This window comes from Vigna unguiculata, chromosome 4 (assembly GCF_004118075.2).
Source record: "Vigna unguiculata cultivar IT97K-499-35 chromosome 4, ASM411807v1, whole genome shotgun sequence".
Classification (NCBI taxonomy): Eukaryota; Viridiplantae; Streptophyta; class Magnoliopsida; order Fabales; family Fabaceae; genus Vigna; species Vigna unguiculata.
In genome coordinates, this window is record NC_040282.1 from 977984 (window position 1) to 1048691 (window position 70708).

The 70708-nt window shown below is 31.2% G+C and overlaps 8 protein-coding genes across 9 annotated transcripts; 5 read left to right on the forward strand and 3 right to left on the reverse strand.

The window, feature by feature from the left end:
* Nucleotides 1-417: 417 nt before the first annotated feature.
* LOC114181076 (rho guanine nucleotide exchange factor 8-like) lies at nt 418-4013 on the forward strand. Its single transcript, XM_028067408.1, has 7 exons — nt 418-1335; nt 1523-1639; nt 2080-2234; nt 2352-2426; nt 2512-2784; nt 2886-3206; nt 3299-4013. The coding sequence occupies exons 1-7, from the start codon at nt 1056-1058 to the stop codon at nt 3734-3736; spliced, it is 1659 nt and encodes a 552-aa protein (XP_027923209.1). The 5' UTR covers nt 418-1055; the 3' UTR covers nt 3737-4013.
* A 137-nt stretch (nt 4014-4150) lies between these two features.
* Nucleotides 4151-6720, reverse strand: LOC114181077 (probable protein ABIL5). The gene is made up of 8 exons (XM_028067409.1): nt 6317-6720; nt 6104-6186; nt 5586-5733; nt 5135-5234; nt 4962-4998; nt 4661-4821; nt 4486-4550; nt 4151-4381 (listed from the first exon to the last, which is right to left on the reverse strand). Exons 1-8 carry the CDS (start codon nt 6398-6400, stop codon nt 4295-4297), a joined length of 765 nt encoding a protein of 254 aa, XP_027923210.1. The 5' UTR covers nt 6401-6720; the 3' UTR covers nt 4151-4294.
* A 3333-nt stretch (nt 6721-10053) lies between these two features.
* Nucleotides 10054-16233, forward strand: LOC114182034 (peroxisomal fatty acid beta-oxidation multifunctional protein AIM1). Its single transcript, XM_028068777.1, has 18 exons — nt 10054-10336; nt 10446-10517; nt 10668-10730; nt 10880-10936; nt 11052-11119; nt 11217-11298; nt 11413-11468; nt 11782-12084; nt 12239-12325; nt 12465-12639; nt 13175-13296; nt 13559-13722; nt 14165-14419; nt 14720-14841; nt 14951-15072; nt 15264-15412; nt 15508-15646; nt 15895-16233. The coding sequence occupies exons 1-18, from the start codon at nt 10243-10245 to the stop codon at nt 15937-15939; spliced, it is 2175 nt and encodes a 724-aa protein (XP_027924578.1). The 5' UTR covers nt 10054-10242; the 3' UTR covers nt 15940-16233.
* Nucleotides 16234-17743: 1510 nt separating this feature from the next.
* On the reverse strand, nt 17744-25108 carry LOC114182474 (protein tesmin/TSO1-like CXC 5). The gene is made up of 8 exons (XM_028069350.1): nt 24521-25108; nt 23145-23252; nt 21949-22126; nt 20723-21073; nt 20253-20353; nt 20086-20180; nt 18672-19094; nt 17744-18375 (listed from the first exon to the last, which is right to left on the reverse strand). The coding sequence occupies exons 1-8, from the start codon at nt 24727-24729 to the stop codon at nt 18149-18151; spliced, it is 1692 nt and encodes a 563-aa protein (XP_027925151.1). The 5' UTR covers nt 24730-25108; the 3' UTR covers nt 17744-18148.
* A 3237-nt stretch (nt 25109-28345) lies between these two features.
* LOC114181053 lies at nt 28346-33188 on the reverse strand. The gene is made up of 11 exons (XM_028067374.1): nt 32877-33188; nt 32417-32614; nt 32047-32131; nt 31863-31938; nt 31197-31373; nt 31013-31115; nt 30296-30405; nt 29999-30088; nt 29827-29907; nt 28832-29683; nt 28346-28667 (listed from the first exon to the last, which is right to left on the reverse strand). Exons 1-11 carry the CDS (start codon nt 33139-33141, stop codon nt 28575-28577), a joined length of 2130 nt encoding a protein of 709 aa, XP_027923175.1. The 5' UTR covers nt 33142-33188; the 3' UTR covers nt 28346-28574.
* Nucleotides 33189-34220: 1032 nt separating this feature from the next.
* On the forward strand, nt 34221-40543 carry LOC114180240 (subtilisin-like protease SBT6.1). 2 transcript variants are annotated; one of them, XM_028066526.1, is made up of 10 exons: nt 34221-34866; nt 35414-35542; nt 35612-35764; nt 36081-36197; nt 36406-36590; nt 36997-37260; nt 38301-39372; nt 39512-40009; nt 40108-40168; nt 40256-40543. In XM_028066526.1, exons 1-10 carry the CDS (start codon nt 34360-34362, stop codon nt 40345-40347), a joined length of 3078 nt encoding a protein of 1025 aa, XP_027922327.1. In that variant the 5' UTR covers nt 34221-34359; the 3' UTR covers nt 40348-40543. The 2 variants fall into 2 exon arrangements, with proteins under 2 accessions (XP_027922327.1, XP_027922328.1); XM_028066527.1 differs by having other exon boundaries at nt 34737-34866; nt 35382-35542; nt 40256-40529.
* Nucleotides 40544-44068: 3525 nt separating this feature from the next.
* LOC114181999 (zinc finger CCCH domain-containing protein 48-like) lies at nt 44069-46081 on the forward strand. The gene is made up of 7 exons (XM_028068735.1): nt 44069-44464; nt 44569-44754; nt 44856-44957; nt 45171-45332; nt 45460-45639; nt 45742-45839; nt 45934-46081. The coding sequence occupies exons 1-7, from the start codon at nt 44069-44071 to the stop codon at nt 46079-46081; spliced, it is 1272 nt and encodes a 423-aa protein (XP_027924536.1).
* A 12572-nt stretch (nt 46082-58653) lies between these two features.
* LOC114180241 (zinc finger CCCH domain-containing protein 48-like) lies at nt 58654-60738 on the forward strand. The gene is made up of 7 exons (XM_028066528.1): nt 58654-59049; nt 59158-59343; nt 59444-59545; nt 59828-59989; nt 60117-60296; nt 60399-60496; nt 60591-60738. Exons 1-7 carry the CDS (start codon nt 58654-58656, stop codon nt 60736-60738), a joined length of 1272 nt encoding a protein of 423 aa, XP_027922329.1.
* The last annotated feature ends 9970 nt before the right edge of the window (nt 60739-70708 follow it).

The window sequence follows — 70708 nt, forward strand, 5'->3', positions numbered from 1 at the left end:
GATGAACATAATAGATAAGAGAAAAATCAAAACTTTTTGGGAAAACGACAATAGGAAAACTTATAAGATTTGGTTTAGTTAAATCTTTTACTAATAATCATTAATGGTTATATCACAAATTCACAGAGTTTCCAAAAATCAACAAAAAATATTCCCTACATCAACAAGATGAATAACAATAAAAAAAAAAACATCAATAATTACTTAACTGAGCCCAATATAAGATGTGAAATAATTTTTTTCACAAACATAGATACACATGTTATTCTCTTCTTTTTTACTCTAACAATTTCTATTCTTTCCTTTATATATATATATATATATGATTCCATGATGAATATGTTTCCCTAACAAAAAAACCCATCAAAATTGTTGTAAAAATTATCTTTGATGAACAAAGAGAACAACAATGAAGCCATATGGTTTGCACACTAAGTTTGTTGTGTTCTAATTATAGTCACCTCTTTTTGTTGCTCTCCGTAAATTAATCCAAAATTCTTTTGAAATTAACAGAAAACATGACAACCATTGAATGTGTTTGTCTAAATGCCATTTTCTTCATCCTTTCTCTCGTTCAACTTCTTTTCCTTCAATTTGTTTTTGCATTTTTGGCATCAATAAACAACTATAGTTAGATTAATGGTTTTTCCTTTCATTTATGGAAATCAATGGCAAGTACGAACCTCTCATCAATTCATTCAGAAAAAAACTCAACAGATTACTGCCCTGCCATTTTTTTCCTTTTACCTTGTCCTCAAACTAGCCACGCTATTTTCTGCTTCAAACACAAACACCACAATTCTATGAAACAACGTCAAGTTATTCATTTTCTCTTAAGTTGCTTTTCTGACATCCTTTGACATACTTTTTTATAGAAGGGGTTCTTGTTTCTCTCGTTGATCAAACAGTACTCTAAAGGAAGTAAAACATCAAGAAGAGGGAACTCATCAAAGGTGGCTTCAGAGCCAACATTTCACCATCCAATTACTTGTTCCTTTGTTTTTTTTACAAAAACAAAGGTAACAGCGTGACACTCAAAGAAGGTCTGATCAACGATGGTTCGAGCTTTTCATCACCATAGTGGCATGCAGAAGTCCAAATCTTTTCATTTCAGAAGGATGTTTGATTCGGGGAAGCATAGTCATCATCATGGTCATTGTTCAGTTGATAGGGACCATGATGATGGAGGCGAGAGTGATAGGATATACTCAAAAAGCCTTGATTCTAGGAGCTCATTTAGTCACTCCACGGATTTTCATGTCCCATTTAGCGATCACAGTCCAGCACCAAGCTTGGGAGTTGAACCACCTAGAATGCCTCCAAAGAAACCAACTGGTATATTTGATCTTCCAACTTTAATTCAAGTTAAGATTGTGGCTGGATTTCAAATAGCAGTTAAATTAATCTGATCACCCTCAAAGTGAAGAAATGAGATCATAAAGTGTTTGTTAGTAGTTATAAGAAGATCAAGAAGAACACTAGGCATGAATTGCTAAACAACCTTTTTGTGCTTTTGTTTCAGACAGTGACTTGATGAAGGAAAGGTTTGCTAAGTTGCTTTTAGGAGAAGACATGTCAGGTGCAGGGAATGGTGTTTCTTCAGCATTGGCTCTATCAAATGCCATAACAAACCTGGCTGGTATATACCTTTTTTTACCTCAAATTAAGAGTCCAAATTCTCAACTAGGGTTTTTTTTTGTCCTCTGCTGAGTATTAACGATACACTCATGTTGGTAGTTAAAAAATCATTTTAATATATTTTAAAACATCAAAATCAATGTCTATCAATGTATTTTCAAGGCACAACAGAGAATAAGCACAGAAAAAATCATCAGATAATTCAAATATCTCAATGTGTGCCAATTGACTATTTTGATGTTCCTACTAGCTTGTAAGGGGATTGAAATGGTTTCCAGAAGAGGAAGTGTGATTTAAATCATGCATAACTAATAGATTCTGTAGTCATCTCAATTCTAATTCAAACACATGTATATTTAGAGTGTGACTGACTGAAATCTGTTCTCTTAAGTCTCCATGAAATTTGCAGTCAATAATTTGCTTCTTTCTGATGCAATGCAGCATCTGTTTTTGGACAAATATCAAAGCTGGAGCCAATGCCCTCAGACAGAAAGGCCAGGTGGAGAAAAGAAATTGAGTGGCTTCTTTCTGTCACCGATCATATTGTTGAATTTGCTCCATCACAACAAATAGCTAAGGATGGAACATGCATGGAGGTACGCAACCTTATTACCAAATTTAAGACTAACGTATCTAATTAACTATAAATGACAGGTCCAAGAATCTTGGTTTCAATTTTATCATTCAAAGCAATATGTTCTGATATTGTGCAGATCATGACTACTAGGCAACGAATTGATCTGCTCATGAACATCCCCGCCTTGCGCAAGCTTGATGCAATGCTCATTGTAAGTTGTTAAATCTTATCTGAATCACTTTGTTCAAATGGCTTCACTTCACCTGCTTTGGACTAACTAGATAGAGATGAAACAGGACACCTTACACAACTTTAGAGATCAAAATGAGTTTTGGTATGTCTCTAAAAATGACGAGGATCCTGATAGTGTCTCTAACAACAGGAAGAGCGACAAATGGTGGCTACCAACAGTTAAAGTTCACCCAACAGGGCTGTCTGAAGGGGCCGTAAAATGGCTACAGTTCCAGAAGGACAATGTTAACCAAGTGCTTAAAGCAGCCATGGCAATAAATGCTCAAATACTATCAGAAATGGTGATCCCTGAAAACTATATTGAGTCTCTCCCCAAGGTAATAAAATTAAACCAAACGAATCTCCAATTGGCTTAATGATTTCATAAGCACTCAAAGCTTGGAACTTGAGTCAATCTTCTCCTTCTTGTCTTTGTCAGAATGGTAGAGAAAGCCTTGGTGAATCAATCTACAAGAGCATTACAGTGGAATACTTTGATCCTGGGCAATTTCTCTCAACAATGGACATGTCCACAGAACATAAGGTGCTTGACCTCAAGAATAGGATGGAAGCTTCCATTGTGATATGGAAAAGGAAGATGATCAATAAGGATAACAAGTCTTCCTGGGGTTCAGCAGTGAGCATAGAGAAGAGGGAACTCTTTGAGGAGAGAGCTGAGACAATATTGCTGATGCTCAAACATCAGTTCCCAGGGCTTCCACAATCTTCACTTGACATTAGCAAAATACAATACAACAAGGTGAAAAAAACACTGCAACTAGTTTGTTCATGTTATAATATTATGTCTAGATGATCACTGACAACTTTTCAATGCTTTCAAAATGAGCACAGGATGTGGGACAAGCCATCCTAGAAAGCTACTCAAGAGTAATAGAAAGCCTGGCTTACACAGTTTTGTCAAGGATTGAGGATGTCTTGTACGCTGATTCAGTGGTAAAGAACCCTTCATTGGCAGTGAGCAGCAGAAGGGTTTCAGCGGATTCTTTACCAATGTCTGGGAGAACTTCCCCAAACTCTGAGGATGAAAATGCCAACTTTCACTCTTCAGATACACCACCTTCAATGACTCTCTCAGATTTCATGGGTTGGACTTCAATCAAAGAGGAGTTGGACGGAAAGAACAGTAACACCAGTGGAGATTTAGAGGACTGTGTGGACGAAAAAGATGAAAAGGATGCAACTAAATCTCCTGATTGTGCTCAGAAATCTTCCCATTTGGACAAGCTTGAGTACTCGAATGGTTCAAAAGCTCCCGTAGCTCGACATTAATATCAATAACAAATTGGAATGGGGAAGGGAGAAGAAATATTAGAAATATTGGAACACATTAAAAGAGAAGCTACTGTGTAAACACTCATCTAGGCTTTGGTTATGCAGGAGTATGATCCAACTTATGCTTCTTCTTATAACCCTTTTGTACATTATCTCATTCAGACTTAGGTTGTGTAATTACTGGCCTGGTTGTAACTTATTTATATCTTTACTTCAAAATAGTGGAAGATTGATAGTCCTGGTAAAATCACTGTTGAAATATTCACCCTTAATAGGAACCAAATTTGCAGTTTTTTTGGCCCCTGAAGCCTTGTCTTGTTCAGAAGTACAAGTTCAAAATGTATGATCATTCATTTGTGCTAAAATCCTAAAACTCAACCATTATAACCATGACGATATTTGCTACCAAAATTCTAAAAGTAACCACTTTCTAAGTGCCTCAATATATAAATATTTGCAAATAATGTCTGGTTCCAGAATCATACAACTAGTATTGAACTGCAACCCATGAGTACTTAAGGCTAGTAGCACTTGAATTACAATCTATATAGTTTTTCATTGGATTCGTTTAGTACGCCGAATGAGCCATAAGATGTCACTGCCATGCAAGGATCTTCTATGGCGTGTAACCTTCGGGGAACCCTGCAAAAGAAAATAAAAGCCTTTCACAATTACAAACCTATGACTCATAAAAAACAATTTATTATGTAACATGTAACAGGTTAGAATGTAGAATACAAACTCACTTGAAAATGAAATGTAGGATTTGAAACTTTTGTTAAGACTGACAAACCATCCCGAACAGGTACCACTGTAGTTTTAGTATGGAAATTAAATTATGTCAGAGATGCAAGTAAAAAGAAAGCTTTGTAGAAGAACAAAATATTATACTTTTGGTATTAGAAGAACATAATGTAGTACCCATGGTCACATTGTTATGTTTGTTCAATGTAGTAACACTGGTTGGCTTCACATTGTTATCTGCATATGGCTTTTGGGTGTACAAGAAAAGTGGCAACTCCTCCTGCTTTTCTAGTATGTGTTTGTCTTCTACTTTTGTGGGATATTCAGTTCTAGAATCTCTGCATTGGATAAAATAAGAATATATTAAAGACCAAAGTGAAATGTAAAATATAGTTCATTTTCATCCTTGGTTCTGACAATGAGAGAACATGTGGTCAGAAATTAATTGTTGTCAGATTCATGAGGAATGAATGAGTACCTTAAATTCTCACTGCTTGATCTCTCTAGAATGGGTGCTGATGATGGAAAGAAGGTAAAAGAAGAAACAACAAATAAATGAGATAAATGGAAAAGCAATAATGGACTGACAGCATAATGTAATTGATTAGAAACACTTTTGTCACTTTCAAAAGAACAAAATCAAATATTTACGTGAAGATAAATAACGAGAATGGAATCTTGGCACTTTCTCCCTCCATCTCATCTTTGTAAGGGCAAGCTTATCAGCATATTGTTCACATGAGAAAAGTCTCTGAAAAGAATCATTCAAGAAACTGTTAAGGATCTGCTACATATGTTAAAGTTTTATGTCTTTTTCTTCTGCAGTGTAGCATCTATTTTATGGCAATGATAGTCTTACATCAGTTTTGTACTTTTCTATAGTAACTATTGATCTATTATTATATTTGTGATATTACATTTTTCAGACAAACATAAACTAATCAGCAAAACAAACAAACAAACTATTAGGTAGCATATATAAGTTGTTTAATGTTACAAATTGATTTGCGAATATCATTGCTCTCTGTTTTATGCAAATTCTAATTTTTAGACAACACACTGTAATGTATATTTTGAACAAGTGCAAAGTAGCAACACTAACTTGTTTGAGGCACTGGATTCGTGACTCAGCCTCAGAAAACGCACTTGTTTGAGAAATAAGGCCTTCAAGATTAGCTGAGACGTTTCCAAGATGATCAACTACAGTGACCATAGCCCTGCATATGTATTCTTTTGTATTTTCCATCACACTGCAATGCACACAAATTCCACAAACTCTTACAAATTAGAAAGCTAAATGTAAAAATGTATATCAGAATATGTTGGAAACCCCCTCCACTATATGATAAAAATAGAATACATAGGTAGTTGCAAACATCACCTAATAAACCAGATTGATAAGATTGAGTTAATTTTCTAACATAATATTGAAGATTTTCCTTATAAAATTTGTTAGGTATATTGTATCATTCACCCACTTTAAAAGGGTATGTACACATGGACCACCATAGCATAGGAGATATGAATCTTGAACCTCATAGCAAACTGTGAAAGATAAAAGCACAAGGCTAAAGCCAAAAGCAGAAAATAACATTCAGATAAGAGTAAGAAGAAACTAACTCTCTCTTAGCTTCACTTTTCAAGAAAGTTGTTTCACAATAATCTGCAGCATGGTGCAGCTGAGACTGCAGTTCTCTTAGCTCCTGCAGCCACCATAACCAAAACTTGGAACTTCATTGAAAGACTGCAGAATACAAGAACAACAGAAAGAAAAAGAATACATACAACACAGTACTTTTGCATGTATACAAATAGATATAGAAAAACATGAACCTGAAAAGACTTCTGAAAGCGCATGTCTTCTTCTACTTCAGCATCAGCTTCTGGTTTTTCAAGGCAAGGAAACTTGAAATTCATCTCGATGCTCTTGCAGAGAACAAACAAGAGTTGAAGCTGCGAAAGTAATGCCAAGACAAATTTAAGAGTTCCTTATCTTCTCCTTATGCTGAATGAGACTTGTGGATGTATATGTGACTACACTATATGCTTCATTTTTGTGAATCTTACAAGGAAGAAGTAACAAAGAGGAGTCATGTCACAAATCGAGGTTTGTGTGCTGTGACATGTTGAAACAAACAAAACTCAATAAAGAGCAGATTAGGAAGCACAGAACATATGGTGGAACATGACAAACAACAGTTTCAGTCCCGTGACATTCTGTTTTTCTCTTTTGTGAGCTTTTATGTTAAAAGGCATTGTAATGACTGACACTACACTGGTACTTGCATCACAGGTTTTATTTTATACCCATTTAAAAATTGACTGAACTAAAAATTGAAGCTTAGAACTACTGATTTGGATTATCTTCTAAAATTCTTTTGGTAAGGACAAGGTAATGTTGCTTTTCTATACATAAACAAAATCAAATATTTGCCTCAGATTTTGAATGGCCCATAAATGGTTGAGATTTTTCAGATTTGGTTTGAGATAAACGGCACAAGCAACTATGCAAAGGGCTCATGTGATGGACAGACACATTTGTAAAGGATGCCACTCACTGAAGAAATGACAGTGTGCCAAGTGTCTCAACTCAGCAAATAATTCCAAGACATTTGTTTCAAAGTTGGATTTTTGAATTCATAAACGTATTTGAAATGTGTTCAAATTAATTTGAGTCAATAATTTTTTTACAGTGAAATTGTCTTTTACTTGATTTTAATTTTTAGGTTTTTTCTGAAAGACAGAATTTGAAAGAGGATATGGTGATGAACATGGTTTTTACTTGCTTCTCACTGCATTGACCCATTTACACAGAAAGCTAGCAGTCATGTGCAGAGCTTGAAATGCTATTCTTAAGATCAACTCAAAAGGGATCTTTTTTTCCACTTTCCACAATGAAAGTTTTTAGTTTTATTTATACTTTCACTAACATGTGCATCATGTAGAAGCTTTTTAATTAATGAAGCTTTTGATTTAACTATTCGAACGCATATTAGAAGAGAAAAGTTGAATGGGTTGGTGTGGAATAGTAAATCGTCATGTTCATTTCATATTATGACTTTTAGAGAAAACATACACATTAATGCTGTTTTCGAGCCTTATTTCAAATTTCAAAATAATAAATAATTTTCATTGCCCTAAATTTATAGAGAAAAGACATATATTGTTTGGGGTAGATTCCACGAGACCAATTATAAAAAGAATCCAAAAGAAATAAAACGGAAAATTTTAATTTAAAATATAGTTTTTTTTTATTGATGTTTAGAGTTTAGATTTAGAAAAAACATATATTAATGCTGTTTTCGAGCCTTATTTCAATAATCTCATTAACAATAATTTTCGGTGTAATAAAAACTTTTTGATTAAATGTATATTTAATTCTAAAATTTTGGTAATTAAAATTCATCTTTATTTCAAATTTTTATACATTTTAATCTTCTAAATTTAAAAGATAATACATAAAATATTTCTAACTTATACAATTTGTCGATTTAAATCTAAACTAAATACATCATTTAACACATAAAAAACATTAAAATTACTAAATTAAAATGAATAGATTAATTTATTTTATAATTTAAAAATCAAAATATATTAAAGTTAAAAAAAAAAATTCTAATTTTGGGAATTATAAACTTATTTAACCCAACAACTTTTTCTTAAAATTTAGTTGAATGTCTTGATTGTCAGATGAGTTGGGCCCGTTGGGTAATTAATTGGGCTCCTCATGGGGAGAGTTATTACTTCTTCGCCCACGTAACTGCACCTCCATAAATTGTTTTCTTACACTTCTATACAATTTTAATTTTTCATTTCTAATTCTAGAATACATAATCAAAAAATGTTTTGAAATATATAATTTGTAATATAAAATATATATTTTAAATTATAAAATTCAAAATTCAAAATTCCCTCTATATTCTTGTTCTAACAACCATGCTTTTAACTTTTCCAAGCATTAACAACAACAACCCTCTCCCTCTCTTTTTCCAACTGGGCCACTGCATATTCACATTTATGATCATACACATCCACAATTAATTATAATTAATCTAATTAATCTTCATTTAACAATAAAACTACATCAATTTGCTCAAACACATTTCTCAATTAATACTTACAAATTTTACAATCTCCATTCCGAACACAACATAAGATTATGTAAAAAGAAAAAAAAATAACAAAGTACATAATGATAAGATATCATAACAAAAGGATTTTTTATAGTAATATTTTTGTTGAAGTACATATTTTAAAATATTTTAATTTAGCTTATGAAACAATTAAACCCGACACAAACAACGTGATTTGGCGATGAAATTTTGGAAATGTTAATCAGATCGTGACAGTGTTAGTTAATGAATAATTTTTAATTAGGGGATGTGGAATCTTGTAAGAGAATCATAGCCATTTTTTTCTTTTCAAAATTAATACTTATTAAAATATGTTCACTTTTGGCTTCCACTAACTATGAAAATAATTTATTACTTATAATTAATTGTTATTAAGTATGTTAGGAGGGTTGGGAGTGCTAGAGAAACATCATTATAATAGAAATTCAAAATTATTTATCACATAACCTTTTTTATCTGAAATAAAAGTATAAAAAAAAGGAAATTTGAATTTTCTGTTAAAATTTTTTTACTATTTTTCTATTATATTTTTATAATATATCAATATTACTAATTTTTACATTTTAAAATATCTTAAAAAAATATTTAAAATATTAATATAATGTATTTTTAATCTTTAACATATTATAAAAAAAATAATTAAAAATCTGAACTCAAAAAAAGTTTTATTCCCTTTATTTAACAACTTTTTCCTACAGTTGGCATTGTGCGGTTAAGAAATGTGTCTGTTCAAATCAACGGTCGTATATTATATGATCATCAATTGTGTGAGCTTCAACAAATAATATTTCGCGGTTTCACGAACTTACCATGGGGGTGCTTGTGTGTGATCGTTAAACAATTTTTTTCCGTCTTTTTTGTTTTTTTACATAACACATTCTTCTGACTTGGTCGGTGAGAAGTCAACACTGTTTTATTTATGAAAGTGTGCTGAAACAATATGTGTAACACGTTTTTTTTAATGTATGTTTTTTTTTTGTATTCATTAAAATTTATAAATATAAAAAGAAGATAATGATGATTAGTGTTATTGTGATTAGATATCTTAGTTACCATGTGAAAATAATATATTCAATTTCTACCATTTAGTACAAAATTCTTCTTACCTTGTTCATGTTTCATTTTACGAAAAATGATTACATCATTACAATTAGTGGTTTCAACTAATTATTCTATCGCTTATATACTGTCTTTACTTTATGAAAAAAATAGCAACGTGAAGCATGAACTACAATTAAAAATGTTTTAATGTATAATGAATATAATACTATTCAAGTCTCTATAATTGTATTATACTCTTACATTGATTTCCAGAAACAAATTAAAAATATTAAAAATGTCTCTGAAAAATGACATGGCTGTTAATTTAGTTAAAAGTTTCAAAATTTATGCAACTTCTGTGGTAATGTAATCTATGTTTAATGATTAAATAAATAATTCGTCTAAGAAGATACCAAAAGTGTGTGAAAGAATATTATTTTTTGTTAACACGTTATATCGATTGGCATTTCCATTACAGTCTTTGGCCTTATCCTTCTTAAACCCATCTTGTATTCTGTCAGTTTCATGTGAAAAAATACAACTTGATTCGAAAAGGAAGGAACTTGGGACTTGTTTCTCTCAGAGATGGCGTTGCCTAAGGTTGATTTTGAGGTTGGAGCTGATGGGGTTGCTGTCATCACTATGGGCAACCCACCCGTCAATGCCTTGGCCATACCAAGTAAGCTTGATTCACCAATTCTTCATTCTTTGGCAATTCTTGTTTTTCTTTCTTGTTTTTATTTATTTCATGAATTTGTTATGTGTGATGTTTTGATTGTTTTGATCAGTTATCATGGGGTTGAAAGATAGATTTGATGAGGCAGCTAGAAGGAATGATGTGAAAGCTATAGTTTTGACTGGTAACTGTATAGGGTTATTTGTATCGTACATGTGTGATGATTTTTGGGTTTAATTTTACGATGATGCTGCCGTTGCTTTATACAATTCTTTGTTCAAGTAAGGAATTTTGCATGTGTGATTATTTCATCTTGTTTCCCTCTTAATTTCAGGTAAAGGTGGGAGATTTTCTGGTGGCTTTGATATCAGTGTTATGAAGAAAGTTCACGATACCGGTAAGATATGATGTATGATCACACATCCGTTTTGTAAAATTGGGATGGATACAGTACAAATTACAAAATTTAGATCATTTACGGTTTATTATGAGTCTTGAAAGTTTTTGAACTTTGAATTAACTGTATTTGATGTTTTTTCTTGGCAGGGGATTCCTCGCATCTCCCTGATGTCTCCGTGGAACTAGTGGTCAATGCGATTGAAGGTTCTAACTTGTAACAATTCTTTTAGTTTGGGCTTACCTTGATGGAGACATTTTCTTGGTGCTTCTGTAAATGTTACTTTTTCAGTATTATTAATTATATAATTCACAAATTCAGATTCCAAGAAGCCTGTTGTTGCAGCAGTAGAGGGGCTTGCTCTTGGAGGCGGATTAGAACTGGCTATGGTTAGTTTTTCCTAGTTGAGGAGCTGTTCCTTTAAATAGGAATTGTTGTCAAAGTGTCTTCATAGTGCATGAACTGTAACAACTTTTCGTTGTGTAGGGATGCCATGCACGTATTGCGGCTCCGAGAGCTCAATTGGGTCTACCAGAGCTGACTCTTGGTATTATTCCTGGATTTGGAGGTAATCAAGATTTGCTTGCATGTATATTCAGTAATCTGGATCAGGAGTGATGAACTTTTCATCATTTAGTAGCACTTGCTGAAAACAATATTAACAAAATTTGTAATTTTTAAGGAACACAACGTCTTCCAAGGCTTATTGGGCTGTCTAAAGCTGTTGAAATGATGCTGGTAAGACACCGACCATTGTCTTCGTTTGTTTGTGTTCCCACTGCACTTTTGACCATGGTAGATGAACCCCAAAACTTGTTTAGTGATTTGTGAAATGTAAAAAGAAAAGGAAAAGAAAAAAGTGGGAAAACTGGAAATTTTTGTTAGCAAAGTGCCAAAAATAATTGCACACACTAAATTTGATGAGTTTAGAATTTGGAAGAATAGTTAGAGAGGAACAACTCTATGTTTGTAATACTCTGGGATCTTCATTGCTGTGCTTATTTGTGATGCAGAAACAAATATGTTAATTTTGATGTTGCTTTTCTTGCAGACATCTAAACCTATTACGTCGGAAGAAGGGAGGAAATTAGGACTTATTGATTCTATTGTGTCATCTGAGGAGTTACTAAAGGTATCTAGGTTGTGGGCTCTTGAAATAGGAGAGAGGCGCAAACCTTGGGTTCGTTCACTTCATAGGACAGACAAAATTGGTTCCCTGTCTGAAGCACGCAAGGTGTTGGGAACTGCCAGGCAACATGTCAAGAAGACTGCTCCACATTTGCCTCAGCAACAGGCTTGCGTAGATGTGATTGAACATGGAATAGTTCATGGTGGCTATAGTGGTGTGCTAAAGGTAATATTAGTTCTAAGATATAGGCTTTGTTCAGAAGGAAACATGTGTTTTCTTCCTTCCATTTTTATTGACTCAGTTTCTTCTCATTAATTTCTAGTCAGAGATAGATGTAGTTTTAGGATCATTCAGAGCTAATAATTAATTCTAATTACAGGAGGCAGAAGTTTTCAAGAAATTAGTTGTGTCGGACACATCAAAAGGTTTAATTAACATCTTCTTTGCTCAGCGGGCTATAACAAAGGTACATGCTTAGATATGAACTTTGTGGGTTTGGTTTTTAATATGGATTTCTCATTGTATATTGGCTAAACTTGAGGAAACAACTGATATGTTACTCAGGTTTATAATGTATTCACCATTCATTAACTATGTTTTGGCAGGTGCCTGGTGTAACTGATATCGGCCTTAAGCCAAGAAATGTTAAAAAAGCTGCTGTTATTGGAGGAGGTCTAATGGGATCTGGTATTGCTACTGCTCTTCTACTTGGCAACATTCGTGTCTTTCTCAAGGAAATCAATTCTGAATTTCTTACGAAGGGAATAAAAACAATAGAAGGTAACTATTCTAGTTATGTGGGTGAGTTAAGAATGATATGATTCAGGTGATCATTTGGTTAAGTAGGGATAGTTGGATGCTGAAGACCAATTGTTAATTGGTTGATGTTAATAACAAGTTGTTCAGTTGCTATGAGTAGTGTCTTCCATAGTCAGGGACTTTTATATACAAATATCATGCTCAGCAGAATTAGTTTTGGACATTTTTAACATGCACCTGCTATCAAATGGTTGGTTTAATATGTATCTCATCAATAGTACATTTTCAGGACATTGATTAGTTTATCTAATTGCTATTAAAATAGATGTTAATGGATTAATGTTCTTTGCTGTATATCTATTATTTGTCATATTTGAAGGAGTTGTTACTACTTTGGTGGTATGGTTTTCTGAAGGAAGATTTTCTCTTTTGTAATCATTTTAACGATATGCTAGGCCTTTATGAAAAGTGTAAACCACTCTCGGTCTCATCCTTGAAACATGTGATAATCTTGTAACATTTTTTGAATTTGCGTTTGTTTCATTTTGCTTGACAGGAAATGTTAATGGCTTAGCAAGAAGAGGAAAGTTGACGAAACAGAAGGCAGATGCTGCACTGTCACTGCTTCAAGGCGTTCTGGATTACACAGAATTTAAAGATGTGGACTTGGTTATTGAGGTTGGTTGCCTGAAGTATTTTTGTTGTACTTAGAAAATAGGTGACATGGTTTTGAATTTTGGATCCTTTCAAGAACTTGGCAAAGTGTTTTTTGTATTACATTTACTCTTGAGTTCAATTCCTCAGTTTCATGGCACTGAATACTTTTCAAACAGTGAAAATATGTAACAACATTCAGCAGAGGATATATGTAATGGAACATTTCTTTGCTGATACTGTTGTCTGTTCAAATTTAAATAGCAATAGTTTTCTCTCTCTGTAGGCTGTAATTGAAAATGTCAGTCTCAAACAAACCATATTTAGTGATCTTGAGAAGATCTGTCCTCCACACTGCATTTTAGCATCAAACACATCAACTATTGACCTTAATCTTGTTGGTAAAAAGACCAGCTCTCAAGATCGCATTGCGGGTGCTCATTTTTTCAGGTTATGTATCTCCTATTTCTTGTTATCTTCATTTAACACGAGATCATATTATTGCTGGTTGATTTTAAAAGAGTTCTATTTAACTATAAGCTCTATATAGTGAAGCCACATAAGTTCCATTCTAAACTTTTGGGTTATAGTTATACGTTTTTTTAGCTCCGGTAATCTATTTCTTGCATTAATGTGAATGAAAAAGAAACTATGTTTTTCAGAACTAGGCTCTATGATTTATTTAGTCAGAAGAAAACAGACAGAAGAAGTAATTCATTCCTATATTTCAAAGAAATTAGACCTGTCAATAGGCTAGTTTCTTGATGAATTTGGTTTTGTTATGTATTTCTTATCTTTAAATTTGTTTTCTGAGGCCTATCCCAATTAAAACTGGCTATTTTCTATTATCTTCTTTATGGATGCTTTCTAATTTCATTTCTTTGATATACAGTCCTGCTCACATCATGCCTCTTTTGGAGATTATACGAACCGATAAAACTTCCCCACAAGTGATTCTTGATCTGATAACTGTTGGTAAAATCATAAAGAAGGCTCCCGTTGTGGTGGGTAACTGTACCGGCTTTGCAGTGAATAAAACATTCTTCCCATATTCACAGGCTGCCAGTTTGTTGGTCAACTTGGGTGTGGATGTTTACAGAATTGACAGATTGATACGCGACTTTGGCTTTCCCATCGGTCCTTTCCAGTAATCCTCTTCTCTTACTACTTCTGTATTTTCCAAGAGATATGTTGATAAAAATTTTACACTTTCATTGATTTGTTAATTGATATTAATGGTTTGCCCCGAATCCTATGTTATAGAAACTGTTTCAAGTCAATGTTGCATTTTGAAACATGCATTTAAATCTCAAGTCACCAACACTGCTAAAATTAAGGACTTGTATGAAAGAAAAAGTGAATGGTTTATTTGGGTATGTGAGAACCAAAGCATTCAATATTTCACTGTGGTTCCATAGTATGAAGTCAATCTTTCTGTGATTTGCAGGCTTGCGGACTTGGCTGGCTATGGAGTTTCTTTTGCTACATCCAAAGTATTTGCAGATGCTTTTTCTGATCGCGTATTTAATTCTCCATTGCTTGATCTTATGATGAAATCTGGGCGAAATGGTAATAACGGATCAATTTCCTTTTAATAATTCATACTTTCTTTGTACAGGGAACATTTTGTGTGAACATAATCAATGATTTCTTACCTTTGCTATGTCTGTCCTACCAGGCAAAAACAATGGCAGAGGTTACTACATTTATGAAAAGGGTAGCAAGCCAAAACCTGATCCTTCAATACAACCAATCATAGAGGAATCTAGAAGAATCTGCAATATTATGCCCAATGGAAAGGTTGTTTTATGTGACAGAGTCATATTAGCAAATAGTACATCTCCCATTTATGTTAACATTGCATTGAAGTTGACATAATTGCTTTCCATGCGTTGGTTTAGTCTTAAGTTCCCTCTCTCTCAGTTCATGGAAAATAGATATTTGTCTGTAACTGTGTGAAGAAGAGCTAATAGTATTTGTTTTATTTGCAGCCTATATCTGTTACTGACCAAGAGATCGTGGAGATGATTCTCTTTCCAGTAGTGAATGAGGCATGCCGTGTTTTAGAAGATGGAGTTGCTATTCGAGCATCAGATCTTGACATTGCATCTGTTCTTGGAATGAGCTTCCCCAATTACCGGTTGGATTTCCTTTTTTTTCCAATTACACCTGTGTTTTTATCATTCTGCTTTGCTGTTTAACTTTCTCTCTTTGCAATCACTCGTTTTTCTGCAGGGGTGGCATTGTTTTCTGGGCAGATTTGGTTGGGGGTAATCATATCTATACCAGTCTAAAAAAGTGGACACAGTTATATGGTAACTTCTTTAAACCCTCAAAGTATTTGGAAGAAAGAGCAGTCAAAGGCATTCCTTTGGTAAGATGCTGTTTCTTCATTCTCTGTTCAAATTTCTTGAAATTCAGCTTTAGTAATGTGTATGATTCAGTCCTTGATTATTCAAACATGTTCAGGGAACATGGGAAAGTTTCAATGATTTCAATAAACTAGTATTTTTAGTAGTTATAATGATATAGGAATAAGATTGTGTTTCTTATCATAGAAATCTCTGCATTGCATTGATTACAAGATGAAGTGCTTGACTTGGTATTTTGTATTGGTTGCAGAGTGCACCTGCTTCATCTACTCCAAAGCTACTGGGGCGTCTATGATAAAGCCTAAGTGTTCCAGCATGTTGAATGTTCCTTCTACCATAGAAAATGTAAAAGATAATAAAATTTGCTTTCTTCTTCCCAGTTTAAATAATATGGTAAAATTGGTTTTGCAAAAAGAAAATTTTACAGATTTTCTTGAAGTTAATGCGTCTTGACTGAACATATTAAGCTACAAGCTTGTTTGGATTTGCTACGAGTTTTAGCATACTATCTGTTATTTTTGCGCCCTTTACACGGTTTCAGATGTAAACGTGGATTTTAGATGAGTATTAAAGAAAGCTTGTAATAGAATTTGGTATAACATTATTTTTGTGAAAATTGAATGTTACTGTTTTTTGCATGTTGAGATGCTTTAGTTTTAAAATTCAAAAAATTAGATTAATTTATTAAAATTTATCATTCAAACACAATATTAAATTTGAATTATTATTTTTTCAATGTTATTTAATATTTATGTTTATTATTAGTGGTGTAGACCAAAAAAATATCAATATATTAAATAAAGGGATTTTCTAGTTTCAATATAATATTTATTTTCATTACGTATGGTTTAATTTATGTGCACTGAATTTAAAGATAACAAAGTCAATAAGTTTCTATGTTTCTGCCCGAACCTTAAGAAAAAAATATTTTCGCAGTCAGAATCAAATGAATTAAAAGATTGCATTTAATTAATTAAGCTCACGTTTGAAATCTTTTTCTCTTACCGAAAATTTTAAACATATAACTGCATGTTTTAAAATTGATTTTCTTATTTAAACTATTTTTTCTTCCTGAACTTGTCTAGAAAAAATATTTTTAAAAATTAAAAAATTTCCAAATTAATTTTTCAATATCAGTTTTCACAAAAAAGAAATATATCAAAAATGTAAACTTTATATATATTGAACTCAGTGAAAAAAGAAGAAGAAAGAGAATCTAAAATATGATTGTTTGAATTGAGCGAGAGTAAATGAAAAGTTTGCAGTAGATTTTGTTAATGCGATAAAATAAATATAGTTATGCATAAATATATTCTAAAGATATTAAAACAATTCATCAAAATTTAAATTTATTTATTTATTCTAATTAATTATTTTTGAATATAAAACATATTAACAAAATATTAAAATGATTTGATTAATTATTTTAATTTTATCATGTTATTATAATATAATAAAATATATTTATAAGTATATCATTTACATTTATATACTTTAATTATTTAATATGTTAAAATAAAAGAATAAATATTTGATTATATTTTACTTACCCTTAACTGATTAATTCTCTTCTTTAATTGATTATGAAACTTGTTTATATGTAAAAGTTAATAAACAATTTACTTTTCTTCACAAATTGCAGCAGAAAGTTTTAGGTGAGGATTTGTCTCTTTTTTTCTTGTGATTTTACATTTCTTTCTTTTTGGTTTTCTGTGTTTCTTTTCATCGTTGAAGATAAATACACCTTTAAACTCTTTTTGCATCCATTTTTGTTTGGATTGAGGTGGAAAAATTAAAAAGAAGGAAAAACGTGGAAAAAGCTTCGAGCTGGCTTCAATAACACCGAAAGCAAGAATTTAAGAAAGAGGGATTCGAAACACATGATGGAATACTAAATTTGAAAATAATGAACATGATGGATAATACATAACCAAGCAATTAAGCTCTTCGAAATCGTATACAACACAAATATAAAATTCTAACATATTTAAACACTCAATGGCTTAGCCAAAGTCAGCATCAACTTATTGAATTATTACACAAGCTTAATTCAGCCTGAAATATTGCTGTCAATCCAGAGGACATAGTAATGGACAAAGTAGAGGAAAAGGGAGACATTGAAAAATCCCTGAATAAAAATGTATATTTAAATTACAAGCTATGGAAGTCATTCAACGAAAAATCTAAGCGATGATATACTTTATGAACTTATACCTCAGCAATTTACAAGCATCGCGATAAAGCAATGTTGAAGCTGAAAAATTAATTTAGATATCTATGAATGACCAAAGGAGGACAAGAAAATAGATAAGAAAAAAAAAATTGATCCTACATGAGCTAATGGTGGGGCCTGTATGCTTAGCGGACCTTTCGGATGAGGCAGAAAATGAAGAATGAGAATGCGTTTATAATTTATATTACAGAGAAGTTCTAGCATACCTTAAAGACATTTTCATTTCTTCTTTCAATCATGTGTGTGCGCATCCTTCTAAGTTAGGTTATTTTCATATATCTTTTTCGATCTTGACCTTAGATTCCCCATTTTCAGAAATATTGCCAGGGATCATACGTGTCGAAGTTGTTGCCAAAGGTGAAACAGCAGGTTTAGTAACACCGTTGCTACTGGCTCCATGCTGACGCACTATCACTGAATTGGCATTTCCTACGCCATTGATGATTGGGTCCTTTTGATTCTCTAATTCATTTCTGGCCAACGAAGAACACTTTGTTTCTGAAAATGAGAATTTATAAATTAGTCATTTTTACCAATAAAGCAGGTAATGAAATTATAAGACAGTCATACCATACGGTAATGTATTTAATACCAAAGTCAAGCCCCCAATATGTAATGTTAGATTGGTGGCATCAGAAATTTCTGAACCATTTGAAATGACAGCCATGTAAAGCATAATAATTTAATTGTCACAATGGAAAGGTGACGATCTTCTTGCCAAAGCCAACACCAAGGGATTTTAAGAATGTTAACAAAAGTAAAATTATAACGAAAGAAGGAAAGTATTAACTTGCCATTTATTTCTCCCATAGTTATAACCCTATTGAGGAAATCCCTAAACTTTGTTAATACAATCCTTTCTTGCTCAGCATAGACCTCTGTCATTCCTTGTCCATAAGGAAATTGTGAAGATGTATTGCAAGCATGAGCCATTGGCCCAATAGGGGAGGCGGCTGTCATGAACATTGTATCTTGCTCATCACACATCAAGGCTAAAGTCCCAGGAGACATTGGCCTCCCTTTTGGGACATCAGCACCATCTGAACTGGAATCATCTGGGCTGATTTTATCTGTTTGGTTTGCACTCGAACAATCATCAGCCACAGTCTTCTCAACATGACCTTCCTTTTGACTTGGTGGTAATTGGTCTTGACTTGACGAAGCAAGGGAAGTTTCTGTCTGATCTTCTGCATGCTTTTCCATTAAATTTTTCTGGTCTGATCATAATAATAACAATAATTGATGAGAAAAAAGTAACTATTGATGTGTAAACATTAACAAGGGGGAAGTCACTTGATATGTAATAAAAATCATCAGATGAAAATAAACCTAGGAGGTAGTACCCCAAAAATTTAATACAAAATGTCCCACGGACCCTATAGCAGCAGTGTTTCATGAATTGCTTCCTCATTATTGTTGTACAGAATGACAAACGTGAGATGGACAAATGTCATTAACTTTCCAAAATGAACTTCAATTTCGACTGTTATCCTAATGAACAAAGTAGAGTTTGAGTTATTTAGTTAAAGTGAATCCTTGATGAGCCAAGTTAGAAAGAATGTAAATAAAGAAATTACATGTTGTGTATTATCACGTAATTAAAACAATTAGGATAAATGTTATTAGAATATGTAATAGTATCTTGATTATATCTTTAGAATAATTTAGAGCATCATAGGTATTATCTGGTAGGACTAGTCAAGATTACACTCCCTATTTCTTTGGTTTCATAGCTCCTTATTATCTCATGGTATTTTTCCTTATTTAGTTAGAATTATGATCTAGTATTGGTATGAATAAAGGTTAGTAGTTAGTGCTGTGTATCACACTGTAATACATGTTAATATCAAATTCAAAGTATATAGAGTCTATTTGGACGAACTTTTAGAAAAACTTTTTTACAAATTAACTTGTGCAGAAGCTAATTTCAATTTTTCTTCTAATTTTGTTTCTGTTAAAAGTGTTAATGGAGAAAAGCCTGTCCAAGGAGACTCCGAATCTCCTTGTCCTCCCTCTATGCCCAAACCCTATACTTTCAACAAACATTAATCCTTGTATGATGTTGATAATGTCAATTTATATTCTCCACGGTACAATTGAGACAAATTTTATCACACCCTCTCGTACAATGAAGAATGAGGAAAACATCATGGACGTTCACAGATCAATAGCAACAATGGTGACTGGTGATGTAGATTGTCAATTTACCTGTAAGTGTCTTTGCAGCTTGTCCTGATACTAGCACCAGAACTGAGCATAGCTCCTTGAGGTGCTGTGGTTGAATAATGTCTGCTAAAAGAGACCTTTAACAATAATCAAGTCAGTAATTAAGTGTAGTAAACTCATCATCATTTCAAATAGGTATCCAACATTACCTGTACATAAATTTTGAAGGACCTAATGTTGCAGTTCCAACACGAGCGCCTGAGACAGGTGACAAAGATGAGGAAGGTGCTGGACCTCTAACATGGTTTACCTGGCGGGCATTGTAAAAGTGTTGAAAGTGTACTCAAGTTCAGAAATAAAAAGTGCCCATTAATCATACTGAATTAATGATAACATTCACTAAAGATTGCAGTACACGTCATCAAGGCCTTCAACTTAATTGTCTCTATTCTATCCAATTTAAATAAAGGGAGCTGAGTTCAATTTAGAAGTTCAAGCTTAAATGCATCCTTTAAATCAAATGATAATGATACCAACTCCTAACAAGAACATAGTTATCTATGTGACTAAAAATAGTTGTTTACTGAACTAACTGATCTCTATTTCACTGAATTAATCAATCACTTGATTTAAAATAAACCCCTATGCTAGTATGAATTATGCTATGAGCAAGTTTTACCTGTTGTCCCAACTTGCTAATTGATGGATCCTTGGCTGTAGGCCAAAAGAAGAGTTCCTGACCTTTTCTTTTCTTGGATACCGGAGGTGATGAATAGCCAGAGGAACCAATAGCTCCAGTTATGGCAGCATTTGCCGCTTGCTGAATATATGCCATGTTATTTTGATCTCCATGAAACAAAGCCTGCCTTTCTTCACTTCCCTCAAAATTCTTGCAGTCCATGCATTTGCAATTTTCAGAACAAAGAATGTTGGCTTGAAAGCATTCACAGTACTTCTTGAGGCACCCAGACTTTTTACAATGACACCCCTTGTTATGTTTTCCTAATATTAAAACTTCCCCGGCTTCCTCCTACATATATTTTCAGTCAGATAGTCAAGACAACAAAAACCATTTTTTTAAAGTATAAAATACAATAAAGATGTTCAAGTTTCAAAACGTTCTTCTTCCACAAGGAATATTAAAGTCCAAAAACCTTTATTTACCATTTATGTAGAGCATAAATCAAGGCACTTGCCAAGTAATTTAATGGTAAGCTCCTGCCTTTCCATAAAAATATACCATGAAAATTCCAACTACTTGTTAAGACATACTGCATATAAACATGATTGAAAAAACAAATATATATTTAACTGAGTTACTTTTGAAATTCTAAGCAGATTGTAGCATTTTATATTTACTTTATATCCTTGAGTTGCTACAGAAAGCAGATGTAAATAAGGAAAGTAAAAAACAAAATGAATTTTTTTCATCAAGAAAATTATTTTTGATACATTGACAAAAGGATAATTGATCAAAATTATAACTTCAAAAAATAAAATTCAACAGAGCAATGGCCATGAGCCAACAGAAAATTGATTTTTCACTCGTAGGCAAAAGGCTTAAATCAATGATTATCAATTATGGAATGCTGCACCTAACCGAAATAGCAATAGCATGCTTTTACTTCACTATGGGAAAAAATCACACGGAGAAAGTGATCTCCCATTACACGCAGAAAATATCCCTTTTTCATAAAATTCCACAATGAACAGAAAGAAACAGATAGTTCAAGAACAATCAATGTCTGACATTATCAGAACACAATTCATCATAGTATCCCCCCAAAAAAAAAATAGTTGAAACTTTTATGATCAGTATAAGCACTATATCTAACTGATGTCATCATCCAAACAATAAAACAGTAAATCCAACACTACTAGTCACAAAAAGTTAGAACTAAGCACCCTGCTATCACGTGTTCCATGAGGGCTACTAGCAATTTTGGGCCTAAATGCATTTGGATTGCGCTCCAAGGTAGCTTCAACAGCTTCTCTTCTAGCAGCTTCGTTTTCAACATTGTTGAAACAATTTACACAGTTGCAACCATCACAATATATTCCTGATGCAAAACATTCACAATACCTGCTCAAAATACTTCAAAAATTAGCTTCATAGTGCAAACAGTAAGTTGCAACAACAAAATGTCTTCTGTTGAAGGAAAAAAATTACTGACGACAGTATTTTTTTTTTTACATAATACCCTTTCAGATTCTTTCCAAATAAAAATATATTGCTGCACCACAATGGCTCAACTTAACTTTGGTGATGGAACCAATGACATCATCATAGAACTACCCATGCATATGTAATAAGGAATTTGATGAGACAGAATAAAAACATTTTTCCAATTTGTTTCCTGGCCAGGAGTGATATTTTCATTTTCCTTGAAATTTTGTATGTATTCAATATTATTGAAAGAGAAAGTTAATTCCAATAACTGAATGCATACTCCCACAGCTGATTGTCTCAAGTTCACCCAGTTAGTTTATAGTACCCAATTCACTGAGTTGCTTAGGTTAACACTTTAAATTTGCCTTCAAACACACCAAACTGATTTCACCTTCCTATATGCACTTAATAGTTCAAACATCAGAGAAAATTTCCAAAAAACAAAATCAATGGGAGAAAAAACTGGGAAAGGAGAACAAAATGGAGCAAAATAGCTGAGTCTTAATGAGACAACTTAACCAGCAACCAAAAAAATCAAATTTATTAAGTAAAATAAGTAAAACACAGGTATTGATTTTGGGCCGAAACCATAACAAAAAAAAATAATAATAAACAAATGATAAGTCATTTATGAAAATTCCTTTTTCGTTGATATAAAAAAAGGAAAATAACTTTGAGAATACAAGTTACTAATATATTATGAACAGCATCAAGACTACATACTGTGTTTAGAGTTGAAATGTTGAATTATTATTGTGTTACAAATATTATGTGCATGTATATGTAATTTATAAGGTTTTTAGTATTATTTTTATAATTAGGTCAACTATCATGAGTTCACATATCGAGTCTGCAGAGACTCCATGAGTTTGTGCAAACTTTAGAGTATGACAACGCACATATCCAGACACTGAGAGAGAGTTTTGCTTACAGCTTTAAGCATTTAGAGTGTTTACAATTGCACTGCTTTTGCTTCTTGGGTGTAGCGTCTTTCATTTCAAAGTTAGGTCTTGATCTAGATTTTGGAGATTCTGGTTTCCTGAAAAAGTATAGGTTAGTTAACTGAAGATCAAAACATATAGACAATATCACATTCAGAGTTATCATGTACCATTCAACCAAAACTTCAAAATACTATAACTAGGAAATGCCTGTTTTACATGTAGCAGTAACTTCAGAAAATGTAAGCCTTACAATTGTGAGAAGAACAGAGTGAAGAACATTCACATAGCATGAGAAAATTCTTTTTAGAAAAATCCAGATCATTCACATTGTTCAAGATAATACTTTGGAAAAAAATAGCCAGACATAGATTGATGTATGTTAGGATACCTCAGTCCTAAAAGTCTCCTAGTTACGTGAAGGTATGGGAGAGGGACATGATATGTAACATTACCCTTGCTTATGCCAAGAGGTTTTCCTGGATTTGAATCCATGACCAATTGGTCACCATGACACAACTTTAGCATTGCACCAATTGGTCACTCTTCTAACTAAGGCTTCCATCGTTCCTCTCTCGTGTCCCAACCATCTTATGCGTGCTTCTACCATATTTTCCTCAAAGGTACCACTCCAACTTCTAACTGTGGTACTTTCATTTGTTTTTTTGATATTTTATAAGATGATACATATCAGTTTTGATAAGTATGCATTACGTTGTATCCTATTATATCCATATCCAACTTTGTAACAAAATTCATATCTCCTCCTCCACATCACAACTGTGTCTTATTGAGTATACACGTGTCATTATGATAACAATAAATTTATAATACTTGCATCTTATAACCGTACCAAACCATTAAAAGCTCAAACGGGAATTGAAATTACTATAAACAACTTCATAAGTTGTGTTAGCACGAAAGTCTACAGTTCTAAAGTTCCTTACTAATGTGAGACACTCAAAACAATTTAAACCTCCTACCATCTTATTCCCAGTGGAAGAACAAACCGCAGTTACAGCAAACTAATGAAAACATGAGAATCTGGGTAAAGTAAGAAATAACGGAAATGATGGATAAAATTTTCCATTTTCTACTAGAAAACCAAGGCATGCCATATACATTAAAAGCTCAGCTCCCACAAGAACTAAAATCCTCCGAACAAAACAGTGACTCCCGTTATAAAATGACTGTCAAACACTACTTTTAAAACTAAAACAAAAATCTCCATTGCATGAGCATCCAATACACGGATTTTGATGTGTTCCTAAGAAGCACACTATACAAATTCCACTTCAGACATCAAAATTCAAAACAGAAAAATACAGCAAATCATTTAAAAAGGATATAGTTTGAACAAACTCACCCAATCCTCGAATGAGGCGCCTGCGGCGGCAACGGTAACACCGCCACCGGCTGCTGCTGGGGATGCTCCGGCGCGCCAGTGAAATCAAGCTGCCGCGCCAGCTTCTTCGCCGGAACTTCCAGCGCCGCCGTAGACGTTACCGGCGGAGGAACAACTTCCGACGACAACGCATTCTTCGGAGCGAAATCTCCTCCTTCGCCTTCCCCCATGGCAAGCGAAGCAAAACAAAAAATCCGAACACTCTCACAGCGATTCCCGAATTCCGCCGAAAAGGACCTAGGATTACGGCTATAGAACGAAACAAAGCTTCGATAACTTGGAAACGCAGCTCGAATTCGAACACCGTGCGCGGATTGCGCAGCTCGGGATTGATTGCTGCGAGTGTGGCGAAATTGAGAGGCGCGTGGATCCAAACGCGGCGCACGAGGAAACGGAGCTGAAGAGAGATAAGGAAGTTGCAGAAATTATAGAGAAAGAAAGCGAAGAAGAAGAAGAGGAGTGAGATTTGAAGGAGGAGGAAGAAGCAGAGAAGGAGAAGAGAGGAAGAAGAAAACGCAACACTAACACACACACTCCCTCTCTCTTCGAAGCTTTTGAAAATTCAATTTAGTTGTAAATATTGAACGGCCAGATCGCTTTGCCCCTTTCATCTGACGCTCCACAAAACATCAATTCCATCAACGGTCACAGTTCGCTGGCGAGTCTCCACCGGGAAGCACAAGGTAATGCCGCAATGAATTACTCTGCAGGACAAACATATCTTCTATTTTTTTTTAATTGTAATGCATTATTGCTCTTTTATTTGCTTTCGTCTATTTCGAAAATTCAAAAAATGGAATTTCATAAATTAATACTTATAAATCATTTAACCTTTTTCATTTATTTTGCAAGGTAAGTTTTAAATATTTTTTATATTTTAATGACATTAAATATATTAATTTTTATTTAATACTTTTTCCTATAATTTTTTGGAAATATTTGTACCAGAATATAATATTACACAAAATTTCCGAAAGATATATAGGTGTCAGTTTAATAAATGTTTAAATGTATACTTAAGTTAATGCGGTTCTTTAATTTCTTAATATACAATGAAAATTTCTTTTTTAAATTTTAAAAGTTGACTTTTCCATAACATTATTTAAGGCTTTTTTTTTTTGGTTTCATTTCTTACCAAAAGATATTGATACTATACTTTTAGATTTTGTTTTTTAAGTTTGTGTAATAATAGAAATTAAATATGTCTTTTAATTATTATTTTTTAAAGAAAAGCAAACGAATCGTCCTATCTATCAATCAATCTTCATTATTCTAAAAAAACAGCCTTTATTCTAAGATCGAAGTCTTTATGCTTAAATGACAATGCTTTGTACTTCGTTTTACATTGTGATTTTTTTTTTTTTGTAGATCTATTTTTCTATTTTCTTTTAATTTAATGAGTTTTGTATCCCTAAATATCAATTACTCATGTTAACAAATTAAATTTGTAAATATTTTATTTACTTTGAGAAATTAAAGTTACTTGCTCTTTGCTTAATAACAATAACAACTTGAAAGTTTAGTGTTTATAAGTATTTTTAAGAACTAACTAAATGGAGTGCCTATTTAAAGAGGAACATGTTTTCATGGTACATATTAATGTAAAAAATATTAAAGCTAGTTTTTTTTATAATTGATATGTCTTAAAATTTATGAACAACATAATTATTTATTTTTCTGAAGTGAGGGATTATACGGTGCAACAAGCACCACGGTAGGTAGAAGTTGAGTAGAAAGACGACATGTGTGTTTTGGCATGAAACACGTGGAAGCTTCTTATTGGGTGTTGTCGAATAATTGAAAAACGCACGGGTTGAAAACGAGGGATTCTTTTATTATTAATTTTTTTTTTCTGAATTTGTGATTAAATATTTTCTGAAGATTCTTTTTCTCCGTTAAAAGCGAAAATAAAAACAAGTTGCGGTTAAATAAAGGGATCCAATGAAGTTGTTGGCTCACAATAGTAAAGCCTAAACAACAATTTATTCTAAAGAATAAAGAAAATCTAAAAATAATTATATTATTTGCTTAAAATAGACCTTTAATATAAATTAAATTGATTTGAGTGGGAAATTTAGTGTAACTCACTTGTCACTCGAGTTAAACTTATAGACTTAATTAGATTGATTTATGAGTAATAAGTTTATTTATTTGTTAATTATAACTTACAAACCCACTTAAAAGCTTACGCATACTCATTTAATTTTATTTAATTATAACAAACGATATTATCAATTACAAGATATTTTATATATAAATATAGAATTAAAATATAAATGAATTTTTAAATAATTAATACATTCCTTACTTAAACTTTATCACATACATCTTAAGAGTCTTCATTCATTATTTTTTTTAACCATGAAAAAAAATTAATTGCTCGTATATTATCTTTTTTTAGTATTGTGTAAATTGAGTTGAGATGGTTTACTTTCCTTTCCTAACATGTAATGGGTTACTAATCTTAATTTTACATAATATTGATAACAAACCAAAATTATATATATATATATATATATATATATGTAAATTCCTGAGATTTTTGGAATTATTTTCAGTAAAACTGACATAAAAAACTCAATAATAAATGTTATTTAAAATATAATCCTATAGGTCCAAAGAATATATATATATATATATATATATATATATATTAATAATAATAAACCGAACTTTTCAGAAAAAATTACTTCATACTAATCACATTTCAAATCTTTCACACAAACAAATTGTGGCTGTTATTCACTGTTGTACAAACTGAAAATTTAATGCAAAATCAACTGTTTATTTGCTTTTAGAAGAGCAGCATTAACAATGAGGAGATGCAGCAAAAAGAACACAAATGTAACAGACATTAACTCTATTGCAACATTAATTATGCTTTTCCTTAAGGATCAATGGCAGAAGGAATGCAACTGATAGAAGTTAAGAATTCATTATGGATGCCATGTGATAAGAAGACTTTCAAAGATGAACTTTAAACATTCGAAAATTTAAGTCTCATATGGAAATAAAAGTTTTTAAAAGTTCTTTTTATGTATGGCATTTACAGGTCAACATAAATATTGATTATTTACAAAAATATAAATTCACTTACCTTAATGACAGTTTTTGTGTTAGTGTACATGAATAAGATTCTGTATTATATTTGTCAACAGTTAACCAAATTAGGCACTTCCTAGTTCTACTGTCTAATGTCTATAGTTAGTTACCAAATTAGGCTCTTCCCAGTTCTACTGTCTAATGTCTATAATTAGGCTTGAAGGAAAATTCTTTGATGGTCTCACACAAATTAACTATCATTGATAATGTAACAGTTTGTGGGGACATTTCTATTCATGTTAGCAAAATCACAATAATAGCAACATTCGGATGTAGCAAGCAATGTACAATTGCATTCCTGTGGTGTAAAAAACTTATAAGGAATGTTGCAAAGGAACACTGAATAACTTGGAAGATTGGTAAATGGGTGGTGGCCAACCAACATTTAATTACCACAACTGTAGACTTTAAACCATACTGAGATATTGCACAAGTGTTCATAAACATGGAAAATAGAATCAGAACACATCATAAACCAATCACACCCAAAAATGATAGTAGTTTTCCTTGCAGGGTGTAAGTCATATAAAACTATAAACATAAATTAAGATGAAAAATATGATACACAGCATCATTATGCTAAAGGTACTTAGGTGTCATGGACTCAAATAATAGAGAGGGCAATATTCACTAAATCAAATGAATGAATGAATGGCTCAAGATTTTCCTATAAGAATGTTGAGATTCTTTACACTTTTTTTTTTTTTTCAGATAGTAAAACTTGGTTCAGTAAAGCAGATGGTGGTTGGTGGCCACAGCTTGGATACTGATCATTCCATTTTGGTATGTCCCTTTTGGTTGACATGAAATTTGCTGGGGACAGGAATGGTTACAACTCGTCTCATTTCAAATTGGGGAACTGATAACCAAAACATTCTTGCAATCATGATCTTTTAGTGTTGACGCAGTTTTGCTATATGAATAAGGTATGACCTCCCCCAAGCGGTATTTTTGGCCTAAATTCCATATGCACCATCAGGAAGGGACAATGCTTGAAATGAATACTCTGAAATAATTAGGATGCAGAATCAGGTCCCAAAAGACAAGTGCAGACAACAAAGAAAAATATAACAAACAGAAAGAATAAAAATAATAAGGATAATCAATGTTCAGGGTGTGTCATGAATTCTGACAACTTGTACAAGAATGCAGTGAGAGAGGTCAACTTACTGGAATGCTTTGTAATTGTCCTTGTTCAGTGATCAGAACAGGAAGGCTTCTCCTTGCGGCAACTGGGATAGATTTTAACTTGGGGAGAGCTTGTTTTGCTGATAAACTGGCATAGTGTAAACATGGAGATGTTCTGTCCATTAGCTGCTTGGTTTCATTCACTGATTTAACCTCATATTGGATAAAGTTTTTAGAAAGTGGATATTTTGATAACTCAGCCAGATACAGCCAATCAGATTCAATCATTTGTCGCACCTTAAGTACTTTAGTATGACCAACTACACAAAAAGTGCAACAAAAGCTCCTGGCTTCCTCACTCAAATCCATTTCATAATCCACTAAACCAGAAAGTTCATCTTCATCAATTTTATTTTTCAAACTCCATGTGAGAATGAATCGATCCATAAAGTAATAAAATTTTCCTGGCTGAAGCGATTTTCTAAAAGGGGTAACAGTTTCACCTCCATGCTTTGATGCAGAGTCAGAAATGGTCTCAGTTGTAGACCTGAAGTAAGCAGTTTCTTGCTTCTGCAAAGCAAGAATATTATTGTAGGTTGATTCACTGATTATGTTTAACATTTTGGCTTCGGTCAAAATTGAAGTAGGATTCACATCCAAAAAGTGTACATCTGATGAATCAGGAACGAAGTGATTTGCAAATGAGTGATCATCCTCTATAATTTTTTCTAACTCATTGGCAGCACAATGCACTTCTTGTCCATAAGAGAGAGACCAGAAAAATTGCATCTTTAATGGCAAAGCACAATCATCAGCACAGCAGCAGACCAGAAGTCTAGACCCTCTAGAACCAGGATCTGGACAAAGGTAACAACCCGCTGCTGTGATAGAGTTCTACAAGATAATTGAAGACAAAATGAGAAGTAAAAAATGTTGAAATTAATTAGATATTTAGATAAACTTGTATGTTGTAAAGGAAATATTAGATAAACTTCTGTGATTTTGTTAGGAAAACAATTTGATGGAAGCAAATTTACCTTGCATGGAAATGTACGAATGTAGTCCATTAGCAATTTCATAGCACTGCCTCTGACTTGCCTTTGCCTTTGTGATACAAACTAAAACATGAAATTTGACAGCAATTACAAGTGTTATATATAAAAAAATAAGATTCAAAAATAAAATAATCATATGTAATATTAGAAGCACCTGTAAGACCAAGGAAAGAAATTTCATCAGGCATATGTCCTCAATTTTCAAAGGACAAAGAATCTGTAAATCAATAACAGCATAACCATGCTGCAAAATAAACCACGCAACGATCCCAACAAACATGTTATTAGTAAATTTCAGGGATATAAATTAATATAACTTAAGCAACAAAAAGACAAAGGGCTTCTATGTATTATTTTCCATAAATCAACATGATATTTAGCTATTCAATACTTAAATTCAAGTGTTATTCATATAAGCAATGAATGGAATAAGAAGTAAAGTGACACTCACATCCTTGATAATCACAGCATCACGTATCAAGTTATAGCCAATTTGATCAACATATGTGCGTGTTATTCTGCATGCAGAAATTATTGATTGAAGCTCAAACTTGAATTTAGCTGGAAATATTAAAAAAAAAAGTCATTTAGACAACTCAGCCTGTATTTTCCACATAAATCATGATTATAACACTTGATCTTCAAGACCATAATAAAATGTTAGTGGATATATCAACAACAACTCAATTTTCAGCATACAGAACAGATGAAAGAAATTAGTGCTGAATGTCAAAAAGACTCCTTATTGAAAGGAGTCTGTCATTAAACCACACATTCAAAGAAGTTTACAGAAGAAAGAAGTAGTGACTGAATATTACAGCCACATGGAGTCATTCTTAACAGAGACTGTCAGGTGGACAGTTACTTGAGATAGTAGGGGGCAATAGACAGATTGTAGATGTCTAGAAGGCAATAAATTATAATAAAGGGGGAGGTTGTATAATCAAGCATAGAAAGCAAAATTCATTTCCTCCCCTTTACTGCAAATACTGATAATTTTTCAATTGCACATGCACTATGTTGTTTATGAACCATGTTTACATAATTCAACCAGTTTGGGATGCACCAGAATGAGTGCTTTCCACCCAAAAGAGATGATTGCTAGAAGATCTTAACAAATTCTTAGAGTAACATTAAAGAAGTCATGAATCACATTAACAAAACTTACAAGATGATAAATTTTTCAGCACCATTCTTATCCTATTACGTGCATATAATGAGCTTTGATTAGTAGGGTCTTCCACCCAATCCTCACTACCTCCTTGGCATATCTGTACAAATGATTTTCATCATAATTATCAAGTATGATCATAAAAAGGGCAATGCATATAAAATTAATATCTAGAACCAACCTTGTACATATCTTCCTTTGAAAATTCGAGAAGAGGCCGCACAAGAAGAATGCCCTGGTTTACCTGAACTTCCTCGTCGGAATGAGTATATGTAGGGAAAATCTGGGAGGTAAAAGGCATGCCTGCAAGTCCAAGCACACCACTATTTCGAGAAAGCCTTAAAATAAATAACTCGGCCTGCATTGTTTCTCAACAATCACTACATGTCTAACATCTAGAGCAAGCCTTAAAAGGTTACAGGATAGTAAAATACCATTAGTCATTTCTCACTCAAAAAGTACTTATTTCATAAAAAATTGTCCTAGGTATTTGACCACATGCAGACTGTCTATGCCAAAAGATCAATAAATCACTTCATGATCAATCATAAATACCTAGATGTTGGAAAACCACCTTAACTGTGGTCAGTCATAGCCCGCCTTAGTGGTGGTCTCTTTGGGAGTTCCTTAATTGCAACCTACGGTGGGAATAGAGTTCCACACCAACTAGTAATATAGCTTTAATAGAACATATATAAGTTGGGTACAAACCTCAATAAGATGGTTTTATAGGGTTAAGTTATGTCCAAACCCAATGTTCTAAGACTAGAGTTCCTACATGTGACATGCAGTTTGAGAAAATGAAGAATAGCAGACACAAGTAAACATATAGTATCCTCAATCAAACCTGATCATCAGCATGATGTGCAATAAGCAATACCCCAATCTGGTGTTGGGCACAAACTTCTTGAAAGATTTTGTATCTAAAGTTCAACAAATTATAATCTGAAATTAGTATACTTTATCAAAGTTCCTAAGTTCCCAGAACAGATTTATAATACTTCTTCAAAAAAATAAACAGATGCAATAACCTCATTTCACGGGCAGCTTCCTGCAAGTGACCCTGTTTTGGTCTTCCTATTGGCCAATCACAGCAGGCGATCTCACACCTGATTCCTGAAATAAGTGTCTATGTTATGTTATGTCAGCCAAACTTATAGCTGGAAAAGTTCAAGACCTCGGGTAATGTTCCCACACTATGCATGCCATCTAAAATTTGTTATATCATTCTCTTCGTAAACCTCCAAAATTTTTGATAAAGACTCGTTTATTTATTTAATTTTTATAAAGAATGTCATTTAAAAATATTTTTCACAGACCATCACGTGAAAATCTAAGATGAAAAGATCCATATCCCATTCATGCAATCACAGATGAAGCAAACACATTTGGACAACGAACCCATTTTTGAAACTCGTTGAGAAACGACGTTGGCCTCCTCTTTGCTCTCTGCTCGAAGACCATGATCAACAATTATTGCCAGTAACCCATCTATGAGACCACCATTCTCGGTTGTGACAACATTAGCTCCAGCAGTTTTCCATCCAGCAGTTAACACACAGAGTGCCATACTGTCAGGGCCACCAGAGACTCCCAAAGCTGATAGGACAAAGGCATCATCATAACATCAAACAGTTAATATACAATGCAGTGAATTACAAGTCCATTGCATCATCAGCAAATTGAAAATAGTATAAATGCTTCAATCCCCTTTCAATTACTCAACATTCTACTTTTTAAGTTTGATGCTGACACAACAATTATAAAATGGGCACACACCAAGTCGAGCTAACAGCAAAATTTTTCAAAAAAGATTCATTTTTTCTGAATGATATAAGGTGTAAGACAAAGAGAAGCTGACCAATTCGGTGATGGGGTTTGAGACCAGCCATGGCCATTCGTCTGGCAAATGCTTCTGTGTATTTAGAAATGTCGATTGAACATTGGGAAGGGGAAGATGGGGAAGAAGACACGCTGAAGCAGCAAGCCAATGGCAGAAGATGATGATGCTGATGGTGCACAAGTTTAAAACCAAATGAAAGATTGAAACTTTTCGGTGGGATTTTGGAGATGGAAGCAAAGAGACCAGTGAGAGTTGGCGAAGATAGGATTAGCCCTCGCCCCATAGCCACTTTCTGTCACAACAAAAATCACTTCGCATTTTGTTTGACTATGAAACCAATGAAAATATTTTCCACAGAAATAAATAATTTAAGAATAGGTGCTTCCTTTATTTCTTAATTTCTTAGTCAACTGTATTTTTTTTAAGAAAATATTGTAATATTCCTCTTCTTTCTTATTTGTTTTATAGTATAATTTGTTTTTGTTTTATAGTATAAAGTAGTATCATTAGTATAACAAATATATACAGGTATAGGTTTCTTCAGACATGAGTTTTTTCAGACTGTGAACCCGCTAATAATCTTATACATAATTTATGATTTATCAGTATTTTAATTTCATTCAATGAAAACTAATTTAAAAATATCATTACCAAATAACCAGAAACCAGTCAAGTAATACAACTAATTTTGTTCATTACATGCATTTATGAATATTTATTTAAGCATTTAAGAGAATTTATTATACAATAGCTTACCTTTTATAAAAGTAAGTATGGATTTTTATTTTTCTTTTATTTAGATAAATTAAAGTCAACTCAGGTAACAAAAGTAAAAAAACTAAAATAATATGAAGAATATTTTGTTATGCTTTTAAAAAATATATTTCACTCTCTTATTTCATATAAAAATAAATCTTTAAACAAATTTTAAGATAATAAAAAATATTTAATTTTTTAATTAATCTAAATGACTTCAATTCCATTTTATACCAATTAAGAGGGAAGGTGCAAACTTCTCCCTTTTAAAAATATTTTTGAAATAGATAATATAATTTTTAATGTTTAAAAGTTTTTTGAGGAAAATATGAATAATTTCACTCTTTTTCAATACAAACATATTGTTATTGCATTTTAGTTACCTATATATATATATATAGATATTATATATTATTATATCCATGATTAATAATATATAATATATATGATTATATATGATTTAAAGATAATTAAAGTAGGATTTGAAAAAATGTAAAATAATCTTAATATTTAAAAAATTATGTAACTAATCTTAAAATAAAATAAAAAAAGTTTGAGAAATGGCTGATGAACAGAGTCTGAGAAAAGAAGATCCGAGAAAGAAAGAGGAAAGAAGCAACACTTTGACATGATTGAGACAAAGTGATACCAACATAACACAAACCAAACCAACCCAAACATCAACTTAGGCAGAAACACCTCTCTCTGTTTCATCTCTCTCTATCTCCAATGTAGGAGCAGAACTATGGCCACCATTCCTCACCAATGGAGTACCTTTTCACTCTCTTTCCTCATTCTCTCTGTTACTCTCTTCCAAAACCTAACCCCCAATTCCTCTCCTCCCCCTCCCAATTACATCGTTGCTTTCCGCAACTACGCCGCCGTTGACAGCCACCGCGCCTACCTGGAATCCGCCCTCCGCCCTGAGGGATGGCGCTGGATCCCGCGCCAGAACCCGGCGGCGCAGTTCCCAACTGATTTCGGGCTGGTGGCCATCGAGGATTCCGGGGTGTTGGACGAGATTCGGAAACTGGGGTCGGTTAAATACGTGAGCTTGGATGTGAGCTACAAGAGGGGTTTGATGACGACGGATCAGAGACGCAACAAGAAGGTTGGGGCGTTCGAGGATGGGACGAAGAAGCGCCCCGGGAAGATCTTTACTGCGATGTCGTTTTGCGAGGCCGAAGAAGATGAAAAAAGTGTTGGCAATCACAGCAGTTCCGTCAAGTGGGGGCGGGAATTAATGATGCAGGTTAAAATTTATGGTTTTCTGATGTTGGCTATTTGGGGGGAACGAGAAAGATTTAAACTTTGATTTGGTACCTTTGGTTATGGTTGTTGGATTATTTTGTCTATGTTGCGTTATAATCTGTTTGGGTGGAAACTCGAAATTACGAATGGAATGTGGAAGTTATCCTATTAGCTTCTTAGTAAACATGAAAATCACATTAGTGGATTCTCGACTTATCATCTAAATTCACATTGAACACCGTGATCCTAATTAACCTGATTTTGGGTAAATGTTCACCTATTTGGTCTAACGATGAATACCTGATTATGAGTTTAAAATTGATTTTGAGCTGAAGCTTGAATCAGCTTTAGGTAGCTTTTTCGATTTATAAAAACTTGTATATTTTAATACTAACTCGCTTTTATGATGAAAACATCTACACATAAATCACTCTACTTGAAAATCAATTTTAACATACAACATCAATTTTGTAGACATCACAGCTATATTTGGATTTATTAATTGAAAGTGTGCAGTTGCATGTTTTGTGGTTTTTGGGTTTTGGCAGAGATCACAAGTTACTTCAATGTTTGGGGCTGAGGATCTTTGGGCGAAAGGGTACACCGGTGCCAAGGTCAAGATGGCTATATTTGATACTGGCATTCGAGCTGATCATCCTCACTTTCGTAACATCAAGGTAATTATTAATTTGAAATTATTGCTTTTGGTTGATGATGGATGAGTTGAGTGATGAGGAAATTTACAGGAACGTACTAATTGGACGAATGAAGATACGTTGAATGACAATCTTGGACATGGGACTTTTGTTGCGGGTGTAATTGCTGGTGTAGATTCTGAGTGCCTTGGTTTTGCACCAGACACAGAGATTTATGCATTTCGAGTGTTCACTGATGCACAGGTAATGCCTGTTGGATGCTATTATTGAACTCTTTTCTTGCTTTGGAAGTGGGAGGGGGTTGAGTTTAAAACTTTTTACTGCATGGAAATGACATTTCTTTCACCCTAACTCCAAAATACCGTCATTATAGATGCATGATAAAGCAATGAACAAAGGTTTAAGAACAAATGATAAAAGCTATCAAGCTCTAAAGGAAGAACCTAGATGTATCTTCACCAGTTATAAATACATTTTTTTTCTAGTTTTTCTGCTTATAATTATTTTATTCTAGAATAGTTAGCAAGATTTTGAGAAGATTGCATTCAGCCTGTTGCAGGTATCATATACATCATGGTTCCTTGATGCCTTCAACTATGCAATTGCAACCAATATGGATGTGTTAAATTTGAGCATAGGTGGGCCTGATTACTTGGATCTCCCGTTTGTTGAAAAGGTAAATTTATTGTGCCTGTCTGTTCCTGCTCACTAATTCATAGTGAAAGATATTATTTTGTGAATAGTTATAACATGACATGTTAGTTTCTCTGCTGTAACTCTTATGTTTAAAGAAGCCATTATTTTTTTCTGGTACTTGTATGGAGTAATGATTATTTCTTTCACATAGTACATAAATGTCCTTTTATAGAGCTTTATGGTAACAGATATGGGAGATAACAGCAAATAATATAATCATGGTTTCTGCAATTGGAAATGATGGACCACTTTATGGAACTTTGAACAATCCAGCCGATCAGAGTGATGTCATTGGTGTTGGTGGTATTGACTATAGTGACCATATAGCCTCCTTTTCCTCACGTGGCATGAGTACATGGGAGCTTCCTCATGGGTAACATCCTTGTATTTGTTTATATTTCGTTGTTCCTGTCATTTGTTAAATATTTTTGATGACAACTTCTGTATTTTTTTTCCTAGCTTTTTGTTTATGCAAATACTTTTAGTGGGTGAAGAATGGAAATAGAGTTCAAACAACTAATTATCCATATTTCGTTGTGAGGCACCATCTCCACTTACAACTTGTAGCAATCCTATGTAAAGAATTGATGAGCTTTCTATGAAGCCTCGGTCATTGTACAATGGCCTGTTAATGTTTAACTAACTTGAAAATATTTTTTATTTAATACATGAGTTATTCTTCTCCTCTTTTTTTTTTTTCTGTAGCATCTTTAATTCGTATGCAAGTTTGCTTTCTTGTTTATAATTTTTTAAATTATACTGACATATGTACCTTATAGTTATGGCCGCGTGAAGCCAGACATAGTTGCATATGGACGGGACATTATGGGATCAAAAATTAGTGCAGGGTGTAAAAGCTTATCTGGAACTAGTGTTGCAAGTCCTGTAGTTGCTGGTGTTGTATGTTTGCTTGTCAGCGTCATTCCTGAACCTGAGAGAAAAAGTATCTTAAACCCAGCAAGCATGAAACAAGCATTGGTTGAGGGTGCTGCAAAGCTTACTGGTCCTAACATGTATGAGCAGGGTGCTGGCAGAGTTGATCTGTATGTTCTCTTCTTTACCTTTCTATTTTATTTGGTTTTAAGATATATCTTAATGGGACACACAATTTACCATAGCAAAGCAATGGTTTCAGAGTTATTGTTTCTATGATAGTTCTGAGCATTTTATGAACCATGCTGGGAAAGGAATTAGCATGAGTGTATGTATATATACATTCATAATTGATTGGTCAAACCACATTCGATCAAATTGTAAACATATATGCAAGGTTAGTGAACTTGAGAGTATACGTAGACTTGTGGGGGCTTCATCTCAGCTTGTGGACTTGTAAGAGTCTACTTCATATGGAAAAAGAAATAATACTTGTAAATATCATACTAATTCAATACCAGAATTAAGCAAAATTAAACAGTAATTCAACAAATATTAATGAATAAAATTCCTATGTAAATCAACAACCAAGTCCCATCATAGAGGTTTTGCATGACTTAAAACGCAAGAGCAGAACTCTATAATTTTTTATAAGAACAGAAATGAAAAGAAGCAAAAACTCCCAAAGTACGTAACAAAAATAAAGGGAGAATGTGTCTTTGTAGAGCAGAGGAGACAACAATAGTGGCAGATTGCATGTACAAAAATAAAGGGAGAATGTACAACCAGTTTGACATAACTGATTTTGGGCCAACTCAACAGGTTTCTACCTGTTTAAAATTATCCAATGTTTGGGTTAATTGGCCTAGACATTTGACCATTTCGCCAATTTTTTACTCAAGCTGACTAGATATATAAACAATTGTAATTGCCAGGTACATGAATAATTGTAATGTCCCAATACTTTATGGAAACCTTTTAAATAGGTCCATGTAGTTTTAACCAAAACTGAGTTTCTTGGTTTTGGAAATTTCATCACCGGGCTTCATTTGGACCTGAAGGACTACAATCAAATAGCTTTTGAAATTATCGGGATTTATTTGTGCTTTTAACTACAATGATTTAAAAAATTCCAAATAGTATTTGGGACTTGCTACATTATCTGACTGTTCTTAAATCATGTTTTCATATTTGCTTACTTAATTTTCAGGTTAGCATCATATGAGATTCTTAAGAGCTACAAACCTAGGACAAGCATCTTTCCCAGTGTTCTTGATTATACAGATTGTCCTTACACATGGCCATTTTGTCGTCAGCCACTCTATGCAGGTGCCATGCCTGTCATCTTCAATGCCACCATTTTGAATGGAATGGGTGTGATTGGATACGTTGAAAGTCCACCAAAATGGCACCCTTTTGATGAAGATGGGAATCTTCTAAGCATACATTTTACTTATTCTGAGATAATTTGGCCTTGGACTGGTCATTTGGCTCTTCACATGCAGATCAAGGAAGAAGGTGCACAGTTTTCTGGTAAGATTGAAGGTAATGTGACTCTCAAGGTTTCTAGCCCCCCAGCTCAAGGAGAGAAGGACCCTCGAGTTAGCATCTGTGTGCTTCAATTAAAATTAAATGTGGTACCAACACCACAACGATCTAAACGAATTTTGTGGGATCAGTTTCATAGTATCAAATACCCTCCTGGATATATTCCTAGAGATTCCTTGGACGTTCGCAATGACATTCTTGACTGGCATGGGGATCATCTGCATACAAATTTTCATATCATGTTCAACATGTTACGAGATGCTGGTTATTATATTGAAACACTTGGTTCTCCTCTTACATGCTTTGACTCTCGGCATTATGGTACACTTCTGTTGGTGGATCTTGAGGATGAGTACTTTCCTGAGGAGATTGAAAAACTAAGAGATGATGTTGTAAATACTGGTCTGGGATTAGCTGTCTTTGCTGAGTGGTATAATGTAGATTCCATGGTAAAGATGAGATTCTTTGATGACAATACACGGAGCTGGTGGACTCCAGTCACCGGAGGTGCTAACATTCCTGCACTTAATGATCTTTTGGCTCCATTTGGGATTGCTTTTGGAGATAAGATTCTGAATGGTGATTTTTCACTTTTGGGTGAGCAGAATCGGTATGCATCTGGGACAAATATAGTGAGGTTTCCAAGGGGTGGTTATGTTCATAGCTTTCCCTTCTTAGATAGTTCAGAAAGTGGAGCCACACAGAGTGTGCTGCTAACTTCCGGCTCAACCAAGGTGTGACATGAAACCTTCTATCTCATTAATTATTTATATTAAAATAAACATTGATAAATGTAGCCTCTGAAGGAAAAAAAATAGGTTAAATAAAAGATATTTTCCAATTTCTAAATATGGTTTCTTTTTGGTGAAACAGGCAGATTCTCCAATTCTTGGTCTCATGGCAATGGGCGAAGGTCGCATAAGTGTCTATGGGGACTCCAATTGTTTGGACAGCAGTCATATGATAACAAATTGTTTTACCCTTCTGAGGAAAATACTGGATTTTACCAGTGAAGATGTTAGAGATCCAACACTTTTCTCCGATTCAATTAAACAAGACTCTCCCTTGTATGAAGCTGACAATCGGTTGCCATCCCGCAGAACTGATGTAAATTTCTCTGCGTATTCAGCTATTGTGGGTAAGGAATTGATCTGTGGAAGTGACACAAGGTTTGAAATCTGGGGAACTAAGGGCTACAACTTGCAAGTGAGAGGAAGAAATAAAAGACTACCCGGTTTTCCTGTCATTGATTTGGGAAGGGGTTTCAATTCATCCTCTGCCACTTCTAACATTAAGCGGCCTAGGTTGACTGTAAGAAGAAAGGGTGATTCTCTGGGGAATAGGTACTTAGGCCTGTTCTATGGAGATGAGGTATGAAAATGAACAACTATTGTATTGGTCATTTAGTGTTGATCTTTATGTTTGTGATCAAAAACTTCATATTGCTGATGTTTGATCATTTCTTATAGCCTGATGCACCTGTGCTGGTTGTTGGTCATTGGTTGGTTCCTTTTGTTGTTGCAGTAACCGGTTAGTAAAATACTTGTTTCTTAACCATCCATTTTTGGACTATTATATTTATGTTGTTTATGCTTTCATGTATTTTACTTCTGGCAGGTATTTTGCTATTGAGTTTTTGGCGCATTCGCCAAAAGAGGCGTAGACGAAGGAAAGGATCAAGTTCTGGTAGATTGGCCAATATAGTTTAGCATTACATCAACTATTGTAACTGTAACACTAGCCTCCAAATATACCCCACTGTAGCATTAGCAGCATAGTAACATCACTCACCAACGTCACTATAGGAAAGTAGTCAAATAAGTTGTCTTATTTCCTAGAGTTGTAACATTTTTGCTGTTTTGGATGCTTTTCAAATGCAAACTTTCTGATAGTGAATTCATTTGATGTTTATGGGTTTTGGTAGAGCAAAGTATTATTATAGCTAATTAATAACTAATTATATGTAGTTTTCTTCTTTTCTTAACTTCTTAAACTTTGAAACTTTGACTTTCTTTAAATATATAGTTGTGTGCTTGTTTTCTATAATTATGTAAAATTTGTGATTAAGGTCTAAAACCAATTTTCTAAATGATTTCAAATATATATTCTTTAAAAATATGGTAACTTTTATATTTATATTTATGGATGAAGACAAAAACAAAATATCGTATTTATTTATTTCAAAATTTTGATAATGTATTTTTAAATAAAAAAATATCTAATTCAATCTAAATCCATTGTCCAATCTAAATCCAACTAAGTAGATAGAGATTTAAATTTTAAAAATAAAAAAATTATTTAATCCAAATACAACTAAATCAATTGGGTTTGAAATAAAAAAAATGGATTTGGATTTGGATTCGAGATAAATCTATTTAATGGACTTAAACAATATAGATTTCACCTTTTATGGATTGCATCTCAAACTTTGATTTTTTTTTATTTGTGAAGTGTTTCCTATTTGTGATAACTGGTTTTGTGCGGATCTATTATTAAATATATATTAAAATCTTTTATCTTTTTCTTTATTCATTCAATTTAAACTTTCATATACTTATGAAAGAGACTAATAAATTATTAGACGAAAATCATGCGATATTATTTAAAATTTTGAATTTCTTGAAACTGTGTTGTGTTATTTGCTTTCATACAAAAACAAAATATTTTAAACTTTCATCTTTAATCCTAAATTTTTAAAATGTTATTTATGTGAATTCAATGTCTTACGTTTTTTTCTTTAAATTTGGACAATAATAATATGTTACAACTTCATTTGTACTTATTTAAAATATAATCCCACAAAAAAAATCTTTAGAATGGAATGAAATGTTGAATTTTTGAGAAGTTTTTAACTAAATTTATATTCTTTTAAAATTTTAAAATTATTTATTTCTTAGACGAGTAAAATAACATAAAATTCACTTAGATTTTTTTCAATTATATAATATTAGATTCATTTATATATATATATATATATATATATATATATATATATATATATATATATAAATATCTTATTTATATGATTAAATTTTCTTATTTCTATAAAAAATTTCTTACGTGTAGTTCACTCTCTATATTTTTGTATAATTCTTTTATATATTAAATAATTATAAAAAGAATATCATATATATATATATATATATATATATATATATATTTCGTTACGTGTAGTTCATTCTCTATATTGTATATAATTCTTTTATATATCAAATGTTTATAAAAAATATTATATATATATATATATATTAAATTTAAAATATTGTACTTTAAAAGTATATAATATTAGATTTTCTTATTTCTATAAAAAATAATTTTTTTTAGTCCACTTTCTATCTATATATTTCTTTTATATATCCAATTTATTTGTATATTGATCTTATTTATGTATTTAATCTATTTATATTTTTATCAATCTATTTATTATTATAAAAATACATAAAAGAGATAAATTAGTGCAAATCTACAATTAAAAATTTTCAGAATCTTCTATATCCTCTCAATTATCTTTCATTTAATTTAAACTTTCATATTCTAATATGTGATCATTATCTTTTTGTCAAAATCATTTTAGTAGTTTTAAATCATAATATATATTTATAATGAAATTTAAAATATATTTTTATATACTTTTTATATATATTTTTATTTCTAAAAAGTTTATCTTTTAAAAATTATATATATATATATAATGTATTTTTTTGTTTATTTTTATATGGATTATTACAAGATATATATAAATGATTATCTATTATAATTTATTCAAATATGAAATCAAGTCCAAATTTTAGGTCCGATCCAATTATGAAAGTCTATATATTGAAGGTTTGGTAGATGTTAAAATACACTTGAAGAAGAAACTTCTTCTAAATACATTTGACGATAGAAGCTCATTGTGAAGGTCGAAGACATTTGATTTCATCATCATTCTAGTACTCAGGTATGTTTAGGAGTAACTAACTCCTTCATTCATATGGGTTGAGTGTAATGAAGTATTAATTATTTGTGGATTCATCATTTAATATTATTCTTTTGCATCATCTCTTGTGTTTTATTCTTTTTTCAAATGTATAGTCTAGGAAATTTGCACATAAGGATTCAAAAAATAATTTGGGAAACTTGATTATGATTAATAGTTAATTGATATCACATTCTAGACATAGATGTGGTCATATAGTTCATTAATGCGAACTTAATAATAAAAATGTCTAGACATAGAGTTTTTATTATTCAGGTTTAAGCTTGTATGCGATAAAATCAATGTTTGTTACAAAATGTGTGAATGTTAGAGAATGAAGTGGCATGAGATTGAAATGTTGAATTTTTGAAAATTATTTATCCTATCAAATTTCACTAAATTTACATTCTTTTAAAATTTTAAAATTATTTCTTAGATGAGTAAAATAACATAAAATTCAGTTAGATTTTTTTAATTATATAATATTAGATTCGTTATATATATATATATATATATATATATATATATATATATATATATATATATATATATATATATATATAAAGAGGGATTAAGAGTGGTGATAATCAAAATTATATTCAGATATAATCGGAACTGTTTAAAAGGAAATAAATGAGTTCTAAAATTCAGTTGTGCATTCATTCTAAAACTAAAACACTTCAATTTCGAGTTAAATAATATAATATAAACAATATATCAAAAACATGATTTTTCGATTTTTTTCCTTCATTAACTATAATTTAAAATTCGGCCAAATTAGACTATGAATATCATAGGTTTCTACCTGTAATTCACTTTTTGATATATATGAAATTACATTTAGATTTTATAACACGTGTGAGAAAGGCCTTTTTTATACTTTGAATCTTATTTTGAGTTTGTATTTAAGTGATGATTTTTTTAAGAATATCTTATTTATAAAAATAAATTTCTTTATATCTTATTTATAAAATTAAATTTCTTTATTTTTATAAAAAAAATTTTATGTGTGTAGTTCATTCTCTATATTTTTATATAATTATTTTATATATTAAATATTTATAATATATATATATATATATATATATATATTTCCTTACCTGTAATTCACTCTCTATATTTTTATATATCAAATATTTGTAATATATATATTCAATTAAGAATATAAATTTCAAAAAATCTTATTTATAAGATTAAATTTCTTTATTTTTAAAAAAATTTTCTTATGTGTGTAGTTCATTCTCTATATCTTTATATAATTATTTTATATATTGAATATTTATAATATATATATATATATATATATATATATATATATTTCCTTACATGTAATTCACTCTCTTATATAATTCTTTTATATATCAAATATTTGTAATATATATATAATAACAAATATTATAATAATTTATTTTTTTGGTTGAATAACTATTGTATATGGGATGTAACTGTAATGTTTATTTTTGTAGAGTATTATGGATGCAAAGTCAGTGAAGATGAATAAAGAAATTTACGGAAAAACTTGTATATACTGGCGAGCTGGGAGATGTAATAGAAATCCGTGCAAATTTATGCACGCAGAAACACCGTCTACACATACTTCCTATCCCGGTATCAATGCCAAAAGCAAAATTTGTGGGAAAAAGCATCATTCATCTTATAAGATTATCTCCAAGTCCAAGAAAACTTTGGTTCAAAAGAGTGAAGATAGAGACGGGACAAATGTTGTAGTGTCCAAGAAATCATCTCGTACTATATGTAAGTATTGGACCAACAACAGGTGTTTGTATAGTGAACAATGCATCAATTTGCATTCATGGTTTCAAAGTGATGAATTTTCCACAATAGCAGAGCTTCACCAACATAAAAAGGTATGCACTTCAAAATCCATAGTAATACAAAATATATTTTGGATAATGGATATTTAGAATAATAATTCAATTGAAATTGATATGATTAAATTTTTTGACATTAGGCTATAACTGGAATTACACTTCTAGCTGGAACCAACAAACTTTATTCTGGAAGCACTGATGGCACTGTTCGGATATGGGATTGCCATACAGGTCAATCCCTTAAAGTCATAAATTTTGGCACAGAGGTTAACTCTTTGATAAGTGAGGGGCCATGGATTTTTGTTGGTTTGAAGAATGCTATCAAGGTAAACACTTTTTTGTCCTTGTTTTATTTTAATTTATAATAATGTTCTACTTATAGGAGTAGTATAAGCAAATTGATTTTGTGGATGTGTTTGTGATAAAGGCTTTTAATACCAAGACCAATTTAGAGTACACTCTTGATGGACCCAAAGGACGGATCCTTCACATGGCTGTTGGAAACGACATCCTGTTTGCTGGGGCAGAGGTAATAATCCATATAGAAGTTAAATGTTATCTATGTTAAGATTTTTTGAATTGTCTAAACATCTAGTACCTTTTACCTTATCAATTATTTCATCGTAATTACTTATGCTAGAACTTTTTTTTTTTCCTTGATTGGGTTAAGAATTCTTGTTTTCTAAACATTTGTTTCTAGCGTCCATTGATTTATGTATTATGTAATTTTTAAAATTTTTAGGATGGTGTCATTACTGCATGGAGAGAAAGCTCTGAAACTAAGTCTCCTTTTGAATTGGCTGGCTCACTGATTGGCCACACTGAATCTGTGGTTTGCCTAATTGTTTCCCTAAATGTTGGATGGAATATGTTGTATTCGGGATCCATGGACCAAAGCATAAAGGTATGTCTATCGTGAGTTGATGTCGAAATATATTTTTTTCTTGTATTGTGTCAAATTTCCTTGAATTACAAAGTGACTAAATCAGTTATCACTCACTATCCAAATCTTGTTATCATGTTTTCTTCAGGTCTGGAACATAGATACATTACAATGTACAATGACACTTAATGAACATATTGGTGTAGTCACATCCCTTCTCTGTTGGGAAAAATATTTGTTTTCAAGTTCATATGATGGGACAATTAAAATCTGGGCAATGACAGAAGTGGGAACTTTGGCTGTGGTATATACACACAACGAACAAAGCGTAAGATACCTAATCATTTAGTTGTCTTTTTCGTAGAAAACAAGCTAACAATACTATTAAAGAAGTTGGTCAATTCACAAAATTCATTATGCTATTATACAGGGTATTATATCACTTTTTGGGATGCATGATGCAAATGGCAAGCCAATATTATTTTCCTCTTGTACAGGAAATTTAGTTTGCATGTACGAATTGCCATCGTAAGTAAACTTGAATTATATTTCCTCTTATACTACTACATATTACCGTGTTGGATATTGTTGCATATTTTAACCATGTCCTTTTCCTGTATAGATTTTCAGAGAGGGGCCGTTTATTTGCTAAGAAAGAGATTACATCATTTGGGTTAGTCGCTGATGGAGGACTCTTTCTCACTGGAGATGGGACTGGTTTGCTTAGGGTGTGGAAATGGAATGAGTTACCTAAGGTGGCATCTAATTAAGATGTTTTCTATATTCTTTAGACATGAATTTATCTTTTGTTAGCAAAATCCATTGTGTTCTTCATTCTTATGCATGTCATCTTTTCTGTCATTTTACATCATTAATGCATCTATGTAGCATATACATTACATCTTGTTTATTCATCAAAAGACATGTTTAAATGGAACTTCATCATCTTAACTCTTAGTTCCAAGTCTGTTCACTGATTTTCTAAGTACATTGTTCAAATATGTTTCATGATCATGAGTACTTGTTGGGAAACTTCACACACAACATTGTGAGTCTTGACACCATGACACTTAAGGAAGATAGTTTTTGCAATAATATACTTAAATGAGATATGAAATATTTTTTTGTACGGTTTCTATGGTGACACTCACTGCATTTGGTTACTGGAGAATTGTCTGTCAATTACACACACAAAAAATTAAAAAAAAAAATTGGCACCCTTTGAGACTATATGTTACTGGGGGAAAAGACACTCCTTTGAGACCAAGTATGGCAAGTGCCAAGCATTTGGTTACTGGAGAATTGTCTGTCAATTGAAAAAAAAAAGATTGTAGTAAATTGACACCCTTTTGAGACTATATGTTACTAGGGAAGGAGGCACTCCTTTGAGGCCAAGTGTGGCAAGTGCATAACATTTGAGTGGAAGATCCATGCTTAGTTGGTAGGTAAGTGCCTTCTAGGTCAGAAACCTGAGAGAAAATATTTTATAAAGAGAAAGTAAAGCTTCAAAGACTATCTATCTTAGTGTCTTGTGTCTTGCCTCAATTAATCAATTGCACTTAGGGACCCAACAAGTTATTCATTATTCTAAAAACATTGTGAAATTTGTGCTTCTTGAGATATCATTGTATGAATTGGACCTGAGATGAGATGATAAATTTTCATTTAAAAACATTCATCATTCTGTTTACATTATCAGTCTATTTTAGTTGAATATTCTTTGCATTCATACCTTAGTTTAGGCCATTTCATGCATTATTGCATTATTTGAATGATCTCATTATGTTTTATCTCTATTTCAGATCATACACTTGGGTTTTGTGTCTTTCTTGTAAGCAGGTGTTTTTAGGTGTTGAAATCACAATTTGGAGAGAGTTAGTGTCAAGAATGGAGCATATTGTACTCACTACTAACAAGAAGTGCATTCAAGGGCGGCATTCAAACTGTGCAAAAATACATTGGCATCACCCTGATCGTTGACCTAAGGCGCTTCACTTTGAATAATGACCTCTGCTCTCTCTTGATTATGTGTGTGCCTACACCTCCACAAATTTTCATGCAATCATGATTGGATTTAGATATACTTGTAAATTGTAAAGTAAATATGCAATGAACTTCTGTAACCTTGATGGAAGCAAATTTTCCTTTCATAAAAAATATATGTACATAGTTTATTAACAATTTCATATTAGGTTTGCCAATACCTTTGTGATACAAGTGTAATATAAAAAATAAAGATTTAAAAGTGAAATAATCAAATATAATATTAGAAGCATGAAAGACCAAGAATTTGTTTTTAAATCAATAACAACATAATTGATATAACATTTGATACCCCTCAAATCAAACTTGAATAAATTACACGTTTCACAAAGTTAATGTAAATTAAGATTATGCATACAAACATAGGAGTTGGATTGACTTTTATGCACAAGAATTCAAGAACAAAACAAAAATGAAGCAATATAATACTAAAGATTCATTGACTTGATATTCTTGCGAACTTTTATTCTTAGAAACCAATAACGTTATTATTAATGCAACAAAAACAGCAGGTATTAATATTAATTTTTTGCAAATAATCTTTGTTTTTTAAACAAAATTGTAAGTATTTTTTGAAAATATAATTCTAAAAAGAATTCATAGACATTTTTTTTATCAAAAGTTGTTCTAAAAAGGAACAACTTATTAATTTTAATATTTATTCAAATTATTTAATAAAAAAATTTAAAATTAATTTTATGGTTTTGTAATTATTTTTATTTTAAAAAATAAATTTCCCGACTAGTTAACTTTAATATTTGAAAATTAAATTTATATTTTTTAATGTTTTTATCTATAATAATATATAAAGAGGATTCCACTTTTTGTGTCCACATTTCAAAATTTCAGTTTTACCCTTTAAAATATAATTATAATATATAAAGAGGATTCCACTTTTTGTGTCCACATTTCAAAATTTCAGTTTTACCCTTTAAAATATAATTATTTATTAAATTTTTTAAAATTGGTCGTTATTTTAGAAGCTTTTACAAAATGGTCTATCTCTGCTTCTTCTTTTTTTTCCTATCTCTCATCTTTTCTTATATATTTCACTTATATTTTCAATAAATATAATTTTATTTATATATTAACTTAATAACATTACAATAATCACCTGCTAATATAATATCACGCATATTTAAAGAATGCGTACACACAGGTGCGATAACGTCTTGTTTACACTAGTAATAATTAAATTTATTCGTTCTAAGGATTTCGTAATTTTTATTATCCATATTTACTAAAATTATTTATTATTATTATTGATAAGATGTCAATGAGAAAAAAATTGTAATAATGCTTACAATGTCCCCACAAAGTTTAAATTCCTCCATTAATTCTCAACCTTTCTTCTACTATTTTGTCTTCTGTGGCAACGTGCATGCCAACTCTATCATCATGCACAACACCAATATTTGTTGTTTCAGTTTATCTGTTAAAACTTGTTTCGATATTCTTCGCAAAATACTAGTGCCTTTACTCTTCAACTCCAAAACAATTATTATAGAATTATCATTGCACTCTCGATCACTGTGAAGGAACCGTTCGTATCTAATTCTCTTTCATATTTTTTAAGGGCCTGCTTGTGGTTCTCTAATACACGGAAATTCCAATGTTTATCATTATTATTTAAAGAAGTGATTTTGGATTCCACAATCAGTTTTTCATCTTTCAGTTGTTGAATTGTTGTGCAAACTTTAAGAAGCAGTTATGAGTTTGTAATCTTTAACGTTGTATAATGTTTTATGTAATGTATTAATTGAATGAGAAGTACTTGTAAGTTGTAACCTTCATAGAAAAATTACTAATAATTACGTATGAAACCACATGAATGTTATAATTGAAACATAAATCAAGTTTTCTTTTACCACATTGTATTAAGAAATTTTCTTTTTCTTTTTCTGGTTGTATTGTTTGAACGACACATGCACACACATAAAAGATAAAATCTAACAAAATAAGATATAAAAACATCTTGTAATAATATAAAGTCCAAGCACTACAAAAACCCACAATCATGGCCCTAGTAAGATCAAGATCAACATCATCTCTATTATTCTTTATTCTTCCACTTGTCTGATTTTTTTTATAAGTGGGGAATGTTTTCTTTAAATTTGTTTGAATCCAAAAGAGAAAATAAGAAAAATAAATTAAATTAAATTGATGCAGCTGGAGTGATCCATTCCATAATATATAATTTATGATGGATAAAGCAATAAGAATAATCTAAATCCATCTAAGTGGTAATTGTAGTTAATAATAATAAAATATTGAATGTAGTAGAAATTTAAAGGAGTTCTGACACTCCTGATGTTAAAACTACAATTTTCAAATAAGAATATATTTGGTTGCAGAGTATATAATTATCTTATTTAAAAAGTGTTATAAATTCAATTTTAAATTCTAAAAAATAATATATATATATATATATATATATATATATATATATATATAACTAACCTAAGAAAACTAGCTTAGTTTTAGCTAAAAATTAAAGTGATTTTAAACTATGATTGAGTTGTGCTAAAAACCATCCTAAACTGGTTTTAAAACTCTCCTGTTAAAGAAAAAAATAACACTATTATAGAGGCGAAAAGTAGATGAATTAAGAATAAAAGAAACAAGGAAGTGGAAGAAAGAAAAAAACTAACATATAGAGTCGAAAAGTAGATGAATTAAGAATAAAAGAAGTGGAAGAATAAAAAACAGCATAAACAATAGAAAGAGAAAAGTGATTCTGAAGAATAAGACAGAGAGAATTAGATGCTATTGAATTATATAAGCCGAAGAACAACGCTTCCTTGCACTGAGAATGAAAATATGATTCTAGATCGGTGTATTTATAGTGTTGGCATCTGAACATCCCAACCATGTTCATCACAGAAGACAAGTCATTTTTTCGATAAGTGCACAGTACCTTCTTCAACTTTTTTTCTTTTTTTATTGGCAAATATTAGATGTTACTGAGGATAGTTGAACCCAGAACTTCTGTTAGTAAGAGGTCCTACCCAAGACTTTTCTTTCTTTTCCCTTCCATTTAATCATTAAGTCATCCTGTCTTTTTTTACTGTATTTGCCTGAGTCGGTTTTCACTTGTTAGGTTTATAAGAAAGGGATTTTACTAGAGAGATACAACACCAATGAAATCTAAGTCCAATCACATAAGATATTGACACCACTCTCGGCCCAAAACCTTAAGATAATGGGTTTATGAGTCTTTATTCTTATGTAATACTCTACTTTCTCATTTCAAACCAACGTAAAACTTATTCTCACATTTGAATTCCAAACAATTAGTCCTACCTTTTTCAAGTGATCTATTCTAGAATTTTGTGGTGCGCTACATCTATTCTACACAGAAGGATGGAAAACAACAACGTTGCTTGTTTTCAGCGATCCAGAGGAAGTCTTCCATTTCCATGCCATCTTCAACTTGGAACATATGCTACCATCAACATGACCACATATATCACTAAGAAGTGGGACGATGGATCATATGTCGAAAGCGTGGAAGTTTCATACATCGTTGAAGGGTCAAAGTGCAAACTTGCGTTACAAAGACGTGTTCGCAAAGACGGCAATGTCAACTTATTATCGTTCTTACTCCACGACAACATAATATGTTCAGACAAAGAAAACCTAAGCCTACACATACACAAACCAAGTACTCATTTTCTTTTCCCGTTGGACTCTAACATCCCATGGACGAAGACAAAGAACATTCATCCAAGGGATGGTGTTGCAGATACCAAAGTTTACTTGTATGGTAGTGCAAACAGGTGCGGCCTTCTTGTTTGGGAGTGCAAGAAAACCGATAATTGTTTGCGGCATTCTTGTATGACAGTGACTATGGCACACTATTTTGTTAGTAGCAACGGATCAGCGGTCGTTAACAGAACAAGTGAAACAACAGAAATTGGGTTTTCTGTTGTGGTAAAGGTTGGAGTGTGTGATGGAAAGTTTGATATAACAGTGGATGGTCCTGAACAACACTCTGTTTCTGCATTATTATACATGTTCGATCAAGTAAATAGAAGTGGGATTTGGAAGCCAAGCATGTGCCCTCATTGTGCTAACATTCAGAGGGAGTGTAGTAGTACACCACCAAATGCAGTAACCATTGACAACGGTGGAGAGTTCGCAGGACATGGTTGTGGTGCTTTCGTAGGCGGAAATTTCTATGTGTATAATTGAGGGAAGACTCTTTCTTGGTGTATGTATATATATTTTGGATAATATTTTGACTTTTTTTTTTTTTAATTTACCACTTGAATATTTTTTAATTATCTATTTTAGTTTTTTTAAGTGATGTGATGTGATAATTTAAAAGTGATGACATTGTGTGTTAAAAGTGGATAAAAAATATATATTTTTATGTCTATGTTAATGTTTCTTATTATATAAAGAAATTGTGAATGCATTATTTTTTTTTATATTAAAATGGTAAAAATAAAGTTATTAAACTAACCTAATAACCTAAAAGTCTTTTCCAACCTAATGTTGAGTAATTCACATCATAATATATAGCAATGCATGTGCGTGGCTATTATACAGAGTATTTGGGTGTGTGCCTAGGTACCTTATGATTTTAGTACATTAGGTGAATGTCTTATGTTTTATACTTTTTTATCTTTTTTTTTATGTTTCTTTTGGGAGATTTTATTGTTTGTGTTCAATATATTTGTTTTTGCTAAAAATCATCTATGTAAATGTTGTTTAAGTATAGGAAAGATAATTCATAAATATAAATAAAGAAAATGAATACGATGAAAAAAATACATAGAAAATGATAGAAAAAATTATAATTAAGGAGATCGATCACTTTTAAATTAAAAAATAATAAGTTGACACTAATTTTATTTATTTAATAAAAAAAATTAAAATTAATTTTATGATTTTGTAATTTTATTTTAAAAAACAAATTACGATTAGTTAACTTTAATATTTGAAAACTAAATTTATATATTTTTTAATATTTTTATAATAATTAAATTTACTCGTTCTAATGATTTCATAATTTTTATTACCCATATTTACAAAGATTTTTTTATTTATTATTGATATTACTTTTTCTCCGTATTTAAGTCATAATTGATTCTAATATCTAGGAAAAACTTTCAAACGAATTTGTTCTTACATTTTGAGGTGGTGGCATGCGAAAGCTATGGGTAATCACATTTAAATAAGAAAAATGATACTTTAACAACGTTTTTTTTTATAAACTTTAAAATTATTTATTTAAGTAAAGAAATAATATTTTATTATTTCATTTTATTTAAAATATAAAGAAATTAATCTATTTTAAATATATTTATGAAAAATTTGTCAAATTTATTAAAAACAAAGTTCATCTGTTGTTTTAGTTTATCTGTTAAAACTTGTTTCGATATTCTTCGCAAAATACTAGTGCCTCAGTGTTACTCTTCAACTCCAAAACAATTATTATAGAATCATCATTGCACTCTCGATCACTGTAAGGGAAGCGTTCGTATCTAATTCTCTTTCATATTTTCTAAGCCACTTTTCTTTTTCTACTACCACTTTGATTCCTTAATCTTCCACTCAGTACACTCATTTAGGTACAAGAACCTAGCCTATGATCATAACCACATGTAAATTTGACTTTTATATCTAATGTGGGTGATGCATGTCTTGTTTTATTCTCAGAGTAAAAGTGTGAATGTGAAATCTCATACAATAGATAATCGAGAAGTAGACGAATCAACAATCAAGCAAGTGGAAGAATAAAAAACAGCATAAAAACCAAGAGAAAGTGGTTTGGAAAAATGACAGAGAATTAGATGCTGCTGAATTAATAAGCTGAAGAAAAACGCTTCCTCACTACTGAGAGTGAAAACATGATTCTATAATAAGTGTATTTATAGTTTTGGTATTTGAACATCCCAACCATACTCACCAGAGAACCAAATATATACCTAGTTTAGTTGAGTTTACCATTATTTTTTTGAATAACTGCACATTACCTTCTTCAACCGATCCATTCCAACATTTTGTGTTGTGCTGCATCTATCCAACACACAGAAACATGGAAAACAACAACGTTGTTGGTTTCCACCATCATAAAGGGAGTCTTACATTTCCATCCCATCTTAAACTGGGAACATATGCTACCATCAACATGACCACACGTGTGTCTTGCAGGTTGGATGATGGATCATATGTCGAATGGGCAGAAGTTTCATACACCGTTGAAGGGTCAAAGTGCAACCTTTTGTTAACAAGACTTGTGCATAGTGACGCCCATTTCAACACAGTAACATTCACAATCAATGATAGCATAATATGGCCACAATTCAAAAGCCTATCCCTGCATATAACCAAAACCAAAACCGGTTTGCTTCACACGTTGGACCTTAAGGCCGACAGTCCCATCACGTGGACGAAGACAAGGAAGAACGTTGATGCAAGGGGCGGTGCAAAGAACACCAAAGTATACTTGTATGGCACCGCAAATAGGTGCGGTCTTCTTGTTTTAGAGTGTGAGAAAATCGATTATCATGGTTGTGCTAAGGCAGTGACTATGGCACACTATTTTGTTAGTAGCAACGGATTAGCGGCTGTTAATAGAACAAGTGAAACAACAGAAATTGGGTTTTCTGTTGTGGTAAAGGTTGGAATTTGTGATGGAAAGTTTGATATAGCATTAGAGGGTCCTGAACAACACTCTGTTTCTGCATTATTATACATGTTCGATCAAGTAAATAGCAGTGGGATTTGGAAGCCAAGCATGTGCCCTCATTGTGCTAACATTAAGAGGGAGTGTAGCAGAACACCAGCAAATACAATAACCATTGACAATAGTGGAAATTTCATAGGTCATGGTTGTGGTGCTTACGTAGGCGGAAATTTCAATGTATATAATTGAGGGAAGACTCTTTCTTGATATATATATATATATATATATATATATATATATATATATATATATTTATGTCTGATGTTAATGTTTCTTATATATAAAGAAATTGTGAATATATTATTTTTTTATATTAAAATGGTAAAATTAAAGTTATTAAACTATAAGATAAGTTAAACTAATAACATAAAAGATTTGTTGAATAAAAAAAAGTTCGCCAGTATGACAAGAACTTTATAAGATTATAAGAATAAGTTTGTGTAAACTTTTTAAGCCATTTAAATAAGATATAAGCAGTTTAAGATTATTACGCTTCGTGAGAGACTTAATTTATAATCTTAAATCGATGCAGACATGTGATCCATATGCCATAATATTACTTAGTTTATAATGGATAAAACTATAAGGATAGTTTATAGACACTATATTAGTCTTGAGCTAACTTTCAAATATGAACATTTGCATAAATTGGCTCTAAACTTCTTGTGGTAGCATATTCTGAATTTCAAGATTTCAATAAATTTCATGCAACAATTCGTCTTGAATCAGATTTAGAATTATCCTCAACGGTTTGTGTAGTCATAAATATTTTATTTATTTATTTTAATTTGTTGACTTTGTACACCATTCCGCTGTAAATATAAGGATCTTATTCTATAGATCTAGAAACTTTATAATTAAAACAATGGAATATGACTAATTGAAATTTTATGGTAAAGTATATATGTACTTTTTAATATATAACTAAAATTTAACAAAAGTTGAAAAATCAAAACATAAACATAATGAAGAAACATGCCAAAGAGAAGAAAAGAAAGAAGAGGAAGAAAAATAAAACTCATTAGAAAAGGATGTTGAAAAAATTACATAAAATATAAGAATATAGGTATATATACAAGATACAACATAAACCATGGCATATTCTAAGAAATAGCTATCATGTGGTGCTTTGATTTTGTTAAAATTATGAGAAAAAGATATAGAAATACATGGTAATATAAAGTTTAAGTATTATACACAAAACCAACATCATTTGTTTTTGTCGATGATTTAGCAGTTATTATTACTCTGCTACTGTAAAGAAAATAGAGCATCGCATTACCAAGATGAAGACCAAGATCTTCTTTATTCTTGCACTTCCACTTCCACAAGGTCAAGATCAATATCATCTTTATTATTATTTATTTTTCCACTTATTTAATTCTTTCCCTTGTTTCTTTCATTTTGTTGGGAATAGATCAAGTGTGAGTCAAAAAGTATGACATTGAATAGAATATACAAAGTTAAACACTATATAAGAATAAAGGCCCATAACACCATTGCCTTGTTTTGGGATTAAAATGGTTTCAAATGCCTTATATGTGTAAGATTAATATCATATAACCATATGGAACCACAATCTCCTAAAGACTATAACCATAACCCATATATAAAAAAATATATATAATCCAACACATTTCGTATGGAGAATATTTTCTTTGGATTTGTTTGAATAAAGTAAATAAGGTAAATTTAAAATAGAATTGATGCCAAATGATCCATGTCATAATATATTATATGATGGAGGAAATGATAAGGAGAATTATATATATATATATATATATATATATATATATATATATATATATATATATAATACTATTGTGATAAGAACAGTAACACATCAACAACAATTTAAGTAAAGAAAGAAAAAGAAAATCATATTATCAAAGAGATTTGTAAATTTTAAATTGGCATAATTAATAATTATGGTGTTATGAATGATTAGTAGGTTGAATTTAAGATCAAAACGTTGCCGTAGTTTCTAAGTTTTAACTTAGTATAAAATTAATCATTAATTAGATTTTACTTATTCTGTAAAAATATATTAATGGTGAAACATTGAAATATTGGTGGATAATATCTATAAAATTATATGCTAATTCATATCTAACATAAATATATTTGAATATATTAATAATGAAAAATTCAAATATTGATGCACGATATCTATAAAGTTATATACTAATTCATATTTATCATAAATATATTTGAATATATCGCCAATTTTATTAACAATCACTACTTTTTTTATTAACAAAAAAGAATTAAGTAAATAATACAAGATATTTGAAGTGTTTAATATATATACAACAACTTTTTGTCAAAATAATTTTAGTAGTTTTAAATCACAATATATATTTTTAATGAAATTTAAAAATATCTTTTTATATACTTTTTTGTATATTTTTTTTCCTAAAAAGTTTATCTTTTCAAAATTATATATATAATGCATTTTTTTGTTTATTTTTATATGGATGAAATCTCCATAGATTACAAGATATATATATATATATATATATATATATATATAAATGATTATCTATTATAATTTATTCAAATATGAAATCAAGTCCAAATTTTAGATTTTACTTATTCTTTCAAAATATATTAATGATGAAACATTGAAATATTGGTTCATGATATCTATAAAGTTATATACTAATTCATATCTAACATAAATATATTTGAATATATTAATGATGAAACATTGAAATATTGGTGCATGATATCTATAAAATTATATACTAATTCATATTTAACATAAATATATTTGAATATATTGTCAACTTTACTAATAATCACAACTTTTTTTATCTAAGAAAAAAGATTAAGTAAAAAATACAAGATATTTGGAGTGTATAATATATATACAACAACTTTTTGTCAAAATAATTTTAGTAGTTTTAAATCAAAATATATATTTTTAATGAAATTTATAATATCTTTTTATATACTTTTTGTATATTTTAGGTCCGATCCAACTATGAAAGTCTATATATTGAAGGTTTGGTAGATGTTAAAACACACTTGAAGAAGAAATTTCTTCTAAATACATTTGACGATAGAAGCTCATTGTGAAGGCCGAAGGCATTTGATTTCATCATCATTCTAGTATTCAGGTATGTTTAGGAGTAACTAATTCATTTATTCATGTGGGTTGAGTGTAATGAAGTATTAATTATTTTTGGATTCATCATTCAATATTATTCTTTTCCCTCATCTCTTTGTTTTATTCTTTTTTCAATTGCATAGTCCAAGAATTTTGCACATAGTGATCCAAAAGATAGTTTGAGAAACCTGATTATGATAAATAGCTAATTGATATCACATTCTAAACATAGATGTGGTCATTGGTCATTCTTAACATCATCATATAATTCATTAATGCGAACTTAATAATAACAATGTTTAGACATAGAGTTTTTATTATTCAGGTTTAGACTTGTTTGCGAAAAAATCAAGGTTTGTTACAAAATGTGTGAATGTTAGAGAATGAAGTGGGATGGGATTGAAATGTTAAATTTTTGAAAATTATTTATTCTATCAAATTTCATTTCTTTTAAAATTTTAAAATTATTTATTTCTTAGATGAGTAAAATAACATAAAATTCAGTTAGATTTTTTTAATTATATAATATTAGATTCGCTTTTATATATATATATATATATATATATATATATATATATATATATATATATATATATATATATATATAAAGAGGTATTAAGAGTGGTGATAATCAAAATTATATTCAGATATAATCGGAACTGTTTAAAAGGAAATAAGTGAGTTCTAAAATTCAGATGTGCATTCATTCTAAAACTAAATCACTTCGATTTCGGGTTAAATAATATAAGTGATACAATATATGAAAAACATGATTTTTCGATTTTTTCCTTCATTAACTATAATGTAAAATTCGGCCAAATTAGACTATGAATATCATAGGTTTCTATTTGTAATTCACTTTTTTATATATATGAAATTACATTTAGATTTTATATCACGTGTGAGAAAGGCCTTTTTTTATCCTTTGAATCTTATTTTGAGTTTGTATTTAAGTGATGATTTTTCATTGCATTTAAGAATATCTTATTTATAAAAATAAATTTCTTTATATCTTATTTATAAGATTAAATTTCTTTATTTTTATAAAAATTTTCTTAAGTGTGTAGTTCATTCTCTATATTTTTATATAATTATTTTATATATTGAATATTTATAATATATATATATATATATATATATATATTATAATTCACTCTCTATATTTTTATATAATTCTTTTATATATCAAATATTTGTAATATATATTCATTTAAGAATATAAATTTCAAAATATCTTATTTATAAGATTAAATTTCTTTATTTTTATAAAAATTTTCTTTATGTGTGTAGTTATTCTCTATATCTTTATATAATTATTTTATATATTGAATATTTATAATATATATATATTGAATATTTATAATATATATATATATTGAATATTTATAATATATATATATATAATTTACAAATATTATAATAATTTATTTTTTGGTTGAATAACTATTGCATATGGGATGTAATTGTAATGTTTATTTTTGTAGAGTATTATGGATACAAAGTCGGTGAAGATGAATAAAGAAATTTACGGAAAAACTTGTATATACTGGCGAGCTGGGAGATGTAATAGAAATCCGTGCAAATTTATGCACGCAGAAACACCGTCTACACATACTTCCTATCTCGGTATCAATGCCAAAAGCAAAATTTGTGGGAAAAAGCATCATTCATCTTATAAGATTATCTCCAAGTCCAAGAAAACTTTGGTTCAAAAGAGTGAAGATAGAGACGGGACAAATGTTGTAGTGTCCAAGAAATCATCTCGTACTATATGTAAGTATTGGACCAACAACAGGTGTTTGTATGGTGAACAATGCATCAATTTGCATTCATGGTTTCAAAGTGATGAATTTTCCACAATAGCAGAGCTTCACCAACATAAAAAGGTATGCACTTCAAAATCCATAATTAGTAATACAAAATATATTTTGGATAATGGATATTTAGAATAATAATTCAATTGAAATTGATATGATTACATTTTTTGACATTAGGCTATAACTGGAATTACACTTCTAACTGGAACCAACAAACTTTATTCTGGAAGCACTGATGGCACTGTTCGGATATGGGATTGCCATACAGGTCAATCCCTTAAAGTCATAAATTTTGGCACAGAGGTTAACTCTTTGATAAGTGAGGGGCCATGGATTTTTGTTGGTTTGAAGAATGCTATCAAGGTAAACACTTTTTTGTCTTGTTTTATTTTAATTTATAATAATGTTCTACTTATAGGAGTAGTATAAGCAAATTGATTTTGTGGATGTGTTTGTGATAAAGGCTTTTAATACCAAGACCAATTTAGAGTACACTCTTGATGGACCCAAAGGACGGATCCTTCACATGGCTGTTGGAAACGACATCCTGTTTGTTGGGGCAGAGGTAATAATCCATATAGAAGTTAAATGTTATCTATGTTAAACTTTACTTTTTCTTTCTTTCTTTTTATGGAGTCAATTAATTGATTGAGTTTTATGCTTCATTGCATTAAGATTTTTTGAATTGTCTAAACATCTAGTACCTTTTACCTTATCAATTATTTCATCGTAATTACTTATGCTAGAACTTTTTTTTTTCCTTGATTGGGTTAAGAATTCTTGTTTTCTAAACATTTGTTTCTAGCGTCCATTGATTTATGTATTATGTAATTTTTAAAATTTTTAGGATGGTGTCATTACTGCATGGAGAGAAAGCTCTGAAACTAAGTCTCCTTTTGAATTGGCTGGCTCACTGATTGGCCACACTGAATCTGTGGTTTGCCTAATTGTTTCCCTAAATGTTGGATGGAATATGTTGTATTCGGGATCCATGGACCAAAGCATAAAGGTATGTCTATCGTGAGTTGATGTCGAAATATTTTTTTTTCTTGTATTGTGTCAAATTTCCTTGAATTACAAAGTGACTAAATCAGTTATCACTCACTATCCAAATCTTGTTATCATGTTTTCTTCAGGTCTGGAACATAGATACATTACAATGTACAATGACACTTAATGAGCATACTGGTGTAGTCACATCCCTTCTCTGTTGGGAAAAATATTTGTTTTCAAGTTCATCTGATGGCACAATTAAAATTTGGGCAATGACAGAAGTGGGAACTTTGGCTGTGGTATATACACACAACGAACAAAGCGTAAGATACCTAATCATTTAGTTGTACTTTTCGTAGAAAACAAGCTAACAATAGTATTAAAGAAGTTGGTCAATTCACAAAATTCATTATGCTATTATACAGGGTATTATATCACTTTTTGGGATGCATGATGCAAATGGCAAGCCAATATTGTTTTCCTCTTGTACAGGAAATTTAGTTTGCATGTACGAATTGCCATCGTAAGTAAACTTGAATTATATTTCCTCTTATACTACTACATATTACCGTGTTGGATATTGTTGCATATTTTAACCATGTCCTTTTCCTGTATAGATTTTCAGAGAGGGGCCGTTTATTTGCTAAGAAAGACATTACATCATTTGGGTTAGTCGCTGATGGAGGACTCTTTCTCACTGGAGATGGGACTGGTTTGCTTAGGGTGTGGAAATGGAATGAGTTACCTAAGGTGGCATCTAATTAAGATGTTTTCTATATTCTTTAGACATGAATTTATCTTTTGTTAGCAAAATCCATTGTGTTCTTCATTCTTATGCATGTCATCTTTTCTGTCATTTTACATCATTAATGCATCTATGTAGCATATACATTACATCTTGTTTATTCATCAAAAGACATGTTTAAATGGAACTTCATCATCTTAACTCTTAGTTTCAAGTCTGTTCACTGATTTTCTAAGTACATTGTTCATATATGTTTCATGATCATGAGTACTTGTTGGGAAACTTCACACACAACATTGTGAGTCTTGACACCATGACACTTAAGGAAGATAGTTTTTGCAATAATATACTTAAATGAGATATGAAATATTTTTTTGTACGGTTTCCATGGTGACACTCACTTCACACTCACTGCATTTGGTTACTGGAGAATTGTCTGTCAATTACACACACAAAAAATAAAATAAAAAAATTGGCACCCTTTGAGACTATATGTTACTGGGGGAAAAGACACTCCTTTGAGACCAAGTATGGCAAGTGCCAAGCATTTGGTTACTGGAGAATTGTCTGTCAATTGAAAAAAAAAAGATTGTAGTAAATTGACACCCTTTTGAGACTATATGTTACTAGGGAAGGAGGCACTCCTTTGAGGCCAAGTGTGGCAAGTGCATAACATTTGAGTGGAAGATCCATGCTTAGTTGGCAGGTAAGTGCCTTCTAGGTCAGAAACCTGAGAGAAAATATTTTATAAAGAGAAAGTAAAGCTTCAAAGACTATCTATCTTAGTGTCTTGTGTCTTGCCTCAATTAATCAATTGCACTTAGGGACCCAACAAGTTATTCATTATTCTAAAAACATTGTGAAATTTGTGCTTCTTGAGATATCATTGTATGAATTGGACCTGAGATGAGATGATAAATTTTCATTTAAAAGCATTCATCATTCTGTTTACATTATTAGTCTATTTTAGTTGAATATTCTTTGCATTCATACCTTAGTTTAGGCCATTTTCATGCATTATTGCATTATTTGAATGATTTCATTATGTTTTATCTCTATTTCGGATCATACACTTGGGTTTTGTGTCTTTCTTGTAAGCAGGTGTTTTTCGGTGTTGAAATCACAATTTGGAGAGAGTCAGTGTCAAGAATGGAGCATATTGTACTCACTACTAACATGAAGTGCATTCAAGGGCAGCATTCAAATTGTGCAAAAATACATTGGCATCACCCTGATCGTTGACCTAGGGCGCTTCACTTTGAATAATGACCTCTGCTCTCTCTTAATTATGTGTGTGCCTACACCTCCACAAATTTTCATGCAATCATGATTGGATTTAGATATACTTGTAAATTGTAAAGTAAATATGCAATGAACTTCTGTAACCTTGATGGAAGCAAATTTGCCTTTCATAAAAAAGTACGAATATAGTTTATTAACAATTTCATATCATTGTTTCGAACTTGTCTTTGCCTTTGTGATACAAACTAAAACATGAAATTTGACGACAATTACAAGAGTAATGTGAAAAATAAAGATTAAAAAGTAAAAGATATAATATTAGAAACACATGTAAGTAAAGAAAGAAAAAGAAAATCATATTACCAAAGAGATTTGTAAATTTTAAATTGGCATAATTAATAATCATGATGTTATGAATGATTAGTAGGTTGAATTTAAGATCAAAACGTTGCGGTAGTTTCTAAGTTTTAACTTAGTATAAAATTAATCATTAATTAGATTTTACTTATTCTGTAAAAATATATTAATGGTGAAACATTGAAATATTGGTGGATGATATCTATAAAATTATATGCTAATTCATATCTAACATAAATATATTTGAATATATTAATGATGAAAAATTCAAATATTGATGCACGATATTTATAAAGTTATATACTAATTCATATTTAACATAAATATATTTGAATATATCGCCAATTTTATTAACAATCACTACAAAATATTTGAAGTGTTTAATATATATATATATATATATATATATATATATATATATATATATATATATATATATATAACAACTTACAAAAATAAGCTCATATTAGTATGTATCCTCAAAGTTAGACCTCTAATACAAATTTCAAAGTGCAAATTACAAAATAATCCATCACATAAAAAAAAAAAAGTTCATTATCAACTAAAAAGGCAATATATCCCTCAATTCGGACCTTAAAAAAATTACAAGAAAGAAAGGAGAAAGATTAGTAATAAGGGTATTAGTAACCCTCAGATGTAATCCATAACTGCAAACTCTAAATTGAATTCCTGCTTTTGATGTTTAGCTTAGATGTCACTCTTCATATTTCACGATTTCTAATATAATTTAAACATGTCTTAAATTAACATTTCAACTTAAAACTTGTGACATGGTTCAGTCTTTAGTACTTGCATATGTTATAACTGAAGCCATTAATATTCAAAGTAAAAAATTATTTTGACAGAACTTTTATAAATACATTCATGTGATAACTGTAGTTAATAATAATAAAATATAGACTATAGTAAAAATTTAAAGTAGTTCTAAAATTACAACTCCTCATGTTATAATATAATTTTCAAATAAGAATACATTTGGTTGCAAAGAATATTTTATTAATTTAAAAAACATTATAAATTTAATTCCAAATTCTAAAAAAATACTATAACTAACCTAATCTTCAGAAAAAGAGTTTACTTTTAGCTTAAATTTTAGAAGAAAAAGTGATTTCAAAACTAAAAATGAGTTATGCTAATTAAGAAACCACCCCTAAACTGGTTTTAAAACTCTACTGTTAAAGAAAGGAACCAAAACACTGCATAACATAATTGAAAAGTATAAGAATAACGAATTAAGCAAGTGGAAGAATCAAAGCATAGACACTAGAAAGAGAAAAGTGGTTTGGAAAAACATGACAGAGAATTAGATGCTACTGAATTATAATAACAAACTGAAGAAAGTGAAAACATGATTCTATAATAAGTTTATTTATAGTTCTGCCGGTTAGGAATCCAAGTGTGAGTCTAAGTCCCACATTGATCAGAAATGAGAAAGTAGAGCACCATATAAGGATCAAGACCCATAAACCCATTGCCTTAAGGTTTTGGGTTGAGAGTAGTGTCAATGCCTTATGTGGTTGGGCTCAGGTCTCATTGGTGTTGTGTCTCCCCAGTAATACCCCTCCTTAAAATCCTAACAAGTGGTATCAGAGCCGATGGTTAAAATCGGTTCAGACGAGTGCAGTAAGGTCCCTGTATCGAAAGTCTTCCTAGCAAAGGGTTCCAGGTATTGGATTTGAACCAATGACTCCCGCCGTATGAAAGCAATACTCTAACCACTGAGTTAAGTAGGTAATTTAGGACTCCTCCTCAAAAAAAAAAAAAAAAAAGAAGAGTACCCATCTATCAGATTATTGATTATAAATGTAAAATTACTGATAAGCAATACCAACCCCCGTTCAAGGGATTCGATCATGTAATATTCGATCATGTAATATTCATCTTGACAAGCAATTATCTTCATACTATGATAAAATATGTATCAAAAACACAAGGGCTGTAGCTCAGTTAGGTAGAGCACCTCGTTTACACGAGCGCCAATGCTTTTTTTCAGATGAACGGCGGTACGAGAAGGGGTACTCGTGGTTGAAGGGACTCCCCTAAGAATCCAAATGTGAGTCTAAGTCCCACATTGACCAGAAATGAGAAAGTAAAGCACCATATAAGGATCAAGGCCCATAAACCCGGACTCAGGTCTCATTGGTGTTGTGTCTTCACCCCTCCTTAAAATCCTAACACTGCCATGTGAACATCCCAACCATGTTCATCACAGAACGCAAAACACAATGTATTCTTTTGAGTAGCTGCACATTCTCTACATTCAAACCTTCTTCAAGTGATCCCTTCCAAAAATTTTGTGCAAAGATGGGAAACAACAATAGTGCTGGTTTTCACCGTCAGAGAGGGAGTCTTCAATTTCCATCGTATCTTCAACTGGGAAAAAATGCTACCATCAACACTACCACATCTAGGATTCACAGGTGGGAGGATGGATCATTCTCCCAAAAGGGAGAACTTTCATACACAGTTGAAGGGTCAACGTGCAACCTCGTGTTAACAAAACTTGTTTCCAGAGACGGCAATGTCAGCATGGTAACATTCTTACTCCATGACAGCATAATATGTTCAGGTTGGGAAAGCCTCTGCCTACAAATATTGTTGGAAGTCCCACGTCGATTAGAGATAAGACCAATTTATAATATATAAGTGGGTGTAATCCTCACTTTATAAGTCGGTTTTGTGGGGTTGAGTAGGCTTAAAGTTCACTTCTAATATACAGAGTCAAGTTAGAGTCTATTCTAGTGAACTTTTTTAGACATTTTGTTTTACCCGATATTGAGCCGCTAACGGATCACCCATTAATTTCTTGTCCCATGCACGGTATGAATATATGAATATTCCTCGGCGTCCATGAGTCCTCATTGTTGTAGCATTCAGAAGGAACATGGCTTGTTTTTGCAGTCTGATAGTGAAGACAGCGATGATGGTGATCCCTTACCACCACGTAGCCGGCGAAACAGAACACCACATGGCCACAGGCAAAATGCAGTAACCATTAACAATAGTGGAAGGTCCATAGGGCATGCTTATGGTGCTTACATCGTATGCGAGACTTTCAATGCTTATAATTGTGGAAAAACTCACACGTAAAACAATTCGTAAGAAAAAATTGTTAAAATTTGGTAACTAAAATATCATCGTTAAACCCTGTTTGATATTTGGATTCTCCATTTGAGATTTTTTTGTTTTATGTTATTTTTATCTGTTGTGTGTACAAAATATATCAGATAATAAAGATTTTCATGTTTCAAAATATACTAAAGAGATTTTTAAAAACACACTAGAAGACTACACAAAAGAAATTCCAAAAGAGAAACTTAATAAAAAATCTAAATGTACATGTTCTCTTTGGATTTGTTTGAATCCACCTAAAAATAATTAGGTAAAATTAAAACTAAATTGATGCAGACCAGTGATTCATATGTCATAATATTACTTAGTTTATAATGGATAAAACAATAAGGATAGTAGTCTTGAGCTAACTTTCTAACATAAACACTTGAATATATAAATTGGCTTTAACTTCTTGTGCTAGCATGTGACTAATTGAAATTCTATGGTAAAATATATATGTATTTTATAATATATAACTAAAATTTAACAAAAGTTGATAAATCAAAACATAAACATAATGAAGAAACATGCCAAAGAGAACAAAAGAAAGAAGAGGAAGAAAAATAAAACTTATTAAAAAAAGGATATTGAAAAAATTACATAAAATATAAGAATATAGATATATATACAGGATACAACATAAACCATGGCATATTTAAAAAAAAAAAAAAAAAAAACTGACAATTCAATATGTACAAATGTCTTATATAGCTATTCCGTCATCTGACATAGTTATCATGTGGTGCTATGAAACATGTACACACATAAAAGATAAAATGGTAACAACCCAACGTTAATTGTTTGTGTCGATTTGTTATAAGGTACATACTAATATATAGTGTGCCACACACATGCATTAGCAACATCAAAATCTTCTTTATTCTTTCACAACATCCATATCATCTCTATTATTATTTATTCTTCAACTTCTTTGATTCTTTCACTTTGTTTGATTCTTTCTACTACTGAGAAATGTTTCTTTTATTTTTATTTGTTTGAATCTACCGAAAGAAGATAAGGTAAATTTAAAATAAAAAATCGATGCAATACTACAGTCATCCATGTCATTTAAAAACTATTATAGATTCAATTTTAAATTCTAAAAAATACTTTAACTAACCTAATCTTAAGAAAAAGAGTTTAATTTTAGCTAAAAATTTAGGAGAGAAAATGATTTTAAAACTAGAATTTAGTTTTGCTAAAAACCACCCCGTAAACTGTACTAATAAAGAAAGAATAAAAAGAAAAGCATAAACACTAGAAAAAGAAAAGTGGTTTGGAAAAATACGATGGAGAATTAGATGCTACTGAAATATAATAATAAGGTGAAGAACAACACTCCCTTGCACTGAGAGTGAAAATATGATTCTATAAACGAGTGTATTTATAGTTTTTGCATATGAACATCCATGTTCATGTTCACCACAGAACACAATGAATACAATACATAGTTAGTTTAGTTTCCCTTTATTGTTGTATTGAATAACTGCACATTACCTTCTTCAACTGCTCCATTCCAGCATTCAACACAAAGAAAGATGGGGAACAACAATGGTGCTTGTTTTCAGAGTCACAGAGGGAGCCTTCCATTTCCATGCCATCTTCAACTGGGAACACATGCTACCATCAACACGAAGACATCTATCACCAGCAAGTCTGGTTCCGAAACGGGAGAAGTTTCATACCGCGTTGAAGGATCAACGTGCAAGCTCGAGTTAGTAAGATTTGCTGACAACTACGGCAATGCCAACATACTAACCTTCATACTCCGTGACAGCATAATATGTTCAGACGGAAAAAGGCTATCTCTACAGATACACAAATATGAAAACAGATTTCTATGCATGTTCAGTCCTCTATCTGTGAAGTTTAAGAATTCCATCGCGTGGACGAAGACAAAGAAGAACGTTCATGCATGGGATGATGTCACGGACACCAATGTTTACTTGTATGGCACTCCAAACAGGTGCGGTCTTCTTGTTTTGGAGTGCGAGAAAACCGATTATTGCTCCGATGATTGTAAGGAATTGACTATCGCACACTATTTTGTGAGTAGTAACGGATCGGTGGCCATTAACAGATCAAGCCAAACAACAGATATTGGGTTTTCTATTGTGGTAAAGGTTGGATTTTGTGATGGAAAGTTTGATATATCAGTGGAGGGTCCTGAACGACACTCTACTTATGAATTACTGTGTATGTTCCAACGAGTGAATAGAACTGGGATTTGGAAGCCAAACATTCGGAGCGAGAATAGTAGAATGTTTTCGCAGTCTGATAGTGAAGACAACGATGGTGTTTCTCTATTACCAAATCTTGGTAGCCAGCGAAATGCAACAACCATTGCCAATGATGGTAGGTTCAGAGGTCATGCTAATGGTAGTGTCATCAGATGCAGAAATGTATGGTTTAATTAAGTCAAGACCTAACTTGGTGTGTTTCTCTCTTAATATATATATATATATATATATATATATATATATATATATATATATATATATATATATGTTGAATATATAATGTGTTAGTCTTGTATAATTTTAAGAGTTATCTTCGATCTATAATAAAAAGTTTGAATGTATTACAAAATGTATCTGAAGTCAGAAAGAAAATAATAAAGATCAACTCAGTTTTCAAATTATCTTTCTCTTATTTTAATTTATATACAGATAATGATATTTTGATCCACTTTTTTTTGACTTACTTTTAACTTATTATTTTCATTATCTTTATTAAAAGATGATTGGAGTACTAGGTTAAAAATGGATCAAAATATCGTTATTTTCGTATAAAAGATGACAAAAGAAGAAATAATTCTTATCTATGATAAAAGAAAATGAGTAATTAAGGATGCATCTTTAAGACAACCATTCCTAAAGAAGGAACAAGAAAAGTTAGACAAATGTTAAAATTGATGCAAAGAGATGCAATCCAAGAAATATCTTTATTCATGTTCAAAATAGATATTTTAGAAAAAGAAAAGAGCTTTGTTTATTCACAAAGGTATTCCCTTACATTTGATTATTCTCATAGAATTTTGACGGTAGATTATAATACATGGGGGATTTTGATTTTGTTGAAATTATGAGAGGAATCGATGTGTAAAAATATGTTGTAATATAAAATCCAAGCACTACATAAAACCAGTATCAATTGTTCATATCCATCATTTAGTAGTAATTGCTCTACCACCGTAAAGAAAAATAGTGAGCCACGTACATTGCATTAACAAGATCAAAATCAAAATCTTCTTTATTCAAGATCTATATCTTCTCTATTATTCTTTATTCTTGCACTTGCTTGATTCTTTTCTATCTAGTGGGAATGTTTTCTTTGTATTTGTTTGAATCAACCAAAAGAAATAAGGTAAAATTAAAACAATGCAATACTACAATCATCCATGACATAATAATATAGTTTCTGATGGAGAAGACAATAAAAGAATTGAAAAAGAAAAAAAATTATATATATATATATATATATATGTATATATTATAATTGACAAGAACTGATAATATTATGAAGACACAAATAAATTAAAATTGATTTTTATTGTAAAACAGTTATACTTAGATGCATGTATTATATATAATATGAGAAGTTATAATTGACAAGAAAAGGTCAACAGTCAGATATATTTTCGAAATGAAAATAAAATTTTCACACTTTGTGAGTAGTAGAATCTTCAAAATTAAAAAAAAAAAATAGAATTAGGAATTAGAAGCTTATTTATTAGAAAGTAAAAGAGAACACGTGTTTTGAAAGAGACTTGTAAATTTTAAATTGATATAGTTAATAATAATACTTTGAGTAATTAGTATGTTGAATTTATGATAAAAAAAATTGGATATAGTTTCTAAGTTTATTTTAGTAAAATCAATATTAAATTTAACATATTTTTTTGTCAAAATATATTAATTTAAGATGAAATATTGAAATACCGTGCATCATAAATTAATTCATATCTAACATAAGTATATCTGAATATATTGTCAACTTTATTAATAATCAGGATTTGTAATGTAATAATCATGTCTCAAATTAAAATTTCAATGTAAACTTCACGTAAATATAAAACTTGTGACATGTCCGGTTTGCATATGCTATGTACTAAATTAAATTCATTAATATTCAAAGTAAATTTTTTTTTACAAAGCTTTTATACATACATTCATGTGATATATGTAGTTAAAAATAATAAAATATTGAATGTTGTAGAAATTTAAAGAAGTTCTGAAAGCACAACTCCTCGTGTTAAAAATATAATTTTCAAATAAGAATATATATATTTGGTTAAAGAGTATTTTATTCATTTAAAAACTATTATAAATTCAATTTTAAATTCTAAAAACTAACCTAATCTTAAGAAACGAGTTTAATTTTAGGTAAAAATTTAGGAGAGAAAATGATTTTAAAACTAGAATTGAGTTTTTGCTAAAAACCACCCCGTAAACTGTATACTAGTAAAGAAAGAAACTAACATTTACATTATAGAATCGAAAAGTAGATGAATCAAGAATCAAATAAACAAGCAAGTGGAAGAATAAAAAGGAAAGCATAAACACCAGAAAGAAAAAAGTAGTTTGGAAAAATATGATGGAGAATTAGATGCTACTGAATTATAATAATAAGGTGAAGAACAAGATTTCCTCGAGAAGAGTGAAAATATGATTCTATGATGAGTGTGTATTTATATTTTTGGCATATGAACATCCCAACATGTTCACCACAGAACACAATGAATACAATAGGTAGTTAGTTTAGTTTCCCGTTATTGTTGTATTGAATAAGTGCACATTACCTTCTTCAACTGCTCCATTCCAACATTGTACACAAAGAAAGATGGGGAACAACAGCGGTGCTTGTTTTCAGCGTCACAGAGGGAGTCTTCCATTTCCATGCCATCTTCAACTGGGAACACATGCTACCATCAACATGACCACATCTACTCGCAAGAATTCCGAAAAGGGAGAAGTTTCATACAGCGTTGAAGGATCAACGTGCAAACTCATGTTAGCAACAGCTATTGACAACTTCGGCCATTGCCCCGTATTAGCGTTCGCTATCGATGACAGCATAATAAGTTCAGACGGAGAAAAGCTAAGTTTCCAGATATTCAAAAAAAAAACCGGTCCATGCCTGTTCGATTCTCTATCTGTGTGGTTTAGGAATCCCATCCCGTGGACGAAGACAAAGGAGAACGTTCGTGCATGGGATGATGTCACGGACACCAAAGTTTACTTGTATGGCACTCCA

Excerpts from the sequence above, each read along its gene's own strand:
- LOC114181999 (XM_028068735.1), top strand. The coding sequence starts at position 44,069 with ATGGATGCAAAGTCAGTGAAGATGAATAAAGAAATTTACGGAAAAACT. Across the intron at positions 44,755-44,855 it reads GTTTGAAGAATGCTATCAAG|GCTTTTAATACCAAGACCAA; the intron begins GTAAACACTTTT and ends TTTGTGATAAAG. Across the intron at positions 45,640-45,741 it reads ATACACACAACGAACAAAGC|GGTATTATATCACTTTTTGG; the intron begins GTAAGATACCTA and ends GCTATTATACAG.
- LOC114182034 (XM_028068777.1), top strand. The coding sequence starts at position 10,243 with ATGGCGTTGCCTAAGGTTGATTTTGAGGTTGGAGCTGATGGGGTTGCT. Across the intron at positions 14,420-14,719 it reads TTTCCCATCGGTCCTTTCCA|GCTTGCGGACTTGGCTGGCT; the intron begins GTAATCCTCTTC and ends TGTGATTTGCAG. Across the intron at positions 15,073-15,263 it reads ATATTATGCCCAATGGAAAG|CCTATATCTGTTACTGACCA; the intron begins GTTGTTTTATGT and ends TTTTATTTGCAG.
- LOC114181077 (XM_028067409.1), bottom strand. The coding sequence starts at position 6,400 with ATGAATTTCAAGTTTCCTTGCCTTGAAAAACCAGAAGCTGATGCTGAA. Across the intron at positions 5,235-5,585 it reads GAATCCAGTGCCTCAAACAA|AGACTTTTCTCATGTGAACA; the intron begins GTTAGTGTTGCT and ends GATTCTTTTCAG. Across the intron at positions 4,822-4,961 it reads TCAAGCAGTGAGAATTTAAG|AGATTCTAGAACTGAATATC; the intron begins GTACTCATTCAT and ends TATCCAATGCAG.
- LOC114182474 (XM_028069350.1), bottom strand. The coding sequence starts at position 24,729 with ATGGGGGAAGGCGAAGGAGGAGATTTCGCTCCGAAGAATGCGTTGTCG. Across the intron at positions 22,127-23,144 it reads CACTCTAAATGCTTAAAGCT|GTATTGTGAATGTTTTGCAT; the intron begins GTAAGCAAAACT and ends TATTTTGAGCAG. Across the intron at positions 20,354-20,722 it reads TTAGCAAGTTGGGACAACAG|GTAAACCATGTTAGAGGTCC; the intron begins GTAAAACTTGCT and ends AATGCCCGCCAG.
- LOC114181076 (XM_028067408.1), top strand. The coding sequence starts at position 1,056 with ATGGTTCGAGCTTTTCATCACCATAGTGGCATGCAGAAGTCCAAATCT. Across the intron at positions 1,336-1,522 it reads GCCTCCAAAGAAACCAACTG|ACAGTGACTTGATGAAGGAA; the intron begins GTATATTTGATC and ends CTTTTGTTTCAG. Across the intron at positions 1,640-2,079 it reads TGCCATAACAAACCTGGCTG|CATCTGTTTTTGGACAAATA; the intron begins GTATATACCTTT and ends GATGCAATGCAG.
- LOC114181053 (XM_028067374.1), bottom strand. The coding sequence starts at position 33,141 with ATGGGGCGAGGGCTAATCCTATCTTCGCCAACTCTCACTGGTCTCTTT. Across the intron at positions 31,374-31,862 it reads CACATCATGCTGATGATCAG|GCCGAGTTATTTATTTTAAG; the intron begins GTTTGATTGAGG and ends GAAACAATGCAG. Across the intron at positions 28,668-28,831 it reads GACAATTACAAAGCATTCCA|AGTATTCATTTCAAGCATTG; the intron begins GTAAGTTGACCT and ends TAATTATTTCAG.
- LOC114180241 (XM_028066528.1), top strand. The coding sequence starts at position 58,654 with ATGGATACAAAGTCGGTGAAGATGAATAAAGAAATTTACGGAAAAACT. Across the intron at positions 59,990-60,116 it reads CCATGGACCAAAGCATAAAG|GTCTGGAACATAGATACATT; the intron begins GTATGTCTATCG and ends TGTTTTCTTCAG. Across the intron at positions 60,497-60,590 it reads TGCATGTACGAATTGCCATC|ATTTTCAGAGAGGGGCCGTT; the intron begins GTAAGTAAACTT and ends TTTCCTGTATAG.
- LOC114180240 (XM_028066526.1), top strand. The coding sequence starts at position 34,360 with ATGGCCACCATTCCTCACCAATGGAGTACCTTTTCACTCTCTTTCCTC. Across the intron at positions 35,543-35,611 it reads CTCACTTTCGTAACATCAAG|GAACGTACTAATTGGACGAA; the intron begins GTAATTATTAAT and ends GGAAATTTACAG. Across the intron at positions 39,373-39,511 it reads TAACTTCCGGCTCAACCAAG|GCAGATTCTCCAATTCTTGG; the intron begins GTGTGACATGAA and ends TTGGTGAAACAG.